The following is a 72089-nucleotide window of genomic DNA, read 5'->3' as shown; positions in this document are numbered from 1 at the left end:
AGAGTTTTCATAAATTTGCGTCTGACATCTTACGTAAAGTTCTAATTATAGTTTTCATTCTAAAGTGTTTGAGACATTTTTCTCGGCAGCATGGAAGCTTTTAGACGTGAGCTCATTTCCCAGCGTTTATCTTTCACACTTGAAGAACGCAGCAGGAGATACGGGTCAGACGTGTTCACAACAACAGGAACACGCAGGAGGCAGGACGTGACATACAACATTCCACTGCAGAAATCATGTGTTTATGTTTACACAGGTGTCGGCCCGACACGCTGAAAGCTCTCGCATCTCTTTCCAAGTTTACATCTTCATCGGCGTCTCCTATACGTGTCTGGCACCTCTTTTTTAAGGCTGAGATCTGTGTATTCTTTTAGTTTTTTTTCTTGCTGTCATTTTTTTCGCCAGACATATTTTTGGGAGAGTTGCAGGAAAAGTTCTTGAATGTATCAGGAGCATCGTACTCGGACATGGAATTATGCTGCCATCTGGGCCATTATGTGTCCTCAGAAAATATCTGGTCCTTCCTGTTCCACCACGTTGCCAAGATGGCGACCATTGAGGGCGTGTAGTTTTCATCGTTTCACACTCAACCTTTAGACCATTTCCAGAACACCAACATGGTACTTTAAGTAGTACTTTAAGTAGTTGTACTAAGGTTGTTCCTGTGCAGCCGATTTCCTCTTTTTTGTTCACAACTGAGATAAATAATTTTCTCATGAATCACTTGGTTGATTAATGCATGAAATTGAAAAACTGAAAAGTTATGAAAATGTAACTTCAAACCTAAAAACAAAGGTTTCTCTCTGTGTGCCAGTGGCAAAGATCCATTGTGGTGTTGAATCATTTATCAAGCGCAGGTCTAACACCTCTGACTCCCCACAGAACCGCCGGCTGGGCGCTGAGCTCCGACCACGGTATCAATAAAAAATAAGACCTCAGCGTGAAATCCGTCCAAAGGTGCGACCGATAATCTCTCACGTCTGGGTGTGAAGTGCTTGTTCATTTTGTGCGCGAGTGTGAAAAGGAGAGAAATGAGTGGGAGTGATGGTCAGAGTGAGGGAGACTTATCTTCCCGCAGGATCAGTGCTATTGTTAAACCTCCTAAATCACCTGCAGCAAGCGGAGCCGAACAGAGCAGCCTGACGCGAGGCCTGTGAGATTTCTTATTTCATTTTTAATACCGCCGGATCGGATCCATCCCGGACTCTGTTGCCGTAATCCCCTGGCTCGATATCCCCCGTGTTCAATATGTTAATGTCTCCCACCGAATGGATCATTTGTCAGACGGACTTGGCAGATGGGGCTTGCAACCGTTTCAGGAAAGACAGATGTATCAACAAGCCCTTTTTAAAACCTCTGTGTGCTTTTCAACGGTTAAATCGCTGTCGATACAACAACAAACGCTCGTATTTATGTGCTGAAACAGAGAATAAATGAAAGGGGGATGTATTGCGAGTGGAACTGATTACAGACGGGGGGGGGGGGGGGGGGTTCCAGGGCGTATAAAGAGATGGTGCAGAGGATGAACATCACGTTGTCACTACCCAGAGGACCAAACATAAAAGACATGAATTGAATTGCCAGAATCATTTCTCAACACGGCAGATATCCAGATAATGATCTATTTCTCAGCTGTGTCCTACTTAGCCTACTTATCGGAGATGGAGGGAGAAATAATCATTTGATGTGGAGGGGGCTTCTTAGTCGTCCTAATGCCGCTCTGTTCTCCCTTATTATCGTTTTTTTGTTAACAGCTTAAGGCAAATTTTCTCAGCGAGGGATTTTTGTTATGGTATTTCTATATGCTAGCCATCTAATCGAGCTGTGCGCTAGCGGACTCGAAGCGAAACGATAACGGTGGAGACGGAGTTAGAGAGAAATCCACTCGCAAATGAGACCGATCTTTTGAAGACATTGATCTTAAACGAGAAGCAGACACAGACCGTTGTCGACATCCTGATTCAGACAGTAGAATCTCAATATTGAATAACCCCGAAGCTGTTATGATGCTTTTGTATGCATCACATGATTTATTACTGCACCTTCTGTTGTTCCATCGGAGCCTCAGAAGACAAGCGCGCTCTCGGAGAAACTCTCGAAACTAAGAAATTCAAACTGCTGTTTTGTTCTTTTTGTGTTTCTTCTATTAATCCACCGTTTAAAAAAAAAATGAACGAAACCAATTAGTTTCACTTCCTACCTGGAGCTGCTGGCAATGTGACATTCCCCTGGCCTTAGATACAATCACCTATTCATCCAGTCATTTCACAGACAAACACGCGTCGGAGATTCAGAGTAAATGTCATGAAAACCCCCCACAAAGCCAGATGTTGTTTACTGTAGCTACTGAAGTCAGAGCGTCGTATGCCCGCCGGCGAACAAAGACGGCGGGCATAACTGACTTCGAGAGTTGACGGTAATATCGAAGTAGCTGAGCATCAAAGCTGATTGCAGCGCGTCTTTTTCCTTTTGTTTCCTTCCCCCGCTTCAGCTAGATTGATGTTTTGTTTATGCTGCACAAGTTCACACGTTATTGTTTACTACGGGGAAACACATACATTTGAAGATATCTGAAAAACCTCGGAAATTGTGCTGACCCGTGGACATCTCAGGGTGGGGGGTGGGGGGGGGGGGGGGGGGAGGAGGGGGGGTTACGCTCATCTCCTCCTCCGTGGAGACATTGGAGGGGCGGTAGAGAAATGAAAATCTGGGTTGAGCGTTCCAGTCGGAGGACGAGCAGCTCTCAGACAACCGGCTTTCATGTGCTCGGGCTGACGGGCTTTTGATGTAAGTAGTCGAATCTGAGATTAGGCTGCGATGGAAATATCGGGCTGGCCTTTAGAGAGAGAGAGAGAAGGACAGTCAAACCCTTCTGCTTCTAAACATAATGTTGAGAAAAAATGTATATATATTTTCGACATCACCGTCGTTGAGCCTACATGAGAACCTGTCATGTCTCCCTCGATAACACATCTGTCACAACAACATGAAGTTTGAAAACACAGTTGTGAGCTTCATAAACTAAGTCTGTGGTAGCCGTCCAGATAAACCATTCATTTTGGATTGATTTAGAAATATTAAATTCCTAATCGCAGTATGTGCACTAATCTATCCTCCATCCATTATTTTTAATGGCATATATAATTCTCCGTCTCATTTAAAGGCCTACGTGGAAGAGAAATCTTGAACCATGGGTCAAATCAGACTCCTGGTGAATATATAGCGTCTTATTTGATTACGAAACTCCACAATGAAATAATCGAATGAAAATGCCGATGGGAAGCCAAGTCTTATATTGGGCTTCGACCAATCAAGCCTAAAAGCATTAGTAGAATTATTTCTGAGTGATTTCCCTTTTTTTCCTATAGGCCGAGCATTTTTGTCATTCTATCAATTTTTAAGCAACTGGAGCAGATACAAAAAAAACACATCACAAAACTTTAAAATCAATCTTTCATGTCCGTCCTTGTTATTCTACCTTCTCTGGTCCGCACACTGCACCAATTTGAGGTCACCATTACGACATGATCAACAGGAATGCTTTTACTTTGTCCGGCCTCCGCTTGCGACCCATCCATCTATCCCAAAGAGAATTAAGGAGTAAAAACATCTTTCAAAGTTTGAATTTTTTCATTTCCCCCTTGTCTCGGCATCTCCATTAGCGGCGGGAACAGGATTGTGGCGAGCAGCCGTCTGGCTCCCTGACTGGAGGACACCCATATGCTGCTGTCATGTTCCCTGCTAATTAGGATTAATGGCAGTCATGACACCGCCTCACTCCTCAGCCTCGTTCAACCACTCTCAGGATCCCCCTTAACATTCAGTCTCTCTCTTCCCTGCACAAAAGAGGTAGAAAGCTCGTGCGGAGATGTGAAGTGTTGCAATATCTCAACAGGTTCCCTTCAAGACTGGCCAACACTTCTGTTGCACTGCTCAGTGTTTGATGTGTCTTCAAGGTTTTTCTGACTCCAGTACAGAAAGATTTAACGTATCAAACCTTTTCATGTATTTCTTCTGAAATCACCTGAAGCGCAGGGGCCTTGTCCTGGGCTGTGTGGAGTGCGTTCATTGTGGAAGGGTTGGTTCGCGTATAGAGCGCAGCTTTCTGGCCTCTCAATAACGAATGATGTGGCGTCCTCTGAAGGACAAATTAGAAAGCTCGGGGTTGAATGAGCAAATATAAACTCACTAAACAGAGAAGAAGCAAAGAAGAAAAGCTGAGGTATTAGTGGTTGCCTACGTTGCCGCTAATTCGGATTGTTAAGACCCTCGGATTCCATAAGCTGTACCCTTGAATCTAAAACCCTAATACCTGGAGTTTGTGTCGTTGAGATATTCTCTCACGCCAGTTTGCTAAAAGGCCTCTGTGTCCACAGCTCTACCGCATGAAGTGTATGCGAGTTTACCCAGTGAAATTAATTAAAGTCAACTCAAGGCTTTCTTAGTTGGAAATCTGACACCCGCTCAGCGCGCTTTTCAGCTTACTTTACATGAAAGATATTTCGGTTTCAGCCTCGGCCAATTTCACTTCTTGGTATGTGTGTGTTTTTCTCAAAGATCTAGTTCATGTTTGTCCTTCTGATGAATCCATAAACCTCTGTTTTTCTGTCTGTCCTTTGTTTTTCTTGACAACCGCTCATCTGATTGATTTCAAACTTGGCGGGTGTGTTTCCAAGGACACTGGGAAAACGCAGCGTCGACTGTGATGTATTTTGAATGAGACCCCGACCCTCCTGCCCTAGAAAAAGATACAGTTCTTATTCTTATTCTTATTTTCCCACTTTTAAAACAAACTGTAAACATAACAGCGAGACTGTCCTGTAAAGTTGTGGATAGTTTACTTTTTATACATCCAGATGATATGGTGCATCACACATTTGTGTCCACACAGACAATATAAGGGCAATATACAGTCCTTGTTTTACCTCTGCTTTGGTCCCCACCAACTAATGAGTAAATAGTCTAGTCCTTTAGCTAATGATTCACTAACTAATTGCTTACTTTGTCTTTTTTTTCTGAGTGAGAACTTTGTTGTACGATCAGCTCCACGATGCTGTGGAGCTGTCAAATCATCTTGATAGCCCCCTGGTGGCTGGCTACAGTATAGGTCATAAAACCTCACGTCCACCATGTTAGTGGATGAAACATGTGCCAAAAATAAATAAATATAAATAAATAAAGTCCATGTTTTGTCAATGAAAAGGTATTTGTCATTGTTTTCATCAGTATAAGGAGTAAACAAACCAACACATTGCTCAACATTTTAATGAACATGTCCTGAACACGATCGGCCTAGTTTGAATGAGAACTGTTGTGAGACAAAGGATAATCACGGAAAAACTCAAGTTTTGTTTCCAGACGACAAGAACAAATTCATCCGACACCTTCATTAATTGTAACAAATGCCCGTGCAGGCGGCGACAGTCTGACTTAGTAAATCTTTTGGCAGAGAGGGATGGCAGTCGGCAATAAAATTATGCACACCAGCGGTTTCAGTTTGGTGGTGAGCGTTTTCTTTACATTTCCATTTTTATTGCGATCCATTCCGGATCATTTCACGTGCAAAGCAACATCAAGCCTAATCCCATTTGTTGGCAGCTGTTTCACATTCTAAACATTTACGTTAGCTGTCGAACCCATCCACATAATTAAATATTGTTATAACGGAGAATCTTCCTCTAAAAATCCCATTTATTTAACAACATGCGCTTCACAATCACTGCAACATCAACGATATTTCTGTATTTACAGTTGCTATTTGCTTTTCTCATAGAAGCAGTGCAAGAATGGGAACAGGGGACAAATGGAAAACATTGAAACAAAGGCCATCTCTGTTTGTGGTGATGAACAGTCTGGAAGCCCAAAAGTCATAATGGAACATATAAAAATGCAACATTCATTCTAATTGGAAAGATACATCTTGCAGTGAGCCAACGGCACGATTATGAATTGAAGAAAAGGTATAAATATTCAAGTAGTGTTACCGTCCATTTCTTTAAATTTATGAAATATGTGGCCTGGGTGAGTCTCTTCTTCTAACAGACAGCGATACGTCTCTCAGCTCACAGGTTAAACACTGAGCGCTCGTGTCCTTCCCTCTGGCGGAGGTGAAGTGAGAAAATGGGATCGGGGAGACGGGACCAGACAGGACGGTTGACTCCAGACGGGTTGGTTGTCTCGGTGTCGGGTTGCACAGTAAAACATGTCCTAGAAGGTTATTCAGCAGGGTTTGATCAGTGTATCTATGATGTGCTGACACTGATGAGGCGAGATAAGGACGTTTCTGTGCACGTGAATGGACATGATGATGAAAAAAGTAGGTTTGTGAATTGAGTGTAAAAGGTGACACACACAACTACTTGCACTTTAAACTGTATGTTTTTGTTGAACCTATGTGTTACCACCTCCTCAGTAATGCTGATAAACACAGGAAGCCAGTGTTGGTTTGTGCTAATAAAACACACATTTTCACAAGTTATCTCCACAGCTAATAGAGCCCGAGAGAGAATTCAAAGCTTAAATTGATCAGAAAAATATTCTCTGTCATATATTAACATCATTAAGAAGTCACAAAGAGTTCAGAAAAACGTCACACACAGTTCGAGACTAGATTTTGTATGTATCTGATTCTTATAGGAATTTACTCACGATTTGAAGTTGATTGAAAACAATTCATGATCATAATGACATCATCCAAATGAAAGGTGGTGTTATTTTGTATTTTATCTGAAACCAATAATATTGCTTGTAGCTCCAGAGGTGAATCATTTATATATATATATATACATATAGATGACATCATGATGACATCATTGATGACATCATTATAAAATAACATTATTACAATAAAAAAAGTTAGTATTGCCGTAATTGGATATAAAGAATGCATGAGCAGGGTATTCAAAAATGTCCTTAAATATACAATTTTTGAAGTGGGAAAATAAACCATGTTGTACCCCACCACTGTCCCGTAAAGGATGTGTGGTGCGGATAGATAGATAGAAACGTATGATCAGCAAAAGTTAGCTCACTGATAACGGGATAATAAGTTATTTCAGTTGATGCAAAAGGTGCATTTATACAATATGTCTCCTAACTGTCTAGAAATCATTGTTAATAAGCAGCAATGACTTCCTCCCCGTACGACTCTGCTTTTTGCAGCCTCAAAGGTCAGTACTGTCAGGCCGCTTGCTCCTCGACATTAACGCAATTTATCGGATTTAAGTTGACAAATGTTTCCTTATTCCAGCAAATTTCCTCATGTTACAAAAAACATTTGTTCAATATCTATCTGGTGTTATTCCTAGAACATTAAAACTGCACCTCTGTATGAATTCTTTATATGAGCAGTCAACTTGATGCACAGCCCGACTTTCTCAAACTTCCATCAACACTAAACACACACAGTGTCACACTCACAGGTTTACAAACACAGTTCGACCTATGGCTGGTTAACTTGGCATATTTTCTATCAACACACACACAAATCCCCCTTAAACAGCAGGCGGGAGGAGGAGACCCTCGCCCATGAACCCGGCTTCTGTCACGAATGCTTCTTGTCATCAGGCTCTGTGTGACTCTCCGGAGTCGGTTGCCAGGCAACCGCGGCTGCACTAATATGCGCGGGAGAGAGAGAGAGAGAGAGAGAGAGAGAGAGAGAGAGAGAGAGAGAGAGCAGGGGATACCTCTTTGCCCATGGAGCGAACGCAGCCACAACAGCATCAGTGTGAGGCGACGGGTTCCTCTACAGCACCTCCCTGTCTCTCTCTCTCTCTCTCTCTCTCTCTCTCTCTCTCTATCTCTTCTCTCTCTCTCCCAGTCAGACGTCCAGCATCCTCGCTCTGCTCAGGTAGCTCGGGACACTCACGCTCAGCCACTGGAGCGCAAGCAAAGCTGTGTTAGGCTCCACTTCCTTCAGAGCGAGCAGAGGGCTTCCACCACTTTAGAAGGGGTTTCTCTTCTTTTTCCTTTTTTGAAATTTCATTATTAAACATTTAAACACCCGAGACGTCGCCATCAAACACGCTTTACGCTGCTGAGCCGTGAAAAAGTTTCATAGCAGGGGTCAGCTAACCCTCTAATAAGGGTTGATAGGTCGTCTTGGCAGCGGATATAAGACTGAAATCGCTTGCTCTCTCTGAAAGCTTCTTGTGAGACAAAGGACGATGCAAATATTCATATGAAAGTGCTTTGTTACACTGCCCATCAACTGACTCCATTCTTCAACTTGACATCGTCCCTCCACACAGACGAGAAGAAGGAGACGAAGACGAGGACAGCAGAGAGGCAGCAGAGGTGGGGAAGGCAAACAAAACACACAGAGGAGAAAGAGGAGTGAAGCGGCGAGAGGAGGAGGAGGTGGGCTAGTACCGTTTCGGCTCCTGCAAAAAGGCTGGGGGGGGGGGAGAGAAAGTGATGGCAGCGAGAACTTGGCCACTGTGGTGAGATGAAATTCAGGGAGGAGACACCGGAGCGCCGCGGGGTACCACATCCAACGAGAGCCCTACATTCGGAGCGCCTGGAAGACGAGTCAGCCCTCTCCGGACCCTGTGCTCCGCCACGGCCGAAGGATGAGAGGGGTCTACTTTCACCTTAGGAGCCAGGGACGCCTGTGCACTCCAGAGAGGCGTCCCCCTCCAGCATGTCCGATGCTATGCTTTTCCTGATGCTTTGCAAGGTAGGTCCAGAGGTGAACTCATCACCATGTGCACAGTTGTCAACAAACACCTCCAGTAAGCTGTAAATTGATAATGCGTCGTATTATATATTTTATAAATGTGAGATATTTCCAGGCTCAGTTGTTTTTGTATGAATCATTGATTGAGGCAGCGGAGGCACTTCAACTGCTTCACTCTGACAGATAATACTTGCTGCTGCTTCTGTTGCTGCTGGCTATTTGTCCAGGAAGCATGTCCTCACGCTCCTTTGGGACCCGCTGCTCACGCATGTCGTTAACAACTTTGAAAAGCATCTTACATAGAAGCATCTCTCCAGCTTTTTGTATATGAACATATGTACATTTGGGTCCTGATGAGATCCTGCACTCCGACTGTACTTTTCTTGGGAGTGAGTTTAAATGAATAGAAGTTATAACAGAAGTTTGAATTGATGTTTTGAATTCCTCTTCTACATCATATTCATACGAAAATAACACAAAACGTGAAACTCTGTCTTCTCCATCAGATTTTAAAACCTACGTTGATACCTGCACGTGAACTTTTTAGTGCGATATCAAGCAGTTTATTCTGATCAATAATAAACATGTTTTCCCGCAATCACAGTTCATGTTCAATCCAAAATAGATCTGTCGCCTTCCTCTCCACCGCAGAACAATGAGCACAGGTTTTCGGAAAATGGGTCACGCTCATTATTAATTTCCTCAGATTTCCCCAACGCACGTCTCTTCCTCCTCTTCCTCCTCTCTGATACACTTGTATGCATTATCAGTCGGATTCTTTACGTGGGTGTTTGTTTGTGTGAGTGAGTGACGGCGGAGTGTGTATTTGTGTGTGTACATCTCGGCGGAGGATGGCGAGCCGCCTGCTTTAATTCCATTTTCTAAAAACAATGCCAAAAGCGACACTGCCTGTCAGACGCTGTTAGCATCTGGAGTCGTTTGACGTGCTCGGGATTATTCAAGTGGCAACAGCTTTTACCCTCCGCTGGTCTGATCTGAGGATGTTAGCTCCCGTTAGGTGTAGCAAGGATTTGTTGTCCCAGGTATGATGCCCCCCCCCCCCCCTCCCCCCCTCTTCTGTCTCGTTCTCTGTATGTCTGCTCTTAAAACCGCTCCTGGCTGTCGCTGTACGAGAAGGAAGAACCAGGTGTGAGCTCGCCTCCCTGAGGAGACGCTGTTCGTTTTCGGGGACAGAGCGAGGGATTGTTGATCCAGAGGCGCTACGTGTGTCACCTAGAGGGAGAAAGAAGTTAAGAGTGTGAGAAGGAGGTCTTGAGTGACAAGAGGAATCGATGCTGAGATAACGAAATCCTCTTCACATTAGAAGGAGTCAAATGGCTAGTCAATAAGAGGTGGAGGGGAGGAAGCTGTACTGTATCTTGGCTGGATTGATAATCTCTTGTGTCACGATAATCCACAACTTTGCCCTGGACTAAGACAGCTCTGATCCCATCGTGCTATCTCACACTGAGGAAGTCCTGACGGGGAGTTCACGTGCATGGTATGTCACTTGAAGGGGAACGTCCTCGGTTTCAACATGGAGACGTTGGATTTTGAGGACGTACAGAATGTCTTTTTGTGTGTATGTGACGTACGGCTACGCTCCAGCGTTTCCCCACCTCCTCAGGTTTTGGCAGACCCTGGACTCCCCCCCCCATCACCCCGCACCAACAACCCCCAGGCACAATTTCCCCCCTTATTTTGTTTTCTTTTGCCAAGGAGGACTTGTGTGTATCAGGCGTCTTCATGCATGAGAGCACATCCAGAGCGCCGCTCAGACATCGGCATTCAGGTTGAGGAAAGCCCTGTTTATGGTGAACCCCAGGAGAGGCAATCGAAGCCCATTGTCACAGATCAGAGGAGGAGCAGCAGCCTGATGGGGTTTTTATGTACGTCGAGAGCACAATGCATGTCGATGATTGGACATCGCTGTAATTCAGCGTGACTGTGTGGGATGTTAGCCTTTAGAGAGGACAGTTATTTTGATGCTCCTGGCCTCATAAACCGGCCCGGGCAAAAAGCCCTTTGACTTTTACAGTATGAAAGGCCTTTATATCAACTCATAGGTTAATCCATAAACACAAAAGCCATGATGGCCCTTATGTAAGTGGCTTCAATTGTGACTTATTAAATCTGACATTTCCTCAGCAGCATTGGCCTCAATTAGAATGTACTAATATAACTGAATAATTGTTGTGTTCATCACTTTTTCTTATTCACCCGACAAGAAGGTTATAGTTTCACCAGTCTCCATTTGATTGTTTGTTTGTGAACAAGATTACACAAAAACTAAAGGACACATTTTCTGAATACTTGGTGGAAAGATGAGGGAAGGGTCAAGGAAGATCCCATTAAAATTAGAAGGCGATATGGATCAGGGGCGGATCCTCGATTAACTCTTTCCACTTACTTTAAAATTGGGATATTTTCAACATTTTCACTGTTTTCCCAGAGAATAATGAATCAATCTTAATGGAAGAAAACTGGTATATTTACAGAATTAAAATCTATAAATGCGTGGAATTTGGTGCCCTAATAGTTTTTCTTAGTACCTTAGCTAATTCCTGATATATAATGATTTCGGCCTAGACCTTTTCCCTCTGATAACACGGTCAGTAAGTTAAAAAAAAAGGGCCAAATGCGCCAATGGTGATATAAAAATCTGGACTTTGGCCAAAAGGTTTGATAAACTTGAATTAACTCAAAGTACGCATGTAAATAAGCCTTCATAATGTGGGTATTAAGGTTAGCTGCAGTAAACAACTCTGTGAAGTTAGATTTGTCTTTATCTGGAAATATAAATGTTCAGGAAGGCAAGTTTTCTGAAGATGCAACTTTATTTGAAGTCAGCACAGAGTAAAGAGAAAGCAAATAGAAGTGATGACGTGTTGTTTCTGGTTCTTGGACCAGCTCATATCTAACAATGTGTTACCTTACAAAGGTGTTGAGACATATTTCAGGAATGTTTTTTATTATTTGATGTCCTCTCCACACAAAGTACATCAGCCAAAGAGGCACATCGTGTACTTCAGGTAACGTCTCTTTTTAACTCTCGCTTGAGGTAAATGCAAATGTCAAGTGTAGCTTGTATCTAAGCTTTTTACTAAAAGAAACATTTCAGGTTTATTTATTTATTTAATCTGCAATAGCTTACATGCTTTAGTGTTGCTAGTCGGCATGGGAAAACAAGTGACCTACAAAAGGGAGGTGTTTTGACGGCAACTTTCTAATGCCCTACCCCGGGCTACACAGATCAACACACACACACACACACACACACACACACACACACACACACACACACACACACACACACACACACACACACACACACACACACATACACATATGATGTCCAGCATATCACTCTGGAATCAATGATAGTAAAGGTTCTGTGTATTGCAGCAAAATAGTAATAACATAGTCATAGTATCAGAAAAATAAATGAAGCATGGAATGGTAGCTTTCATGTGTTCAAGTTGTCACCCAAACTTTCAGAATAAATGTCTCTGTGGAGAGAACCATGTCTGTTCATCTAAAAATGTATCCTTGTTTGTTATATGAGAAACTCAAAGAGCACATCCATCCACCAAGGCCGTTTGATCACCATATTGCATATACATGTTTGAGATCCTATTCCTACAGATCTGCAACAAAATCCACCTGTTCATAGATATGAGCACGTTATGGATACTTTAACTTTGTCATAAATATTGGGCGCATTTCATAAAAATGTCAGAAATGCCTTAGCTCTCAATGCAAAAAAGAAACAAAGGTCACTGGAAGTCTCCTTTAATCCGGATCTGCACCAAAAGTTCTTCCTTCTCCCGGGCACTTACCCCTCACTGCTGTACTTTTTGAGATATCCTGCTAACAGACAGACAAGGAGCAATGAAAACACAGCTGTGAGTATTATAACACCTACCTAAATTATTTAGTGACCAAAAAGCGGTTCATGGTTCAGCCTTCAATTTTTTGCAAACAATAGGAATAAAAAAATATCTTTACAGATTCAGAATCCAGTCAAACATCACCCGTCTTTCCGTCTCTATGAACTTTGACAGTATTATAAAATGATTTCAGTGTTTAACAGTTTTTCTCTTGCATACATTTGATTCAATCATTGCAAATCCTCCCAATTTTATCCATCATTCTGCTTTTAACGACTGTAAAGTGCGTTCGCTCATTATCTTCTTACCGCTATGCTGATAGGGGGGTGGGTGAAGTGTGTGTCCACAAAACATGATGTCACTTACACCATGTTTTTACCCTAAATGTCCTCTGATATCCTCAAAGCCAGGAGCCGTGTTCACGTGCACACACAGCAGAAGCTCTCGCCTCTATGTTCTCGCCCAGGGGGCACGAGACAAGATCAGCAAAACTAATAACTGCAGTTATCGCGAGTTCTCACTAAATAGATAACCTGACTTGACTTCACGTGAATAGAATATATGCAAAATGTTTTATATGTATAATAATCCTCAGCTGCTGCAATCGACCAGTTGGGTTTTGCATTTCACACAAATGAAACAATTTAAGCTGCTTGGGATTCAAACACAAGCATTGACTGGTGCAAAGTCATCTATTTTTTATGGAAAATCTTTCACATAGCCTTGAGTAAAACATATTTTTACAGAGGTGTGTATCGACAGCAGTGTAACACGCAGAAAGCAGCAGTACAGTAGTTGTGGTGTGTGTGTTGTGGTAGTTATTGTACAACTCTCTTAGATCCTCTCTCCAGTCAATCACCTTTTCTTTCTTTCACACACAAAACTCCGGAAAAACACATCCACTGTTTTTTTACCCTCCCAGGCTCTGACTCTTAAATCTGCAAATAAGAAAATTTTCCCCACATATTTAATTTTCTTTCCCAAACAGATTTGGTCTCATTCTTGATAATCGGACATTAATATGCAGCTCTCTCTCCACCGAGTTGTAAGTCAATTAACTTTCTCATTATTTCCTTGAAACACACATCAGGAAGATTAAAAAAGAAAACAACAATTTCTTAATCACTTTACTGCGTCTCCAATCATCTCACCAATAGATAACATAGACATTATCGCTCGCCACCACCCGCTGTGCAACAACCATACTAACCAGTAACTAACACATGGATTTTCTTTCTCTCTCCTATCTGCCCGCTCCAGATTCGTCTGAGACGAAAACTGCAGACTTTTCCGGGGAAAATGGTAAATACTGTCTACAGTGATGAGGAAAGGGGAATCCAAGACAAGGAAGGCAAGGAGGAGTCCATCTTGGCCATGCTGGGCATCATTGGGACCATCCTCAACCTGGTAGTCATCATCTTTGTCTACATCTACACCACCTTGTAGATCTCGAACTCTTGTTGCGCTTCAATGACTGGAGCTCGTCTGAGCTACTGCAGCTGCAGCATGTCCACCTGTACTGGGATGAGGATGGGAGGAGGAAGGACGATGCCCTTGTTCCCATGTGATGGACTGGATCTAAGTCTGTGTGATCACCATATGGAGTCAACCCTGCATCACTTTCAGCAACTCAGACTTTGGGACGCTGGTCTGTTCCTCTTCCTTTTCCAGATTGGATTATCGAGAATATCTGGACACGTTTGACTTGTACATAAATGCATGAAGCCACTGAGAGACGTTAAAGACCTTGACGGAGACATGAAAGACGGCAGAAACAGAGAGAGTGGACACTTTTAGAAAATATTTTCAGACATTCTCACCGACTCAATCCATTGCTGATTGGGATTAAAGGTGAAGATGTGCAGAGAAAGTAAAAAACACAAGTGTATTATTTGTTGTTTATTATTTCTCCTCAAAGATCCTCTCGGTAGAACACACCGTACATTCAGTTTAAATTTAAATAAACATATTATTATATAATCGATTTTCATTATATAATAATATGTTTGTACATTTTTGGGAAGAACCACGTTGGAGGGTGTTTTTTCCAGACATTTGCAGCACCTGAACATTTGCTCACATTCACATGACACTTAAGGGAACTGAGTGGAGGCATTGTGTCAGTGTTAAGTGCTAAAATGTGTCTGTTAACACACTTGACTTTGTGCTTGACATTAAATAGAGGAAAAGTAGATACAACACACAATGGCTTGATTATCTTATATTCTTAATTTTTCAATGCATCCTTTTAGTCTTCCAGGATCACAGCCGCTGAGATGAGATGAATCCGTGTGTGAGAAAATGAATTTAACATATAGTTCAAGCCTCTGTTCGGGAGGCTCAGATAAAAAAAGTAATACTACATATTGAGTTCTATCATATATTCCAGGATGCATGAGTTTATCAACACTAATTTAAACACACTGAACCGTCCACCCGTAGATGTACACAGAGTTTAGTGAACCTGAGAGCTTCAGATAGTTTGCATTGCTCAGCCATTGATCCTCAGTTTTTGCGTCACTAATTCTTAGACTCGTGCACAATAACTGTTTGCCTTAAAACATGAGGAAATGGCTATTTCCACAATGTATAAACGTTTCAGGTTATTACTACTCTGTGAAGGAGTTCACTTGTTGTACATACATGTAATTCAATACCAGTGTCGTATTGTTTTTATTGATGAGAGGTCAATAATTGGTAATTTTATAACCCACCCTGCTTTTGTCTTAAAACAACAAAAACATTGAGCAAATTAAGATGAGTTATTTCCAGACCTGGGCCAAATCCTCTGTTGTTCTTTTTCTGTGGTGCACGACGGACATGTGAATGTTGGGAAATTTGCATATTCACATACATTGTTAGATTAACTTCTAGTATTTTGTCCTTATGTATCATAACTTTGATTGACAGGACTGACACTGTGTCATTTGTCCTCAGTGTTTTACAAACGTACACTCCAATAATTTGTATGACCTGACATTTTTATCGCCCAGGACTGGAAATAAGGAATAAAACTCTTATTTGAGTGGAACTAAAGAAGGCATAAGACGTGTGTCCAAAATTATTTCAGTTTTTATTTGTTGAGTAGCTTTACAAATAATTCAGTTTTTACAAATTAAAAGTGGGGTATTAGGGTTTGTATTATATCTCAAGAGCATAACAAACACACCCCTCCCTTCAGTGTTCCCTCCGAATCGCCACCTCAAGGTGAACCACTGCTCTCATAAAAAGCTGAAGGACAGTTTAAACTTCTATTTAATAATATTAGTCCTTTCTAGAATGTTCTTTCACTGTCTGTTGCAGCAGAGTGACTAAATTAGATAAAGACGCCGCTGCACGTCATCTGAGGGCAGGTTGTCCTCTCATCCCTCAGTAGCAGAAGGCAGAGGAATGATTCCATTTAATTTAGAAATGGCAAAAGAATGAAAATCCCTTACCCCACCTTTAAATCCAGTCGTGTGACGGTTTGAACTGAGCTGAAGTGGAAAATTGATTTCCCTGAAACTGTGTTTTTTCTTTTCCAATAGTTGGTCACAGATTTATATTAAAGTTTAACATTTTAGGCAAAACGTTGGTTGAGAGAAAAATTTCCAAAATGCTGAACTGATCCTTTGAAGAAATAAATAAGGATGTGCGGTGTATAGAGAATGTACGTCTATAGACAACAGGCTCCATTTTGTTTATAGAACATGACATCTGTGTTTGTCAGTCAACAACCTCATGTTTTCAGAAAGTGCCTGAGATCAACGTGTCTCAACCTCACCAGTGGCGAGATGATGGAAACCAGTGACACCAGTATCTTCATGAGAGCACATGTCATGTGACCAGGAGCGGGAGAACACGTTCCATAAAGAGACTGGGATGTTACACAGTCGATAGGACGTCAGCCCTTCATGAGTCGGGGTGAGGTGCTCGAACTCATAAGAGAACAAAAGCTTAGTAAGCACATGGACAAGTCTTATGAATGTATCATGATGTAAATGTTTTCCTTATCGTTTGCTTATCTCCCCTGAAGCTATAGCATCTCAACTCTCCTTATGTTTTATTTACGTGTATGCTAATCCTATTTAAAATCATTGAATTAGTCTCTTGTGGTGGACAAATGGAAGGGTTTCGGAGATTTTTCCGCTTGTGGTTTTTGTTACAAAACATTAAATAAATACAACTTAAAAACAGTTTTCCACTTGGAATGTGTTGTCTCTGTGTTGGAGGGACGGAGATGCATGGGAAAATATTCCGTTTTATGCGTCACTGCACAGCAGCTCCAATCATTAAATACAAGAAACATCAATTTTGAAAGACTCTTTCAGCGCCGCAGATTCGGAAATAAAAAAGTGTTTAGACCAAGTGGCAAGCGTTTACTCGACAGCAGTGTGCGGGGGAGGGAAAAATAAAATCTTTGAAAATCTATACTCTCCTGCCTCTGACAGCTATGTGAGATTACAAACGGAGCCTTGAAGAGGAAGACGGGGAAAGAAACGGGACCTTAAAGAGTCGGCGGCCGCACATCCTGCGAGAGACGTATATCGCCGTCTCGCTGCAAATCAATCTGAAAGAGACGGACGAAGCACGGAGCTGCAGGAAAGAGACAGAAACCAAATCGCTCTATAGACAATTTAGTTTTTTATCCCAGCTTCTTTTAGTTTGGATCTTATGGGTCATATATGTGTCAGAATGATTCCCCACTCCATTAAGAGTCCCCTGTGAGTGGAAACGCACTGGAACAATCCGGTTGGAGGAGGAGAAAACCGCTTGACTCTACTCTTTCTTTAAATGTAATGGGTTAGGCCAATGCACCAAGAGAAGGCGACGTTGTTTGTTTGTTGCTGCTTAAATTCACACATGCCCAGAAGCCCTCGTTGAGCTATTGTTTCACCTGGATCCCGGCAGCTGCCTTTTTTTTTTTTTAAATCCCACCCCCCACCGTTTTGAAGATGAGAGATGCTCGCTGAACAAAGTGCGGGAGATTGTGGCGCGTTCGCTGAGGGATGATTCAAGCGAGAAGATTGTCCGCGCAGACGTTCCATCTCTATCTCGCTGAGCTGACATTGTTTTGATGGTTTCCCGGGAAAAAAAAGCTGCGCGGGCGATTAATCCGTCCACCGCACGAGCCACAGCAAATCAACAAGACAGAGTCGTGGCTGCCAACGTCGGGCTGCCTCTGTCGCTGTTTGAAGGCAATTGAACCTGTGGCAGATGCACACATTTCAATTAGATGTCCCACGGCGGAGCGCAGTTCTCAGTGTGTTATCTATGACATCAACAACGTTTTAATGCCCAAAACACAGCTCTTCGTGTAAAGACTAATTTTCCATTTTACAGGATGCTATGTGTAGGACTATTTGTTGACAAAATCATTTCTAAGCATATATCTCTGAACAATTTGGCGAACTACTCCTTTAAAGGACAATTCCACCCAAACTAGTGAGTGCATCACAAGGGATTTCAAGTTGTGAGTAAAAGTAAAAATAGGAGCTGATTCCTTGGTGTAGATCATGGGCCTTTACCAAAAGTTGAATAAAGAAATCCCTTCACTTTCACTGTTATCTTGTACTATTATTTTATATTGTTATTATATAATAATATAATATTTACTGTACAGTAATAACCTCATGCAATGTATAGATGTTAAAGTATTCCCTCCCAAACAAAATAAGGAGTTTCAGGATTATGAAATATGTAGAAACACATTATCATCCAAATTGAAAATCGACAAAGGAGATTATTACATTGATATTGCAGAATAGTAAGTCGGTTAGTTTGTGAGTTAACTTCATGTACAAGGGAATACTTGATTTAAGCTCTCAAGTTTCTTGTCAGTTTCTCATAATCTTTTTCCTCCATGGACCAGAATGTGTCTGCTTTTCCTGACAGCAAAAACTCACCGTCTTACTCCTAACATCACTGCTACTATGACTTTCTGTTGCTTGACACAAAGGGGGCCAACACATGGAAAATGCACAATCTCTCTGGAGGCTGTCAAAAGGCATTCTGGGAGATGTAGGAAAATCACTCCACGAGGCTGAAGCAGATTGATATAATGTGAATACAAAATCACCAAATACCTCCTGGGATACACTGAACACATACAGCAGAGATAACGTGTGTATGGGGGGGGGTCTGATCTCAAGTCGGGGTTGGAAATACCTCGACAGCACACATGATGGATTACCCTGACAGTTCTGCTGTGACATACTTCAACTAAGAACAAAGATATCAAGCAGCAGCGGAAGTAGATAAGACCTGGGTCACGCTGGTGTCATATAACCTCTTGTGTCTGAAGAAAAACCAGAATAACAAAGCCACACTTTTTTTCCTGTCTAACCAGGTCACAGTTCACTCTGGAGTATCGATGTCGTGACTTCCCTGAGTCCAAGTCCTCCCTCAATTAGAGACGTGAGAGGATTTCTCCAGCAGATGTGTCCTATATAGATTTCCTGTCACAAAGGGTGCACATATCCAGCTATATTTATTCATGCAGAGAAATAAATCCTTCGATCAAAATCAGGGGACGGGCATGAGAGCCGTGAAAAATCCTGATAACAAATGTAAAACTCGGGAGAGGAAAGCGTCAAAGTGTCAGGTTCAGCTCGACTGTCAAGAGATTACAAATCTGTTGGTTTCCTTCCTCTTCTTCTTTATGCATGGTGAACATTTTCAGTCGTGTTAAACTGGAGATCAACCTCTCGGCCACGACGCCGCCGCTTAATAGCATAAATATTTGGGAGGCTCGGTGGAGATCTCTTTGTTCCGAGTGAGGTGGGGAGGTTTAGAAATGTCTAGCTATAGAATATCATTCTTCTATTGACTAATAAGAGGTTTAATTGTTTTTAGATATGGGCTAAAGTGCTTTGTCATGATCAAATCCCACAGTAAAGAAGTGCTGAGGCTAGAGGGTAACACAGAGAAAAGTGCTCCATGTCAGCAGAGTTCACCGAACACAACAGCGTGTGTGGAAGCTGTTAAATCCTGTCAGTTGTTTATATCTGAAAAGAAGTGTTAAGTGGGAAAGTCAAGACCTGCTATAACTTCTACTTTTGGAGTATTAGCTACTTAGCCTCCTTAAGTGGAAATTACAAATTTGATCTGATTCCTTCGCTCAGTTCAACGATTTATTGGTGGTTATTTCGTTCACTTGTTTTACGGGCAAAGTGGTCACATGCCATTTCAAATGCACCTTACAACGATGGATGGATGGACATTTATATCCAATGGTTATATTACTGCCTCTATCTTGGAAAAATACAACTTAATAGTTAACATTACAATTGAGGGGAATAGTTAGTACAACTTTGAGAGTAATTTACCTGACTGCCTCATTTGCACATTTTGAAAAACTAGAGATTAAAACCACGACCAACCGAGAATAATGAGGAAAAAATCCATTAATTTCCCCCTCACTGTGTAAGAACTGTTCTCAGTTTCCACCATTATTAACATAATAAACATGCAAACGCCACACCCACACATTTATCTCCCCTTTCATTATCAATCACACACTCGAAACATTCACGCTCTCACACGGCTTTAGTAGCAGAAGAACAGACGAGGAAGACAAAGTCATTAGAAGGAGAAGATGCTTTAAAGCGGTTTCTCTTGCTTTTGAGACTCGAGCAAAAGATCGCAGTGGATTCAATTTAGAAAAATTCACAAGACTCAGTTTGTAATTTGAGATACTAAACTGTGTTTGTTTTGTGTCAGAATATGCCGATTTTAAAATGTTGCACGTTTCTAAATTCTCATTCCATCCTTTAAATGAGACCATTGCAGGATTAACAGAGAACGGCACATAGTACATTTACCTGTCAAGGATCCTGATGAAACCACATTTATATTCACTTTATCCAGATTTGTATTCGTATCAACACCAAATTGCCATCACTCATAAATATCAGCCCTGTTTTTCCATTAGGGTCCATATAATATTCCAAAGAAAATTGCTGAACATGTCAAAAAATGCCATATCTCCTAAAAATAACGAGATGTTTCTTGGAAATCGGCTCGGTAGTTTTTCAATCAATCAACAACCAGCCAACCAACCAACCAATCAACCAACCAAACAGCCAAGCGATCATGGTAACCTGACTTTATCTTATCTACTACAGTCTGCTCTGTTAAGGTGAAAGAGGTAGGGCGGAGAAACTAGGTTAATATTAATCTAAATACAGGTGTTTAATAGCGTTATGATAAAGCCAGTGTCTTGTCAACTGTCTCTTTTAATTCAGGCTGATCTGAAGTGTTTGATTGGTCGACTGGAAAATCTCACTGAGAGTTGAAAGATATACAAAAACATATATACAGAATACACAATAAATGTGAGTTAATAATAACTTTAAATGAGCTTCAGTCATAAGTAGTAAAGTATCTAAAATCAAATTTATCTGAGTCACATTCCTGAATAACTGTACTTGGTCAAATTATTTACTGTACAGGACACACTGATGGTAAAAACAGTTTAAATGGTCCCAGAATCAGAAAGGACAGATCACAGCAAGCAGGGTTTTTTAAATGGGCCGAGGAGAAGAAGAAGCGGAGGGGGGAGGGACAGCTGTGTTGTCTCAAGCTGGGACTGGACGTCTCAGCTCCCAGTGTCTGTCACTGATATCTAAACAACGACTGCTGGGCTGATCGATAGAGTGCCGACCGAGGGGCATCCGGAAAACCCACTGTTATGGTGAACTGTCCGTTCAAGAGCACAGAGCGTGTGAGAAATCACTGATTCAAATCTGAACCTATATTTTTTTCATATAATTTTTTTTTGCATTCAGCATTAAACTGCAAAGACTACTGATCGGAAAAGTACAAGATGTATCTGATCTGGTGTGAAGTCAATGCTCACTAACTACTTACACTGTAGTGGACGAGCTCAGCAGAATGGATTTTGCTCTCACTGTACTTCTCACTTGGAGTCTGATTTGTACCCAGAGGAGATGAATGGACGACTCTCCGGCCAAATGATTAAGGCCTGGTGGAGGCGAGGTTTAAGCAGAAAAAAGAAAAGTAGAAAAAAGCTGCCAACCAGACACAGTCGTATTCAGGGGCCGAAACACCCCAGTGCACTTCAATCAGTCCAGCTGGAGAGGTATAGCACACACGCCGCGTGGCCCCTGAGTGTACATTCACTCGTTCCTGCTGTTTGAAGCACATCTCTGCTATATGGAGCATCTTGTGCTGATGTGATTTTTGCCTGAGAACATGAAAATTGAGGACGACACGGAAGAAAGCACGTAGCCTGCTTATGGGGCAACATAGTAACTGCTTTTCAAGATAAAAAAAATCAACATTGTTTATGCAATTAGTAGCTACATTACATTACATTACATTTAATTTAGCTGACACCTGTATCCAAATCGACTTACAATAACAGAATTTAACCATGAGGGTGCAAACCCAGAAAAACAAGAATCAAGAAAGTACAATTTTCTTCAAGAAAGCCAAACTACAAAGTGCCATTAGGAAGTGCCATTTTTGTGCTACTAAATTTTTTGTTTAAACTTTTTTGTAACTTTTTATTCAAGGTATAATCAGAAGAGGTGAGTTTGCAGTGGAAGATGTGTAGACTTTCTGCTGTCCAGTAATACTACGTTTCATTAGCATAACTATTGTAATATACAGTAAGCGGGACCACCTAGAGTGTCACTACCCGATGAGTCAGGCTGGGTTCGGCCCATGCTAGTGCCAGTAATCGATAGAGGGAAGCTGAAAAAAATAAGGTAACTATGTTCGTACTCGAAAAAAAAAGTATTTAATAGTTATTCGTGTACAAACCAGACATTGTAACACAGCAGGGAGGGGCACCCGAGAATGTCTGATTAAGTTTGTTCACAGCGATGACAATATCTGTGAGAACCCAGTTAAATGATATGATACGCATTGTACAAGAAAATGCAATGACAGAATGGTCAGACACCCCATGACGAAACCCATTTCACTAACTTTCCTCCAAAAGCTTTGTCATTGTGTAAGTTTGGTTGAAGACTACAGTGTTTGAATGTGTGTGTCTGGGATGGTGATTGAGGATTGCACTTACACAGATTCTACTTTGTTTATAATTTTGAAGATTGTAATGATGTGGTTTGGTGTGATTTATTTCTTTTTAGGGGGGCATGATGAAAAAAACAGTTGGATAAGTCTTTTGAATATTTTCTTTTTGTATGTTTTAGTTCAGCTAAGTTGTGTGTAACTATAAAACATAACTTAAGCAGAGGATGAATCTATGATTCTCTACGTGGAGGGGAGGGATCTGATTCATTAGTTGTACTGTCGTATCATATTTGACAGGATTGATCCCCTAAGAGAAACCAACAAAAAGAAATCTGTCCTACGTCAGTGTGACTCATTAGCTGCATGACTGTTATAGCTGGAGATCAGCATCAACAAAACAAATAGACCCCCCCCATCAGGTGTTGGAGCAGCAGCAGCCGCCCCAGCAGCAGCAGCAGTCCATTCCAGTTTGGCACGGATTCACATTTAATGGGGTCACAATCATCACAGCGGCTGTCTGCTTGTTGGAGTCGAGCACCTTCAGCTGCGAGGCTGAACCCCCCCCCCCCCCCCCCCCCCCCCACACACACACACATTGCATTGATTTGGTCTACATTAAACAGCAGAGTGAGGACGGGCGTAGGACACAGAGGCGGACAAAGCAAGCATGCAGATCACTTATGGAGGGGATGTGTCTTCATCTGAGGAGCCAGAGTGATTTCACAGCTCTGGAGACAAGTGTGTTTTGAAAAGAAGAAAGGACACAGACTGAGAAGACGCACACTGTCTTCTGCTGATGGTGACTGAGAGTCAGTGCATATCGTTAAAGATGTGAAATAGTCCCTGTCATTGATAGATGACCGATTTATCAATGCATTACTTATTAGTATTAAACATGTAAACACGTTGCAGTAAACCCATTTATATTGAAATGCACCACCACATATGTACAAGCCTCAGTACCTAAACCTGTAATAACAACTTAAATCAGAAAACCAGACATTTATTGCATTGCCATATGCCTAAGCTGCATTTAATAAAAACATTATGTAAGGTTCATAATATCCTATCCCCTCCCAGCAAACTGTTTGAAACACACTCGAGTGAGATGTTTAAAATTTCCTGTGCAATATTGTCATTTTAATGCATAGAAGACACTTTAATCAACACATAAGCAGTTTATACACAGTTTCATCCATTAAATACATACTTGTCAACGATATAACACAGTTAGAAGTTTGAAGTGCACATTTGAAGGAAGTGTTGTCGAGTCCGGCTCACAATATAACAGATGGTAGATAAATAATAAAGATTATGTTAAATTTAAAAGCAGTATCAAGTGAAAATTTCTAACAGAACTCTTAAATAAAGTATATTGCACATGAAAAAACTGTGAGTGTATAGTACTCTTGCATGTTGCCTCACGGTGAATTGCACAAACCCATAGCATTAAGTGTGGATTCAAATTGCTCATATTATTAGTATTTTTAATAACTTATAGTACAATAAGTAATAAAATTGAAATACACCCTCTTATATGTCGTCATCCACAAGTAAAAATATCGTTCGACCTTGAAACTGAAATGTTTTTTTTATTTTTACAGTTTCACTGTGTTGCATTAGACCAATAATAATCTGTCCGCCCCCAGGCAAGCTGTAGAAGGGATGAGCTCATCCCAACATTTTACTGCGATGTGCACAGAGATACGACCCCACAAAATTTGTCAGCTGCTGACCTCTAGTTGACACAGAAGGTAACAGCAAAGAATATTCAGGAGGAGGGAAGAAAAAAAGGAAAGCGAGGATGTTTTTCATCATGAGCAGGACACGAGCAGACGAGAGACGACGCCCTGAACGTCTGAGTAAATCTTTGTGACACTTTGGTGGCTTGTTTCACGGCCGATTTTCTCCACAGAGGTTTGAAAAGTGTGACGTCGAGGCCTGATCTGTATTCAGTCTGTGGCAAACTGAGTCCACTTCCACTTGGCCCTGCACTGCCACTCACTTCATTGATATTCAGAGGAGGGAGCGTTTGATTTAAACGGGTAGTGATCTGCTCAGAACAAAATCTCATTTCTAATATTAAAAGTCCAGGCAAGAATTTTTGAAAAATAAATGACACAGATGCATGAAACCTGCAGTGACGTGTGAGATGCATGGGTCATGCTGGAGGGAAGGGAACGGGGAAACTGTGATTTGAATGGGGTCGGGTCTCGACACAGCATTTTTCCTGTTGTACTAGTTTTCCATCTTTGCAGGCCATCACGTCATACCTCCAGTTTACTCTGCCCCCCCCCCAACTGGTAATCACCCTGAAGCCAAAGACTCAACAGCTCAGAGACAAGAGAACAACACTGCGAGTGAGTCTGCAACACAAAGGCTGATTAATTGTTTCATCGATTTCTTAGAGCGGATGTTCTCAGACTGGTATCCAGGGAGCCCCCCCCCCCCAAGGGTCTATGAGGGGTTGCATGGGTCAAAAAGGGTAATCATCTATTTTCACTATAATTTCATCTATAAATAAAACACCGACACCATGCATGATTATTTTGGTTCTGAATTGCATACACCTCCTTTAATTAAACATCCAAAAGCAAAACATATTTTGCTGATGAACGCTGTGAAACAAACGTCCCATGTGACATGAAGGGACGTCAGCTATTAAACAGACTGAGGATTAATTCACACGTGTCACAGCTTCATTAAACAAGGCCGCTCCCATGTTAATACCACTTAAAGGAATACAACGACACATCAAGCATTCATGAGGGTTACAGAGCTAAACACAGACGGTAAATATGTCGTCAAGCACCTGACCAATTTCTTAATGTTATCGACAAACAGACTTGACCTTGTAATCGACCCCCCCCCCCCTCCCCTTTTTTTCATCTCCGCTGAAATATGAGCGCAACGTGAAAAACGACCTCTCGAGTCAATAACTTTCAAATGTCTGTTCACTGGATTCCACTGACACAATTAGAGGAGACAATTATTCCATTAGCTCGGGTCTAGAATGTGTCAGCGTCTGGGGACGAATGGTTAATGTATCGCATCTCTTCGTGTGTGCATGAATAATTCATAATCGTTAATTGCACACGTTCACAACCTTATTCGACCCCTCGGAATGAAAATACATTACTGCACATCTGATCTCGGACGCCGGAGTCATGTATGGATTTTGGAACAATTGAAATGTAAGGACAGAAAAAAAAGGTGATTATCTTCATGAAAGCATTTTTAAGTGTGAAGCCTCACAGGAATTCAACGTGGCTGGATTTTCTGACCTTCTCCCCTCACTTTAAATGAATGGCAAAAAGCTCTAACACAACCAACAGCCTTTCTTTCCAATGTATGTATGTAACAACTTCTGATTTATATATTTTGGATTATTAAGGTTTTATTTTCTTTCTTTCTCAACACTGCAATGTTGTGATTTCTCTGTTGGAAAAGCTCAATAAACAGAGTCCAGCCTTGAAACTTGAATCTAAATTTAAGCAGTGTGTTGTCATGTTGATGCTATGTTTAAAGTTTCTGTTCATTAACATCAGTCCCTGTACATGAGCTTTAGAGTTTCATTCAGTCATTGAGGGGATATTATTGGTCTCCAGCACCATTCCATGCTGTTGTAAAGAACAACGGACAAACACACAAAAATAAATCCGCAGTAAACAGAGTCCTCTGGTGGTGAGGACAGGTCAGAAGACAGTGAGCTTCCTCAAGTCTTTGAATGAAATGAATCGAAAAAGATTGAGTTGTAACAAATTGCGGAATTAATTAATATTTAGTCTTTCTTCATTGAAAACGTTCAAATATCAAAAACATGATTCATCAAATGTTGGAATCAACTGCATTTGCCTCTGTGTTCTTAACTGAGTCTTTGTTTTCTAATGATGTTAAAAATGTAAAAATATGAGCTTTAACTTAAACAAAACGATTCATAAATGTTTGTATAAAAAAAGCTACATATTTAATACTCGGACAAAATATAAAAACTTTAATAAATAAAGGTTATTGAACCCTATATGACTTAATAACTACAGTAAGGCACTGAAACAGAAATGTGAAGATATTTTATTTTATGCACAAGATAAGTGTCTCACAGCTATAATACATACTGAATAGTATTTGATCAAATTAAAGAAAATTATTACCAATATTCCTGTATTTTTGAAATTCTGAAGTCATGTTTGTCGACGTAAATCTGACCTGGCATCTGTTTCTTTTGTTATTATCTGCTATATCTGAACTTATCTGGTATTAAACACCACGGACCCTCCTTCATTATCCCTCTAACCAGCTGAAGAGAACAAACATTTGAATTGACACCGTGGTTTCTGATCTCAGTGACTCGAGTTAGTGACATCGGCCTCTATGTTTATGTTTCAATGTTGAGGCACATGTCACGTTACTCGTCTACTGTGCCTGAGGGAAAGGCAGGGGAGGAATGACGGCCACAGTTTTGTGAGCGAGTGTGAACAGAAAAGGTTGGTGACCTTTTCAGAGAGCTATCCTTTAATAAACACTGACAGCGTTTTAGAGACCGATTACCATTCCTCTGGTCCTACATTAGGCCCCCAGTCAAACCCAGTGATGGAGTCATTGTTCCCAGACAGCACAGCAACAGCAAGGAAAGACAAAATCAATACTTCACTGCTGAGGATTCATAGTTTAGAGATTGTGACAGCAGCATGTTCATCCATTTATTCATTTTCTATACCTGGTAAACATAACTGGACTCAACAATGCATTTATTTAGAAGTGGGGTTGGTTCTGGAGAGGACGTACACGAGCTGTGTCCGGAACCTTCTACCAAAGACGCTCACTCACAGGAAACTCAAGTGGCATTCAGTCAGTCGTCATCAACGTGCGAGTCAAACCAGGCACTGTATATAAAGATGGACAACGTGTCCCGGGACGTGGACACTGCCATCTGACGGCAATGGGGTCATTTGGAGGAGAGGAGTATCACAGTCCCGCCGATACACACACTCAACTAAATGTGAGTCAGTCTCAGCTGTCAAATTGAAGTAACAGCAAATTGTTGCAGCATCCAATAACATATTTAAACCAAATTCACTGGAAAAGTACATAAGGGTGGTAAAAACTGTTTTTTTAAGTAAATTTTTTTTAAATCTTTTTACCTCTGATACAGTACAGAGGCATGTTGCTGTGTTTCACTGTAAGGACTGTGTGAAACCTATTGTACCTTTTTCCCATCCACTAACATGGAGGAGGAGTTGGGTTTCATGTCCTATTCATCAACCAGCCACCAGGGGGCGATGGAGATGCTTTGGCTTCACTTTGGGGAGCGGTCACGTCGTCCATCTATACATACAATTTATGGTTGAAACCAGCAGCCGCAGTTTGAACCCAGCATGTTCTGCTGAGGAAGCAACAGGGCTGCTGACAAATGAGCAACACCAGTTCCCCAGCCGACGTCCAGAGAGCAGGGCCAGAACAAGAAACTGAAATTCGAGATGGGAAAAAAAGTAGTTTAAGGTTTCTATCGTCTCAAATTTTACCTTCCTAAAAAAATATTTAAAGTACAATTCCCGAGTACAACAAGACAAGAAAGATTTAACGACTAACCCGATTCCACACACACCAGAGAGGCAGGTTCGCCGTGAGTGCTTGGCCACACTCACCCAGCGACACGTTTCATGCACCGCTGCAGCAAACACGAGAAGTGCATACCGGAAACAGGCCCGACAAGGGTAAAAGCAAGAGGAGCAGCACGGGGGCACGCAACCGCTCCTTTCGTCTGAGGCCGCCTCTCACCCACCGCTTCATGTTTGTCATATTAAATATGGAGCAATTACACAGTCTTAACACAAGCCGCCCTGCTTCTCAATCTTGCATTTAAGGTAAAAAAAAAAAGAATCCCCTGCTGTCTTTCTATACGTCTTCCCCAGCCGCCGAGAAGAACTTCTACAACGTCTCCTGGAGGAATCGGAAGTCCCCGCAATCATCTCCTCAGACGGACTCGAGTGCTGATACTGAGATGAGGAATAAATTGATGAGGCTACATTTGGATGAATAAATTAGCGGGCCAACTTGTAGCAGGAATACATTTACATCTAGATGAGTTTACAGTCCCTGACATATAAGCTCATTACTGGCCACCACGGCCTCCTCCAGACGTCCTCGCCCAATTGCATCCTAACTCATTCAGCCGGGTCACCGCTGCGACTGTGAGAACAATACGTACAGTAGCCGCCTGACTGATGCGATAAATCACAGCCTGGCAGCTGCACATTTAGATGGCCTTACTTTAATAGCAGTTAGTGCACCGGCGAGACCTCGGGGTGCTGATAAATGTTACAACATTTACACTTGAAGGATTCTTAATTACCGGCTAAATAGCGCGGCCTCTGCCCACCGACATCATCAGAGGGAAAATCCTTTACCGCGATTCGCACGCCCCAAACCCACAAACTCTCTCTCTCCGCCGTTCTGGTGTGAAGCAACGGTCCTCGGAGGGCAGTTTATGTCCACAAATAAAACACTCTGTTTATATGGCATCGTAAAGAAATGTGGAAGGGGAGTCCTACCTTTATATGGCTCGGCTATGAGACACAAGGAGAATGTCTTAAAGAAGCAGCAACGTGAAGGGCTCTTTAATCTCCTTGAGTCAAACATCACAGTGCAGACGTGCTGGGTCTGCATGCTTTCTTGTAATTTTTGAACTTTTTAAAATGAATATAGGACTCAAATAAAGTTGGTTTGTGTTAAGCCAAAAACAATGGTTTATTTGTTACTTTTGTTTTTACCCCTCGACATTTGGTTTGTTTGCTTATTTTTCAACAGGATGACACATAAACTATGAAATGGAATTCCCTCAAACTCCGAAAAATATGTTTTTCCACTTTCTCTAAAATTGCGGGATAGGGTGTGTTTTTCTCTTGTTACTTTTTCAATGGATATAAGACATGGATATTAATGAAAAACACAGGGAATACGGATATAGGTAATGTGGTTCCATTCTTGTACTAATAATAAATCTAATTATATACGATATAGGGGCACACAGCGATGAATCCACAAAGAATTATTTCCTAACTCTGTTGAGCTTTTGATTTTGCAGATTTCAGCTCCTTGTTTTGGTTTTCAGGCAAATAACTTGATTCAGTTATCATTTTTGGCTGCAGGAGGAAGCAATAAAAACGCACTGTACTCTACCTACTCAGCACCAAACAGCAGACAGATACACTCAGTCACTATTTGTGAAACACAGCAGAGAAAAAATAGTCAGATAATTGGTGGAGACCAAAGTGGAGCTAGAACCAGAATGAAAATTGGACCGTGGTCAGAAAAGCAACTCCAAATTATTGGATGAGTTGGAGCTGACGCAGGGTCAAAAATGTATGTGTATAATAATAGTCATTTTCAATCACTTGAGGAAACAGCCTTGTTTTTGATTGCACCTGGAGCAGTATATTGTGGCACATTACCAAGTCATTACCTTATCCCACAGTCCTTACAGTGTAACACAGCAACACGCCTCTGTAATGTATCTGAGCAAAGCAGTAATTAAAGCCAATAAGACCTGATGTAAACAAAATCAATAGAGCGGCAACGGCGTTTCAGAGTCATCATAGTGTAATTATGTGTAAACAAGTGTGAATGTGTCTTGGAAAAGCGCTGATCTAATTAATATTCCGTCCCAGCAGTTTCCTCCACGTACAAAAATGCTGTTTGAGTCGAAAGGGCATGACTGCAGATTACAATGATCAAATTAAATGACTGTGTTTAATTAATTTGCTCTCTCCCTCTCTGCCACAGACCGTATGAAGAAAGGCAGTGGGCGTGCAGGTTTTCAGGATCAAAGAATGAGCGGAAATGTCCCGGAGCTGGAAGTGGAAGGGAAAAAAGAAAAGCGTGGACACAAATGGAAGGAGAAAACAAGAGGGTGTGTGGAAAGGTAGAGGTGGCTCTACTGGGAAATCTGCTGAAGGGGAGACTCGGGGGGGTAAGACCCCTTGTCATGTAGATTCCAGAGTGCTCACACGCTCATGCACATGAAGAAACACACACGGTCGAGCTGAAGGAAAGTCTGATATCATCTGGACTCAAGAAGCAACAAAGCAAACATATCCCCTAAATTATAAGAATCCTCCAGAGCAGTTATCTTTCGTTAAATTCCATCTATCCTGTGTTTAAACATGTGGTGTAGCTCATTTATTTTACACTTCTCACAAAATCCTTCCCTGCGCTCAGCTCTGACCTCTGGCCTCCGTTTGAAGGACGCTGCTTCCAGAGTGCACACATCAACACCTGTCACTTCCTGCCTGCAGATGTTCAATAGATGCTTTGTGACACTGCTTGTCCCTCATCTATAGCTCAGTGCAAAGCCGTAACCCTGGGCTCCCCGGTGCACCATCACATATACAGGCAGCGGACTGAATATGAGATGCAAGAGAGGAAGAGGGCTGCTGTGGTGACAGCACGGCAGGGGGGCTGTGGGTGCAGGTAATGGAAGATACATAAAAGCAATGGCTGCTTTTTATGGTTTACAGCAGGTAATAAGGACAATACAGCACGCTCAAGGACCTCCAGGGCCCCAGCTGATGCAGGACATGTTATTCACTGGTAAATCACAGGAGGAATGTTTGTATGTATGTTTACTACATCGTGGTTATTGTGTTGACATGAATCAAAAGATGATTCAAACACATGTAACGTGTATAACGTTTTACAGGTTTTGTTTGAATTATACAACAATTCAAAATGATTAAGATTCAAAGAGATGAAAAATAGAAGGATATGTAAATTGCATAAATGTTTTACTTTCATGTTTTTTCCAATTAGCTCTAATTGATTAAACATGCCTCTATTTCTACGCCCTCATTTCTGACGCTACGTCCCAAACACTTGAAAAGAAACTCAAATGCAAACACCCGTGAGCAAATTGAGATTACACCGACACTTTACATGCACCACCATGGCAACAAGTTTTTACATCACAAAAGGATTCTGTTTGTGCTTCAGTTTCCTCAACATATTCAAGCCAAAAGGCAGCGGGAGCTCACATCAAATTAATTATTGTATGAAACGTGTGCAGAAGTGAAAAGTCAGTCTTTTTTTTTCTTGCATGTGTGAATGTGCTTATTTCATCACATTTAGTTTGTGGTCCACAGCATCTTTAATCCCACTGTCACAGTCATTTAGAAAGTGTAACACATCACATTCGTTAAAAGAACTTACATCTACTGCAAGAGAATTTTCACTTGGACAGATAAATATCTGTGAAGGTGTCAGTTTAAGATAATGTAACTTGTATAAGTTGTGTTTCACTTTATCACAGACAACAGTTGATTTAATTTCATACCTCTGTGGTATAGTAATCGATATCATTATAAAACAAAAGACAACGAATTTCTACGTATTCTCTTTTGTATTCCAGATAACCTGGGAGTTTTTATTAGTGCAGAACTTTTACCTTACAAGTAGCATTTAGACAGCAACTCCCTTATGAGGCCAAATTAAAATGTTATTTGGCCCTGCACCAACTTTCACACACTAATAAACATCATCTTCATAAAATTAATCAATAAAAAACATGTGCAGTATTTTTTTTTTCATATCATAACAAATAACTGTTATAATTACCCTCTGCGATCCCGATTATATTTCTTAAATGACTTATGTCCGTTCACAAGGTTGACATCTTAGATGCATTAATCTAACCAAAGTTTTAATGTGATTCAATAACTTTAAAATGACGATAATAATCAAATGCGTTTTTACAGGAGCTCGTATCAAATGGCATCAGCTCTGTGTTTTGCTTCTAAATAAAATCTGGCTCTTATAAAACGACCTTGAGCAGGTTACTCACTCAGGTTTATTTCTGACTCCACACGCTGTAATAAAAATAAATTTATACCAAAATGGACATCTAATCAGAAAACAACAGCAGATGACATTTACTGTGGCAGATCCGATCTGACAGATGAATCACCCTCCGTCCTTGGATGCAATTCGTGGTTCGGGTGCGACCCCTGACCTGGACATGTTGTGAGAGTATGTTTCTATAGGTCACAAGGGAAGCCAAGGGAATTACCATGTCGACGGTAATGATGGCACACTAATACGCACGCATATGGAAGCAAGACACATGACAACAAACTCAACAGAGTGTAAAATCTGAATAATACTGAGCTTTGGCAGGAGCACATACGAGAACGTGGGGGGAGCAGGAGTCTTTGCTTCAAGTCACCGGAAGCAGCAAAGCAACCATTTGTGGGTTGGCACTCTCTGTACATATGGAATGAAATGTTCCTGAAGCACCTCAAGCCTCCTCGCAGGAGAGTTAAGCGTCAGAAAAGTGTGAACAATTTAGACAAGTTGCCACAAGGGTGAAAAATAACTTAACACTTTGCACAGGTGCTCCTTCGCAACGTGCTGGATGTCTCGAGATAAAATGGAGTGATACCTGCTCGTAAGCTCAGGCGGCCAACCGGATCTGTGCTGCTGTAACCATGTGACACGCCTCACTCTCCACAACCCTCTATCCTACAAGCCCTTCGATGTGGCAACCTATTTAGCAATGACTTCTTATCTCTTCCTTTGCTTGTTGATGCCTGTCAATTCAGCGCCTCGCCCCAGCATCCACCTGCAGGCTCCCAGTTTTACGATTGAAATGGATGGTTCCAAATCCTGGCTGGCATTATGTCAAGCTACAGATCAGAGGGCCACAACTAGACAGGGGTGGTTCAAAAGGTCCACTAACCAAAAGGTTGTTGGTCTGATCCCCGATTCCTTCAGTCTGCAATTAAAAGTGTCCTCAGGCAGGATACAGAAACCCCAAAGTTCCTCTGACGGCTGTGCCAACAATGAATGAACGGTGTTTGAGAGGAAAGTGTTAGATACACAAGTGTGTTGAGCAGTCGAAAAAGGGTTCATATATCAATTTCCATAGACGTGCTAGGACTTGAGGACTTTGCGCCTCAAACACAGGAGATGTTCCTCGTCAAAACATGACACAGCATTGTATCCGTGTTAAAATAATAAATAATAAGTCTTCTTCTCAATTATGCAAGAAGGGACAAGTTTGCTATGAAATACATTCCATAGATTTTACTAATAGACGGCATCATTCTGCATTTTGACTTTTGCAATGATTAATCTATAATATCTAACTGGTAGAACTCAGCAGAGGGCGTAACTGTTCTCAGTGCTTACACAGAAGAATCAAATCTCAGTGCAGTGCAGATCTGTGACCGGGATGAGATGCTGTGGCGTCTTCATGTGGGAGGACTCACTGCTCCTCAGGCTCAGGGTGTTTACATGTGGTGAAAGAAGAAGACTGACATCCTATTTTGTCCAACAAACAGCATTGTTACCACATCGACTAATAAAAGCCATGTTTGTCCTCTTTTCTGTCATCTGGTGATCACTCGTCAGCATGTGTCTGATTGGTTCACAGTTGGCCCGGGGGTGGAGAAGTGATCACGCCCTCTTTATACTTTTGAAACTTGCACTAGACTAATCTCGGAGGAAAAACTAAACTCTGACTTACATTTATGGTTTTGATCAGGATCCCAATCAGGTGATATCGCAGCAGCAGCAACTTTCTGGAGGTCACACGAAACATAAAAAACAAAAGAGCTTACATCAGTTGTCACATCATATTTTATACAATATCAGTTTAACAGGTAAGACACTATTGGTTGTGGACTCAAGTACAGTATAACAAGATTAAATGGTTTATGTGAGTGCTAGTTTAACATGCTACCATGCTATCATATGCTACAGCCATGCTAATGTTACTGAAGAGGTGTAACCCATGGTGTTATCATAGCACATGATAAGCTACTGCAATTCTATTAGCCGGCTTGATGGGTCAAAATAGAACTGTATGTCCCTGGTTTGTATCACACCCCATTTTTAAAGCACAGCACCACAATCTCACCCAAGGACTCTTTTGCATGCAGACTGGAGGAGCCGGGATTGAACCCTCACTCTTCTGCTTAGTGGTCGACCCGCTCTATCCCCTGAGCCACAGCCACCCAATACAACTTTCCAGGATGTAACTATATTTGTATTCATTCACTCTTAAATATATATATAAAGACATATTCAGCGATTTCCCCATGTATTACCATATTTATATCCATTAATTTCCCAGCCTACCCCTCCATTAACCTTCACATACATCAGTATGCATCAAGGCATTTTCAACATCTAAACATATCCCATAAATAAGTCTATGTATATATTATTCATGTCATATTATTTATGGATAATTAATGAATTACACTTCCGGGCTAACTCTGTGGTCACTGTAATAGTGTTGTGTGTTGTGTGTTGTGTTTTGTATTCATTCAAGTTACAGAATACAGGTTTAATGATTTCTACACGTCTACTGGAACATTCTTAGAGAGGAATTAAAAAAATAATATTAATATGAGAGAGGGAGAGGCTGACATGCAACAGTGAACCAATGGCAGCATCACGTGCAAGTCATCCCTGGTACATGACACGCACCTGAGCCAAGTGAGCCTCTAAGGTGCGTCCGTTGTCCAATGTTCAGCGATGATCTCCTTTAACTAAAACACACACAGACACACAGACACACAGACACACACACACACACACACACACACACACACACACACACACACAGGACAGCTTGCCCAACACTTGTTTCAAGGAGTCGTAAGTGTACACATTTGGAAGTGCATTTTCCAAACCTGTTGCAATAAGTTTGCATTTTTCCCCCCATGATTTGTTTTGGTTCACCTAGGTAAGAATAAATTGCCAGCGAGGACAAAGCAATCAGTGCCAAGAAGAGAGCATAAACGACAGGAGGACATTTCAAAGTCAATTTTATTTATGGTGGGCGAGAGGAGCCTCAGACAGAGGCGAAATTAATCAGGTGATTTCAGTAGTAGATTTTGGAGGAGCAGCTCATTTCCATCCATTTAAGATGGGCGGCGGCACATGGAGGACGTGGGAAGGCGGCCAGGGTGAAGATGGCATGAGCCTCCCATTAAATGGAAACAGATACATTTAAGAGTGTATTAAATAATTACTGCAGGGGAAATGGAAGCAGATATTACTGGAATGGCCATAAAAGAGAGATATATGGATGAAAAGGGAGGTGTCGCCCAAAGGCTTTGTTGACAGCTGCACTGGGTGTTATGTGATTTGACAGTAAATATTATTCCCCAATATCAAGGTTCATTTTATTGATTCCCTGGGGGAAATTTGCTCCATGCATCTGACCCATTTCGACGTTTAGGAGGAGCAATCAGTCACAGCCCAGCATCAGCCTCCAGTTTCTCAGTTCTCTTTTTTTGGACTGACAAAGATCATTAAACAAACAAAGTAGTTAATAGTTGGGGGAGGAGTCAATCTAATCTTTAAAAAGTACCAATGATCAAGATGCCAGGGGATGTTTGTAATATTCTATACACTCGGTTCATAATCTTAGTAGCTGTGGCAAATAATTTATAGATCAGTTCTACTCAAAACCATAAGCAGCTTTCATACATGCTCTGAAGTCCAGACATTATCATGACATTTTCCTGAGGGGCTTAATGTGAGAACATAAAATGTTCATATGGCAACTGACTCTTCCTGACTCCCCCCTGGTTAAATGTCTGTAAAATGACCATGTGAGTCCATGTGAGAACTTTTCTGGAAAATGAGAGGGTGTGTTGATAACCTTCCAATGATGGACTCCAAACTGAAAGAAAACAAATATCAGGATGCAATCGCAGAGCTCGATGATGATTTAGCCTTTGGGCCAACGGGCAATATTTTGGGGCTTCCCCAGTAGCAAGCAGAAATCTGGGCCAGGACTCTATCTGACATTACCCGCACACTGTCCGACTAGTTTCTTTTATCACACGAGTCGAAACCTTTCTCCGCATGAAACACAAACAGTGATACGTTTTGCAGGGGTTTGAGATCCACTTGATATTCCGGCTCATCTCATATGAATGCAGATCACTTGAAAACGAGATAGCTGATGCAATTTCAGTTTTCTGACTCTTTTGCTCGCCACACATAAGCCAACTGTTTACCTGTGGGCAAGCAAAGTCTGCTCAAATGTGATTGGCCAAACTAGAAATGGAAACCCCAATCTTGTCCATCGTCTAGAGATCCTGTATTTTCACATCTGGAATCCATTTATAATTAAATAAAAAAGATTAATAAAGAGGTGCCTGAAATTTCAGCTGAAACACCAGCGGTATTCTTCAAGTCCTTCACGATGATGGGACAGTGACAGTTCAGCTCGTGGTTACACTTTGATTTGCACTGATTGGTCTGTAACCTTAGAAAACCTTTCAGACCTGCACGACGATCCAATCATTCTCATTCTGTCCTTTTTTATGTTGCTCCACTTATCTATTTTATGGCAAATGAAGATTTAATCCGTGATAAGAGATATTACTGCATTCGGAGAAATATTCTTTATATTCTACACTCTTAAGAATGTGATAGAATGGGAACAGATGTATGGATTAGAAAATGCAATATAGTAATGAGGGCTTTTAGCTCACTTGCACACATACGGCTGAACAATATTATTATATAAAGATGCCCTTGGTTGGCGACATTGTAAATTTATCGTTTGGTAATTTGATGTGATGAACAAGTTGAAACCTGTTTTAAACCATATTTTACCAAGGGCACTTATCTTGTGTGTGTGTGTGTGTGTGTGTGTGTAGGTGTGTGTCTGTCAAAGGTTATGGTTATCTTGGTCGTACACACGGGACCTTGATATTGTAACTGCAGCAAAAAAGACTGTTGTTAGCAGTGCTGATGCAATAAGATCTGAAGGATTAATGGTCGGGGGCCAAACTGCTGTTCACCTACATATAATGTGAAGACACGCACACACACGCACACACACACACACACATTTTCCCTCTCCACAACCACAAGTAAACACAGTATTGTTGGACGTGCATGGGCCCTTGGCGTACGCTCAACCCTTAAGAAGCTTAGGATGAGCTCTAGCAACTGAAACCCATTTCTTTTTTACAGAAAATAACCACAATTTAGTAAAAAAAGAAACAAAAATAATTGTTTCCTGTTTTGTTACACAAAAGAAAGAAAACATATTCTGATCACACGAGCATATGGCAGGTTATATAGAGAACGTCCTGTTTTCTTCTGTTTGGCAGCTTTGGGTTCGGATGTGACTGGTTTATCGTGTCCATGCCTGAGACGTGTCCTGGCAGCATTAACGTGCAAACGTAGCACACAAGGCACTTAGCAACTGGTTAAAGCAGCACGTCCTGTTAAAGAGCACGAACGTCCCCTGTCGCTGATTTGCTCCAAAAGTGTTTTGTTGCTCGGACCGAACCAGTGCCTGTGAACGAATATCAGAGTTTTGTTTTTCAGCATTCACCATGAGAAGATATTCGCTGACTATGAACATTTTTTATTAGATTATAATTGCTGACTCCCTCACACCACTGCACTGGGTGACATGTTCATTCATTACAATAACCATGGCCGACTTTAGTTTGTTCCGAAGTCACGGTTGAGAACAGCCCTCAACGCACCATTTACTCTGGTTTAACAGTGTGTGTCCCGTGGGGGAGTCCAAAAAATACTGAGAGACGAACGAACACATCTTTCCTTTTGGTTGTGACTTTTTTAAATAACATACATACACATCAGAGAAAATAGTGTAATATTTATCATACTGTTAAAGTAGCTATTTAAATGCACAGGCAGTGATTGGTGTGGACCACCTTGTGTACTGATGCAGATTTTAACAAGTGACCATATGCACAAATCTTAAATTAGGCCAATAACTGAAAGGTTTTGTTTTTGCAATCCTTAAAAAACAAATATTCAAATTGAGGTGAAAATAATGTGTTGGTGACTAACTGCTGACGGTCCAGAGAGACAGGAAACACTGCTGAATCTCAAATTCAGGGGCTGAGTCATTTGGAGGCTGCTTTTGAAGACTGATTACGTCACACCAAGTCTCTACCTTCCTATTTGAAATCTCCTTGAAATATTGCCAACAAATTCGTCCTTCAATCCCCGAGAGATGAAGGCGCCAATGGGTGGATCCTTTCCAGCCCAACTTATCCTAGGATTCAATGCTTGTGTATTACGCTTAAACTCAATAGAACAGCTGATGGTACAGGTGTCCAACTTCAACTCTATTGTTTAGCAACAACATTAAAGGCGTAATGCCGAGCACAGAAATCCTCTGCAGACCAGACCGTCTCTTTTCCGGTTTGGCCTTCGTCGGCCGGGTAGACTGCATCCTCTGAATTGAGACACAGCAGGAGAGGGGGTATGGAACATACTGCTTTTTGGGAACTGAACTGTGGATTTTGTACCATGTGATATTTGCCTTCAAAATTTAACCGTGGACATCCAGGACTCTCAGTATTATCTCAGGGATTAAAATATAAAGATGTAAATGTTTGAAGAATTGACTAACAACACATGGTTAAAGCCCTTAAATACACAAGCATGAATCCTGCCTCATGTATGAATTACTGTTGCTTTGTGTTCCATTCCGAGTATATGCATGAGCAAATGAAATGAGGCACACGACTCTGTTTCACCTGTGGGCATCGAAAGAAACGTGGCCACGGACTGTGAATTCTCACACAGAGCAGCGGCACATATACTGTACATCTGCTGCCAATGTGCTTTATCACATCTGACTGGCCAATAACAACCGCCGCCGCAGAAACAAAGCCACAGAGCCCGTTGCAGTTCTACACTCTGATATGGTTGAAATGCATTAATTTAGCCGGAGCAGATGTGGGGCGCAGAGGCACAGACGGGCTCATCGGTACGGCTTCTCCATCCGTATTGTTGGTTGATGAAAAGTAAACCGACTTGGCCGAGTGGAAACCGAGAAGAAAGAAAAGGGCACCTTGATGATAGATGACTGTGTGAGGCACAACTTTAGGAGGCGTCGGCGTGAAGAGGCAGGAGAGAAACTTGACCGAATGTCGAGAAAAATGAAGTCGCGGGCGGCTCATGTGAGAAATGTGGGGAGGAACATGATGTGTGTAAAGCAATGTTAAGACTGCATCCCCCTGGGTTCCTCATGGTCAAACACACACATGATGGATCTCAATATATTCAGCCGAGCATTAATTATGAATCACCTGCCTTGTTGGCTATGCATCAGCTCAGAAGAGGCAAACTAAGACGTACTGTATAGTGAGTGCAAGAAGCTGAGAAAAAGAGCTTATGCAGCACATGTGTTTGTACCGGAGTGTGTCTGTCCCGGAGTGTGTGTGTCCCGGAGTGTGTGTGTTGGCATGCACGTGGCAGGAGGTGTTTGTGTGCTGGAGTGTGGGGGGAGGAGGAGGAGGAGCGTGGGTTTACATCTTCCCAATGCATATTGTTTCCCTGGACGCCCGCTTCCAAATCCCGCTATTTGATGCCTGATACATGGCTGTGTGATTGATTATGCAGAGATCTTCCGCAGCAGTAATGTTATTCATAGGTTCTGACATGCGGCTCTCACAACCAAACTTTCAGCAAAAGTCCCACAAGATTAAGGATATTTAGGATTAATCATAGAGCGTGACCGATCTCCCAGGAATCCACACACACACCAACACACTAACACACACACACACACACACACACAAAGAGTGCACATAAATACATAAAATCATCCAAATACAAACACGTGGATTCTTGGCGATGTAGGTCCGGGTGACAGAGCACATCAGTCACACCACAGGCTTTTCATAAATGTTGAAGAAGCCAGCCTGGCAGGTGGCGTGGCATTATTCCAACTCATTACCATCAACCTGGATTATCGTAACATGACAAGACCCAGTTTGATGCTTGTTAATAATCTATTTTTGCCCCGATTGGACGGCTGGGAAGCGAGGGCCGGGGAAATGCCCAGTGGCACCTTCCGTTACAAAACGAACGAGGTTGCAGAGCGGGGGGGCTGCAACAACCAGAGACCTAGAGCAGATACAAGGGTCGGTTACTGGGGTTGACGTTTATGCTGATATTGTATATTCGGGTGTGGTGTTTGTGAAGCTGTGAAGATGGCTTAGATGCTAACAAGAATAAATAAATAATATTTAGTCACCTGATTAAGTTGTGTGACAAACCTGATCATTCTTTTTTCTTCTCTGGTCATATTAATGTGCTGCTTTTGGTACAGTAACATACAGTTAAACAGATTCCCGACAGAGCTTCAACATACAGACTTGAAATATTCATACTTCTTCATCAAAGTTTAAAGAATGCCTGAGGAGCATTGGGTTAATTGTTAAGACAATAAATTACCTGAGATTCTGAAGAAATCAGACTAATTATTTTGATTAAATTGTAATAAGGTTAATAATGATATGTGAGGACACATTCGACGCCTCAAACCACATGTTTTATGTCATTATTTAAGATGACATAAAACACGATCACTGCAGTTAATGACTTCAAAAACATCACTATGCATTGCATCAATATTGGATCATTAATCAATGTAAATTTAACTAATTATGTCAGCAAGCAGTAATACGGTAAAAAGAATAAATCAAAGCACCGGTGGGGAAATGGATATTTGCTGCTTTTAGATCACTGAGTCACTCAACATGTTCCACTGTCTGGATTAAAGAAATATTAACAGTATAATATTGAAATGAACAGTAAATTCAGATGTCATTTTAAAGCTCAGGATCATTGATTTCAGTTTCCTTCAAATGGTATCACCCATCACCTCTAACTCTGTAAAGCCCAACCCAGACTTGAGGTGCTGAGAAGATGTTCTCTGCTGCAGCTTCTTAATGGATGGTTTATTCCAAAATAAACTTCAACATCAAACCTGAGAAGTTTTGTCAGACAGGTTTATGGTCTCTTTCAGGAGAAAGGGATCAAAAACATTCCCTTCAATGACTGAACTGAGCTAAATTCAGCACAACTTGATATTTTTGACGCAGATGTAGGTATATCCCATTAAACCTGACATAAAACATGGCAGCCTCAAGAACCAGATGCATATGTGTGACAAACGAGTACTTTGTGAAATGGAAATGTGTCCTTGTTTTTGAAGTAATTTCACCTGTTTGATTGCAGTGTTTAATCCCAGTGAGAAAGTGCAGCAGATTATCGAGGCTCAGAAAAATGTGAGACACAACATTTCAATGTTCCTGGTAGATAAACAGTGAACCTGTGGGCTAATATAAGCTAATTAAGTGGGAAAAAGCAAAATAGTTAAGCATGTTAAATATGGAAGCATCAATCCCAGGATTAAAGCAATAAGCCACTAATTAGGTAATTTATATATTGTGTTTTAATTATCACGCTTAATGTAAGAAGCCTCATCCAATTAAATACTGATGCATGACAGCGATAACATGCATGTGCTCATATTAGCAAATCAGATTGTTTTTCCTTATGAGGCTAAGATAATCAGAGGGCTATTAGAGAAACTGAATTTTGTTCAGAATAAATGGAAGATGAGCTGTGGAATAAAATCCCTCTTCATCGGAGGACTGGACTGGATGTTATGTTTGCCTGCTCAGCAAAAAATGAATAAATAAAGCAGGAGAGTCTGAACTGCTGATCCAAGAGATCTGCTACAAATCCTCCATGGCAGAGGTTAAGTCTAACCATAACAAAATGTGGGATCAGGCTGAGGATGTTAACACGAGCCAAGACCCAGTAGGACAAATCGCATAAATGGCCAAACATTGTTTATCCTATAAAAAAAATACACCTATCCAATGATCCTCGATTTCTTTCTGTGGGGACGAAGAACTTTGGAAAGAAAAATAAATTATATAAGAGAAGAAATATTGACCCAGAGAGAATTGAAGAGCAAGCTGTTTGACTGTTAACCCAACATGCAGCTCTGTGAAACTGCACTGTGTGCAGACTCCAGTGTTACTGAACCAGGGAATTCATTTGAATGTTCAGGACGGAAGCTGGGTCACCGTTAAACGAGCGACTCCACATACAGTAAGTGGAGTCGGTTAATTGGTTCTTTAAAGAGACCCTCCAATGAATAATAGCAGCCTCCTACACTCAGCAGGCCTGGTTAATTCATAATGTGTCATTAGTTTTAGGTCACAAGTTTTCAGCGAAGCCTTTGAACGTTCCCCGGAGGATGAGTGAGGAGCACAAGATGACAGCTTTGATATCGGTTCAATCCACAGACTCAGTTTCCCTGTGAACGTTTCTCTCACACGCCTGCTATGTGCTCCTGACTGACTTGAAAGACACAACAGGATTATTTCCGACAAATCCCACAACCTATTATACGATTGGAGTGTTTCCTCATCTAGAGCCTTTCCGTTGATTGGGTCAAGGGCACAAAGGTTAAAAGAAATACGTCTCGAAGATTATAGGATTCCCGTTGTCATGGTTACAATAATGGAGATGTAACTAAGGTTACAGAAGGATAATGGTGATGGTTTAAAGAAACATTGAGGACATCACACTGGAAACGGGGAATGTTTTTTTATTTAAGGAAGGGCAGTCTCCATATTTTTGCATGTCACAGTACAGTGACTTAAAGGTTCAGTGTGTAGAATTTAGTGACATCTAGTGGTTAGTTGCAGGTAAATACCCCTAACCTCACCCTCCCCTTCCGAACATTAAAGGGAACCTGTGGTAGCCTTCTGTTGTCAATAAAAAATTAAAAGGTGTTTAGTTTGGGCTACTGTAAAAAACATGGCGGCCTCCATAGAGAGGAACCACCAAATATTTAAATATAAAGGGCCCATTCTAGGGTTAATAAAAGAACAATTTGTGCAATTTAGATGGAAACGTCAATGGACACCCGAGCAAAGCTTATGAACACAAAAACATTACATAACAAGATGGACGACATGACAGCTCCCCAACAATGAAACCAATAATCTCTATCACCCCCTGGTGGCTGGCTGCACTACAGGTTATATAGGTCATCCCAAAGATGGTTTCTGTCATTGTAGTTTTTAATTAGTTATTTGGTTCTGTAAAAACGGAATGAAACATCATGATTGACAACCGAGACTGACTCACGATTGGTCGAGGACATCGACAGGACCTAAATAGTGCGGCTCCACTACTGCGCAGACTCTGGCTCCGTGGAGTGGAGGCGCTTGGTCCATCCCTATAAAGAGTCATCGTGCAGACCAGTCAAGTTCTTACAGACTTTGTCTCCGAATTGGGAAATAAAATGTTAATGGACCTGGCTTAGTATCAGAGTCACCACAAAGTCGGAGGCACTTTTATAAAAATGTCCCTAAATTAAAATATTAAAAAAAAAACATTTTTCATGTAGTGAAGAAAAATATAATTGTTTTCCATCCAGATGGTTAGAGGGATCTTTAAGGATTAAGGAAATCTCCTCAGAAATCTCCTGGGTTTTTCAAACGGGTATTTATGTTTAAAATAAAAAAAGCATGTGCTAATAGCTCTGTGATTCCAATGTTAATAAAAAAAAGGCTGAAATGTAACGAAAAATCTAAATCAACCCAAAGACCAAAAGCACATGCAAGTATGTGGACAAGGTTTCTCATGTGCTTTTGTCGGTGTCGTGTACATTTCCTTTAGGAGGATAAAAAAAGCAATAAAAAAGAAAAATGACTGGAGGCAAAGGAGGAGGAGGCACAAAAGGAGAGGCAGACACAGAAGGAGGGATGGGAGTAAGTAAAAAAAGGAAAAAGGACAAAAATAGAGACAGTGGCAGAGAAAGGAGATTGAATGAGTGACCGAGGCAGGGAGAGAGGGAGTGACTTGCACCTCCTTCTTTTTATGTGACAGTCCAGCTCCACTGCTTCTCTCTCACACACTCTCTCTCTCTCTCTCTCACACACACGCACTTTCTCTCTCTCAACGTCTCGCATCCCCATCTCTTCATTTCTGCACCGGCTCTGCTTATCTTCCCTCTTTTTGTTTATTCCCCTTCATTTCCTCCCTCTCTGTCTTCCTCCTCCTCCCCCTCCTCCTTCTCCTCCTCCTCCTCCTCTATCTCCCTCCTCTTCATCATCATCCTCTTTTTATTTTCCAACCTACGACATGCTCCTCACGTGAAGTCCGTCAACTTGCACAGCCGGTGGATGTAAGACGGGTGAAGAAAACAAAGAGGAAACAAGAAGGAGGAGGAGAAGAGGAGGAGAGAAAAACAACAGCCTGAGGCATAAATGCTCTTTCGGGGGATGAGAGGAGAAAACACGCACGTTTGAATCTTTCATTGAACGTTTCGAACGGAGCAACAGTATGGATCTGTCATTCATGGCTGCGCAGGTGAGTCATGTTCCTCCAGTTTCCTCCTCACAGTCAACTTTTTACTTTCACTAATACGTACAGGTCGATTTCATGGGCGTGGCCGGTCAACAAGTTAATTTGGAGCTTCGTCACTTGATGATTGGGAGAAGAATTGAAGACTAGCGATCATGAACACATAGCATCATGTTTCATTTTGATCCAACTGCTGGAAAAAAAACATGCGTATCCCCACAGTGTTGCTCAAAGTGTTTGTTGAAGCCTACGTAGGATGTGAGGATATTACAGTGGTGATAGTACTTTCAATTTCCTTTCAAAGTTTTTTTTTTTAATAAGATCTGACATTGACGTTCTGTACTTATCTGATTCTTTCTGAGAAATCTAGAGCAAAGACTGACACTGACAACAGATATATATGCATTTATACATTTATATGTAAAATTCCATGTAGAAACTATACATTCTCCAAATAAGGTTCTTTCTCCCAGAAATGACGTACCTGGGTGGTTAAATGAAAAATAAAGTTTCAAGGAGCTTTAAAGGGCACAAAGACATTCACGTCCTCTGTAAATGTAGCCTGGTATTGTTTGTTTTTAATTTATCCATACATATATTAATTAATTATTTTATTTTTTTGTCCACATTAACAGGACAATAAAGCAATAAGGTAAAAGAAAAGGAAAATACAAATATATTTAAACCAACAAAATGAAAGCTGACGTAAAAAGCTCCTGTTATTGCAGTGTATCTTTTGTATTTTAGTAAAATGATAAATAAATTGCACCAGTCTAATTGGGCCAAGACGTCAGGACTAATTGTGTCACTTTTCCAAATAATTAGTAATGATTGTTTCCATTGTGATGCATTGGAACACGTTCAACCCAATTGATTTGGCTTCATAGAGGACATGGGTTATTGTGCATCTTTTTTACAGCAGACACGTGGTTTGTTTTCATTAGGAGCCGTGGTATTCTGAGCCCCCCCTCCCCTCTCTCTCTCTCTCTCTCACTGTCTGGCTTCTTATGGTTTGTCTGGTGCCATCTGCTTTGCCGCTTTGTGCGCAACAGCTATAAAAATGGATCGCAGCATTATCTTCGCTGCCGGCGGCTGCTCCGAGGGCCAATCTCAGCCAAATGTTCCCAAATCTTTATAAATCAAGGAACCTTTAATAGAAACACATTAGCAAGGAGCCATCTGAGAATAGTTTTATTTTGTCCAATATGTCCTGATTGAAAGGGAGGTTGATCAAAAACGGCAAGCAATGAAACCTTACCTAAAATCACTCACTTTTCACTTGCACTGTAAAAACCTTACGTGAAATTAATACAAAACCACAATGTCGTCTAGGTTGTGATGTTCTCACGTGCTTCTAAAAACATTGGTTGTGTAGCAGTGTGCAGGAGGCAGAATATTATGTGCATATTCACAATGGTTGAATATTACAGTCTTTGAAACCACTAAGCTGGTGCATGGGGACTTTGGTGCATATGTAGGAGGTTTGCTCAGCCCCCACTGTGCTGTGCTGCCAACTAAACAAGCTTCCAATGGAACAATTGTGAAACAGTCAAGAATTTGAACAAAGACTCTGAAAACAAGGACATTTTATATCCCAGTTTATAGACTGTGAAATTACTGACAGCATCACTCAACTGTCACAAATCACCAACAACAGTCTCTATGGGAAACTACCACTCAGTAATTTATCAGATAAACATGCATGTGACATTTCAAGCTGAAGCAAATAGTTGATTTATATCCAAACTGATTGATAATTGTAGGGCCTGTGTCAGAAAGAGACATTTGTAAATTCTCTCTGACTAACCCGAGTGTTAGCCCTTTCAGCATAAAGGGTCACAGTTAGCACTTCAACTAAAGAGGGTAAAACGTAGCCCTAGTAAAGAGGACAATTGGTAGTCCATACAGTAGAGAGGGCAACCGGTGCTCCATATAATATAGAGGGTAACAGGTAGTCATTACAGTATACAGGGTTCAGGTATACTCCTTACAGTATATAACAGGTGCTCCATACAGTAAAGAGGGCAACAGGTAGTCCTTACAGTATACAGGGTTCAGGTATACTCCTTACAGTATATAACAGGTGCTCCATACAGTAAAGAGGGCAACAGGTAGTCATTACAGCGAATTGACATTTAAAAATGTCACATCTGCAACATGACCTTAGGCTTGCTAATACAGGGGCTAGCTTGGTCTGTACTCATCTGTCAGCAGAGATGCAAAACAGGTGGAATAACTATTGTTGTAGAGCAGATTGAAGTCTTGCTCATTAGTCTGACATTGCTTGTGTAAGGCTCTGAATGTTTGCCTCCAGTTCCCCATCATATTTATTCATTCCTACCCACTTTTCCCCTCGCATCCATTCCTTCTCCACAGTTATTCAGTACCTTCAGAGAGGTAATGGCTAATTTAACAGAGGGGAAATTCATCCTGATGACCTGAGTCACTCTGTAATGGTGACTGTCAATAAAGTCAGGCAAATGTCCCTGGAGTTTGAAGGACTGAGTTCCCAATGGTTTATATTTTGCCAATCCATCTCAGCGTTGCCCTGCTGCCTGCAAATCATTGGACCTTCGCCATTACTTTGTTTCTGAAACATGACGGATGCTTCCACAACTGTTCTCTCCTGCACTCAGAGAAAGTTTTGGAACTCCAAATCACAGGAACTGGTTTTATTTTCTCCCTACAGCTAAAGGACAAAGAACTGATAGTTTGGTGGATGCGTTAGTCATTAATGCTGCAGCACACTACAGCACACATTGAACTCATTGGTGATATATTTTGGAAGATTTTATTTCCCGAAGAAACTACGCTTTCATTTAGCAAAAAGACGTCCTGGAGGACAAATACATGGATTTTGTGTGTACCACCCGACAGAATAGCAGTTCAGAGTGGTAATATAATTGTCTTTTGTTTTGACGCATTTGTCGTTCTCCCAATTATCACAGAAACATGCTTAATAGCTTTCTCTGCTTTTGTGTATTGGTGAAAGTTTTTCATTTACCAACAATACCTGAGTTTGAAAGGGCGTCCTCCATTTGACTGAAAGTGGTGGCATCCTGCAGCCTTTCAAAACATGGATTAATAGTTGACAGTCACTATGAAGCTGCTGCATACTGAGCTGCAAGCAATGAAGCGATTTGTTCTTCGTTTCAAATGCACTGAATCTAAAATATTGTTTTTTAGATATGATAGCACTCAATTGTGCATTTCTTTCTGTTGGGTGAAATAGTTTGACATTCAAAAATGACTAAAATGGCAGATGTGAAGGGCATGAAATAGCCGATGTGTTATTAACTGATGCTAAGGTCGACTTTGACGTGTTGTAGACAGACTCCGGAGCCATTCGAGGCATGCTGCCAATCTTCAGCTGACAGATCTGCCACACGGGGCAGCAGCACATCAGGGTTTGTCTATCCAGTCTAAGGTGAACCGGTGGCCTTGGTCTTCAACTTACATTCACGTGGACACACATGTAGGCAGGCATAGACCTTTTTATAAATATGTGTATGAGCAACATTTGATCCCATGAACAGAAAAGAACAATATGAACACAGCTTTGTGTTTATATCCTTTACATTACTTTCCTGTCTGAGTGGTCAATTGAAAAATGTGTCTCACCTCAGGTGTTTTGTCTTTACATGACAGACGATCAACATTTCACATAACTCAATTACTTATTCAGTGAGGCTGTGGCTCTGAGTCATTCGATCTGACAGGTTGTTCCTTCACCTCTCATTTTAAGAAGAACAGTCGGGAGTGAAACATTAAGGATGGAAGGAGAGGTTGACAATTTTGACGGCATCTTTATTTACCTGCGGCTCCAAGACCCGGTATTGGGAAGAGAGAAGAGTAGCAGATATGCTTTTTTATTAGATATTTAATGCAATGAACATAGGGTGAAACATCATGATTGACATCTGACTAGAGATTTGTTGAATATGTGTATTGGCAGGACCTCATATTCCATAGTGCAATAATTACTATTCATAGTCCCAAACGCCCAAGTTGACAGCAACCATATCATGAATTATTTTTTGCCTCATTTTGTACAATAGGACACATATATTGTCCATCTTTATTAACAATCTATGATATGAATTGAATAATTACAGCTACTTACATTCTAAAGTTCCAAATAAACATCTGAACCAAGTGAAACAAGATCAGAGAAAGACTGGCTGAAAACAGAGAGGAGACTTTCCCGTGCATCGCTACCCCGAGATACGAAGCGAGATATGGAAATGAAAGTTGAATAGTTCACAGATTCGATTACTTTCCTATTAAACCTTTTTTCAAAATAGCAGCACCCATAAGGCCTATATCAAGACCATCTTTGCTCTCAATTGCATACAGATTCAATTACATAATCGTGTTATCTTCACGCCCAGACTGTCCCTTGCTAAAGAACAAACAAAAAATCCTCCTGGTCTCTATCGTGGGGGCTTATTTGAAGAGTGTAATAATGGCATAGCAGCCTTTTCATCTCAAGAGTTCATTTCCCCTCTGGTCTTTTGTCTTCTTTTTTCAGCAATTGGTTTTATATGAAAGTTGTAGTCTTGAGATAGTGAAAACTTGCAACAGCCTCAATTGTTTTCTCCCTGCACGATTATGAGCACTATGCAGGGCTGTACATGGGTGACTGAATAACAATCAACACAAATCAATTAGCGAAAGGTGCATGCAGGGGAGAGAAATCAATACTTGAATTAGTCGAGAAGCGGGTGAATCCGTCTTTGTTAGGTGTTACTTCTATTTTTAGCACTTTAGTCTTTTCATTTCAGTGTCTTATATGCTTTGTTGTACCTGCACTTATAATCTTACTCATTCAAAATGCCAAGAAAAGACAGAATAATGTTAACAAAGAAACCACAATGAATTATTTCTTTGTGTGTGTGTGTGTGTGTATGTCCCTGTGTGTGTAATATGAACACCAGCCAGCAGGGGCATTCAAAGACATTTTTCAAGCTGCGAAGGAGCAGTGAGCGATATGTAAACACAGACCCTGCAGATGAGGAAAACGAACAGGAAGCCCCTCAGTGATAGAGATGTAACCCTGCTTGACACACCTCCATTAATAGATGATTTTCACTGCTGGGTTGAAGGAGAGTTCAGGCTCCTCCCTGCACAGCCTCTTGATGGATGTGCCTCATGTCGAATACACAGGAGGCGGGGGCGTTCAGAACAAAACACCATGTGCTCTATTTTGGTCGGAGGTTTGTTGACTGATTTATGTCGTCCTCCCCACGATCGAGGCAAAGACTCATTAAAAAGAGACTAGGTCAAAAACCAAGCATACGGCTGGACAGTAGACGGTATATAATGAGGGACGACATGACAGCTCCCATCTTGATCAGCCCCTGGTGGCTGGCTAGGGTGTAGGTAATAAACCACACCTCCTTTATGTTAATGAATGGGAAAAAACATCATGATTGACAGCTGAGACTGCCTCATGATTGGTCCAGCGTTTATAAGACGATGACCTCGATACTGCTACTTCACACCACGATCGACTGTGTCTCTAGAGTGCGGCCTAGGTGCAAAATGATGGCACCCGTACTCTGGCATATCTGGCATATGTTAGCCGACGAATAGGGCATCTCCCTCCCTAGCCATGCTTTCCAGCCCTTTGTGGCTCCTCAGATGTTCTCAGGCCAGATGGGATATGTGAGCTCATATGTCAGCCATGGGTTGTGGTGCTTTAGTATTAATACAACTGAAGTGACGATAAAGCTTCTCTCATTCACATGGTTTGCTTTTCACCACTTGTCAAACAAAGAATGAAACTGTGGCCCATTAAGACGACATGTTTACGTTCCAGACAGTTTCCAAGCTGCTGCCCCGCACTGCTTAAAATCCTGATTTACTGCGATAAGCCATTACGTCATTAAGCAAATGTGATTCAGGAGATGGAGCGGGTCATCCACTAATCAGAGGGTAGGTGGTTTGATTCCCAGCTTGTCCATTCCGCATGCTGAGGTCGCGGAACTGAACCCCAGATTGCCCCTGACGGCCGTGTTGACAGCGCATGAATCCGATGCATGACTGATTGATAAAGTGCTGGAAGACTGTGAATGGGTGAATGTCAACGGTAGCATCTCATCACTTTATTGGTGAAAACAATAATGTGACAGAGCCACATTATTCTAATCTCACAGTGTCTCAGTGCTAACCTGTGTTACATGTTTGCACTGTAAACGCAAACATCTCCCAGGTCTTTTGCACCTGAAGTGAGTGATTGCATAAGAAAAGAAGTCCTGGGGAGAATAAAAGGGAGACTTAATGGACTGTGACAGCCCAGTATGAAGTAATAACATCTTTCCCTGATAGACCTGGCCCCACGTAAGTGGATGCTGCTTCCTATATCACTGTGACTGTGATATTCCACGGGCATGAATTATGCATTTCTACATAAATAATCTATTCTCTCCACCCACCCTGAGATAATTTCAAAGCAACTCGATCTTTCGTATCAACACGTCATTTGGAAATAAAAATTGAGCCATGATTTGCAGGGGGGGGCACTTAGATATAGCTTCAGTCTTTTCATCACAGGTGGAGCTAAACAGGGGACGGCTGCGTTGCTTTGGCGAGATCCGGCGAAACTCTGAATGGCGGCAGCTGATTGCACACCATCGAGAGCAGGCAGAGATGAAGTATGATTATAGTGAAGCATCACCACGGCTGCTGTAATTTATCGGGATCATTATGCATTTTGGATATCATTAGCATACTAAACAGAAAGTGATAAAACTATAGAAGTGTGTTATGTAGTGAGGCTCCGGCACAGCTTCCTACAGTTTGCAGGGAGACGTCTATTAAAAATGTTTTCATCTATGGGCGTAATTTCACTGATTTATCCCTGTGAGGACAAACAGAAAGGAGAAGGTGGAAGAATGATTTGCTTTCGGGTTTGGAGAAAACATTTCCCAGACACATTTGTTCTGATTGTTTTTCCACTTTATAGGACAACTGCATTTCTGTCTCCATTATGTCAGTTTTCACCTCAGTCGAGTTTTAAAACCCCAGCGACTTCAAAAGACGCCTCGGTAATAAAACCAACATCAAAACCGGCTTTTGGTTCGATCTGTTTCTCTGGGCCTTTGCTCTTTGATTCCGACCTTGGGTTTTGTTCAAAGAAAGCTGCCCTGAAGCAAATGACATTGTACACAGACATGTCTTTTTTTTCTCCCTGCCCTTTCACTCACGTCTTTATCAATCTGCAATGACCCCGAGGTCGCTGCACACAATGTACCTGCACTGCCCGAGAAACACTGTTAGCCTAAGACAAAAATCCCTCTTTAGATTAGAGTGCAGGGCAGCGGTTCAGGTTCCAGAGACGGTCCCCGTGTGTGCAGCCGCAGCTCGAGAACAATCTCATAACTATCAGTGCAGCATCTCACTATCCAGGATTTATGCCTCAGATTAGGAATCAGTGTATATTAGTCTCATCGCTCATTTTCCGTCGTTTGCCCTCCGATTGTTTAAGCTGCAGACGGAATACTTTCAATTTCCTCGCTGACGTATTTCCCAAAAGGTAAATAACAATCCTCCCCTCTGCTGAAGTAACTAAAATGTGTTGCTGATGTTTCCTGCAAGTAGCTCCTTGACATTTCACATCACAGGCTTTATGGATGCTATTTGTGTATGACAGCAGGAGCCAAAATATCGGTTAATCCTCCGCTTTTTCTTATGATGTTTAATACGAAGCAGGTCTGACTGTGACCTTCTCATTTTGGATTCATGCAACTTTAATGCCCAGATGATGAATCAGGCACTTACAGTTAGTTGTATTACATATGGAAATCATTTGGAATGCCCACTGGTATGCATGAGTGGTAGAGAAGTACACTAACTTAGATTTTTCTTAAGACTATGAATTTTTCATGACCTTTACAAGGAGCCGTGAATCAATTCACGGCTAAGGCTCAAAGCTTTTCTTTTCTGACGCAGTCATGTGCTCAAGCTAAATACACTGATTTTTTTATATGACAGAGATTTCTTCCCGAGCACAAATCTCAATAGTGCAAAATGGATTTGAGGATAGATTCATGTTTTTTACAGTCCTGCCCACGAGCTGTTTACAGAGGTGCAGCCAACAGCACATTTTCATCACCATTCGACGAGTTTTGTTCCTGTAAAAAATAAACAGAATGATGAATTGAGTATTGAGCTTTTCCATGGTGCAACTTTTAGTGCAACGCAACAACAGGGTGCATGTTACGTATCCATCTTGGCTTAAAGCTTACTCTGTGAGCATCACACAGCTCCTGCAGGGTCGATGCTCTACAGGATCACCCGTCTATGTGTCAAAGAAACATTCTAAAAGATTGTTTTCGTTTAGAAGCAATGATATTGTTTTATTTCTGCACATTACTGAGATAACATCGATTTATTTCACACATGCACACCTACAGGCGATATCCAATGTCGTCATGTCCACCTTGTGATATAGATGCATCGCCTTGCCCCATGAAGTGCGAGTGTGGCTTTGTGTGTGTAGGAATTAGGTTTCTTTCTTAGTGTTGTTATGACCATGAATTGTCACATTATTCATTGACTAGCAGAAATGTTTATTTTATTTTTACTTGAGTTCCTCATACTGTACATGCACAGTTACACAGACACACTAACACACTGCGTGGATCATTAATTAAAGACAGGCGGCATGCCGAGTGAGGGAGCACTTCCTGGTCTTTCACAGTATCTGAAAACACTGTACTGTAACTAGGCCAACATGGCACACGCATGACAAATTCATAACATCCCCAACCCACCCCCCACCACCGCCCACCTCCTTCCACGGGGGAAATGCACACAGCAAACCATTCATAAATGCTGATGCCAACCTGCAGGGGTATATATGCACTGTACAGGAGTATTGCACAGGCGGTGATACACCAATTTCGGTTTGCAGCCGTTCTGTTGGTCGTGCTGTCGGAAAACATTCGATTTTGTTTCCTTTGTCAGGTTGCGGTTCATATTTTTGTTGCCATTCACTCGTGTCTGGTAGAGTGTTTTGAAATATAACTATTTATATATTCTCAAGCTTTTCCTTCCATTTGAACTACAACATGCCGCATATTAAACTGAGTAAAGCAGAGGTCCAAGCATTAATATTCTGATATAGGGACGTTTAGGCTGAGATCAATGTGAGTTGTCAGTGTTATATCACAATTCACATGACACCAGTTATGTTGAGAATGTACTTAATACAGAGGGGGAACAATTTTGCTTTTTTAATCTGATTTATCTGGTGGCTGATAAAATCCAGAGTTTCACATATCGGTGTTTGCTTTTAATTCATAGAATAAACAATGCTGATGTGCATTTACGTTACATTTTTGAATAGAAATCTTGATGTTTCTTTTTTAGAATTTAAGGACTACATGTTTGGATATGTTTGTGTTTTCCTTGTATTTATAGTTATTTATTGGAAACCTAATGGTTGAAATTTAAAATATCAAATTAATGACAGTGTGTTTGGCCTATATATATCAATATCAGACATTCTTTAAAAAAAAGTTTTACTTTTGAAACGTTATCGACATTGACCCTTCGAAATGATATGGGTCTGTCTCAGACTTTTTCCTTCTGATCGACATCTTGTTTACACTGACTTATTAAAAACAAAAAACGTCTAAATATGACATCATGTTATCTACAAATTCAACTGTTTTGGTGGTTGTCATCCACCCATAAAGAAAAACTAATAGTAAACTATACAGAACTTCACTAACCCATCTGTATTTATCTATGGTGGTCACTTCCATCCTAAAATCACCTACAGTGCAAACAATCTCAAAATCCTTTGCTTGGCCTTCTTTGGTTTTATACCATATAAACATCTCAAGAGTAAATCTTGGATCTTCCCTTGACTCGTCCTGTCAGATTCTCTTGGTTCACTTGTTTTCTCTGTACCACAGTTTGATTGGCACATGTCTCACCAGCCCAAATGAACCAAATCAGCCGGGTCGAGATACCTGAACCGAATCAAACCAGTCAGCTTTGATACACCCAATCTGTATGGTTTCTGACATGGTATAACAGAAATCAATGTAGTTTTCATTGTGTCCAAACATATAAATGTGGGATATGCACAGACTCATCAAAACGCACTTTTTTTGATGAGTGTTCTTATTTTAACAAGATCTCCATTTAGCTGCTGTCATCGCTCCTCTGTGCATCGCACTGACACAAGCAGTATTTATTATGCACACTTACTTTCAAGTATGCTTAATTTTGTGTCCTTCTCACTATGAGAAAAATAGATACTCAAACCTGCTCAGAATAAATATGGAGGGGGGATTCAGCTTGTGAGCAGCTTCTTAGCTTTTACAGAGAGAATGATTAATCATGTTTCTCTGTCAGATTGACAGATTGCGACGGCAGCGGGCGGGTTGTTACACAAGAGAGGAACCGAACAAGGGAAGAAACAATTGTAAGGCCCTTTATTGTTAAAATAGAGTTAGAATACACAAGCAATGGAGGGATGGAACCCCGGAGGAATAGAAACGTGTAATGTTTCATTTATATTTGACAGGAAGGGTGCGAGGGGCACAGGGCAGAGTGGCACGTGGTGCACAACAGGAAAGAATGCCTATTAAAGAGGGAGGTGGAACTTTCAGCAGTAATCAATTTTCAATCAATCAGATTTGATATGTAGAGCCCATATTCACAGGTCACATACTATGACATCCTCGGACCTGAACCCTCTACAAGAGTGAGGAGCAGCTACCCAAAACAAAGAAACTACAGAGAGAGTGACAAGTGAGGGGTCCCTCTGCCTCAATAGCATAGATTTGTTTATTAACTATACATATACATATATTATGGTGATAGGTGCCACAATTGTTCTACTTTAAGTTGTGCCCTCTATTGGAGTCGAATATGTGATCAATTAGAATCACGACGCAAAAGAAAACCATCCACACATCCATCCATCCACCCATCCAGCCTCACATCCAACCATCCACCCATCTGGCTGTATACGTAAGTGCGTGGCATAAAAATATCTAGTATATCTCCTGCTTTACAGTTAAAAAGGGAAGTAAGTGGGAAGAAGATATATATACAGTATATAAATATATATAAAATACAATTTGCTCCTCTCTCCTCAGGTCTATTAAATGGTCTGATAGCCTACGAACATTAAACAGTTGTCAAACTGTATCTCGAGACAATTTCAAATACCCAGCACCAGGCAGAAGTGCAAACACATTAATGTGTGCCTGCAGCCTTGTGTGCGTGTTAACATAAACAGTATAGAACACATGTACACATAAACTGCATGTTTATGTGCAAGTGCTTGTGAATAACGCCTCCTACCTTTCAGTCACATCTCCCAGTGGAGTTATCTCACAGTTGCAGTATGAGTTGCTTTGGTTTAAAGCATCTGTCAAATGCTGTCCGTGCAAATATATGATGATATGCAAGGAATACATATCACTTTAATTTCTGTGTTCCACAGCTAATGAGACAGGGCATTAATGAGAGCAGCAGAGATGTGTGACTACAAACGATGCATGGAAAAGGGGAATGAACTGATAAAGATGAAGCAGATGCTGTGAGATGCTGTTAGTTTAGCACCGACACTCAAACAGACTGCATGGATGCCATAGGAGTGTGCAAGAGTCGACTCTGGGGGGCTCTGCTATATGGTCCCTGAGACCATCGCCTCATAATAAAATCGACACAGGGAAATAAATGAAGAGCTGAAAGGGAACGTGAGAGCATATACAGAGAGTAGATGTGATTAAGAAAGGAGAGGGGCCGGGAGATGTTATACTTCTCCCGGGAGATGACTTTTCAGCCGACACAGGATAAGGAGTGAATATTGCAGCCTCTGGGAGCCGGGAGGGAGAAGAGGGAGAGCTCAAAGAGACGGCAGAGTGAGGGTCTGGCAACCGGGAGTGTGACCCGCAGGGGTTTGATGGACATGGAGGGCAGCGCACACACGTCTCCTCTCAGCCTCTTAGGGTTTTGAAGCGAGAGAATTGACATGAGGTGAATTTGAGGGGGTTGAAATGAGCGCTCTGTTCCCTATAGCTCCCAAGCAACGTCGTGGTGACATTAATAGAGTTTAATGCAACTGGAGCCTTCAAACAACAGCTTTGGTCTTTAGCAAAAAACCAAACCAAAGGAGCTGCATATCAATGAGAAGCTGAAAATATCCAGTGGAGCACATTATGATTTTTTTAGCATCAATGCTGGATATAAGCACACTTTGATTCATTAGCAGTGACTGGATTAGTCCCCGTCGAGCAGGGAGCGTCTCTCTGTGCTCAAACTCCCTTTTGATGATGTTTAAAATATGTTCTTACTTTACAAATCTCTTAAGTTGGAGATTGTTAGAAAAAACAGATGCTGTCCAACATGAACAGGGATTTAGAATTAGAACTATGAAAATGTAGGAAACTAAATCGGAAAAATGAGGGATCGGGTCGAGCTAGACCGAGAGCGACCTGCACAGATTCCTAATTTGTCACAATCCTTATCCCAACTAATGATTATTTAAAAATAGCAGAATAGTTGAAGGGATGAGAATCACGTAGCTATAGAGGCCGAGATGCAAAGCTACTCGTCATCTCTCGGACAGAGGCAAAGGTGTTTCTTCATGTTATTGCCGTGTGTTTTGCACCTCAGAGATCAACGTGGACTGGGGTCTTTCTGCTCGCTCTGTACATTGAGAGTGGGCTATAAGAGGGCCAACCCCCACTCACCCCCCCTCTCTCACACACACGCTGCACCTCACCCTGAACCAAGTCTTACATGAGTGGAGATTCAATTAAGGGCTTCCATCTCCATGCCTGAAATCTCTCCGTGTTGCTCAGTGAATGAGCAGACGTGGAGGGAGCCAGTGGGCAGAGAGGTCAGAGAGGTTGTGATCCTGGAGGTTTTCCCCTTCACACTGTTCCTCCCTCATTAGATTCACTGGCAATTTTCTGGTATGCTTATAATTGTATTTTAACTTGTGATTTTCGTAATAAAAACTTCCTTCAATACTTCCAGAAATACACGTTACTGTATTAAACCAGGGTGGGATTAAGGACGTTGCTTTCATCTGCTGCAGGAAATTTGAAATTGTGTTGATTTATGCAATGTTTCTTTTGATAAGCCTGAAAAAAGGGGAAAACTTACCACTGATGCAATATTTTTATTTTCAATGATGTGTGCTCTGAGCTAAAGAGACTCTGCACACTATATCATTACTGTGCAGCTCTCTCTTCTGCACTTTGATGATTCTGCCTGCGAGCCAGCACTTCACATAAAGTTTAGATGTCTGAACACGCAGGAGAAAATACTCTGGGTTATACGAAACATGAACAGCACCAACAGAAGGAAAGTTGATATTTTTCTAACTTACTGGTTTGGGACTTTGACAGTTTTTTAATTCAGCCAGTTTTTTTTAAATCCAACAGCTGGAGACAGGTCAACAAGCTGAGACTTTTAATTTGTTGTAACTAAGCAGAGAAATTAAGCAAATGAAAAACCATAATTCACTAGAATGGCACTCAGTAGAGTAAATACCTCCACCAAGCTCCCAACAGTCCCCTTATGAAACCACATTTCAATTCACTAAATAAATAGTTCTCCCTTTATAATGCTCGTTATTTCCATCAAGATCTATGAATTATTCTCACAGAAATCGACAAAAATCGTGAAAAAAACAACAACTCTTATTTCATAATTTAAAGAAAGTGATAAAGAAAACTCATGGATCTGTACCAACATTTATGGGGCTCTTTCCTGACCCATAGTTCATCCTCCCACCAAGTTTCGTGGTAAAACATCAAGTAGGATTTGCATAATCCTGCTTACAAACAGACAGGGGTGAAAACCTCCTTGGTGGAGTTAAGTTGAAGGGGGCTTGGAAGACACATATCTCCACCCAGGCCATAACACCCTGTATTGCCATGTTTAAGAAAATGAAAAAAAAGAAAAACTTCCTGGATCCATTTTGAAAGATTAATTGGATCAACCCCCAAATTTCATTTAGATCAGTTTTGTTGGTTTGAAGTAATCCTGCAGACAGACACAGATACAAACAGATGCAAAAGAGGTGGAAGTCAGACAAACAAAGACAGGCTGACTGACTCATGCTCATATAGTGTAATGGGTAACACCATCACAGGTGGACTGAATGTTCCTGATTCGCCCTCAAGCTCTCCAAATGCATTAACTCAATGAATAACCCTGATTGATATATAAGGTGTCCCAGTTCCAGGTTCTGAGTACACTGTCTCACTAGCACGGTTTAGCATTTTGACACAGAATTGCTGATATAAATCACATCTGTATTTTTGTTTCTGCCACGTCCAGCTCATATTTGTGTCCTACATGACGTTCAAATCCCTCTCCGGCGGGTCATCACTGTACCCGACCACCACCTCTGAAGAGGAGAGGTGACATGTGACTCCTCTGGGTGTGTTTTAAATGAAATCGCTCACGATGTAAAATACACGAGGGCGCCCCGCGAATGTGTGTGTGACATTGCGCAGCGAAAAAAATCTCCATCGCTATAGCATAACGTGTTCTTTGGTGTAAACTGTACCATAAAACACATGCTGCACATAATCCAGTGTATGCATATTTAAAATATGTGCTTGTATGAATAATGAACAACTCTCGGGTTTGGTGAAAAAGCACTTTTCTGTACGTATTGAGAAGTGTCTTGAAACAAAGGAAGGGATGGTTGATTAATCAAGTTCAAATATGCCAAAATAAAGTGTATCAGTGTATTTGATTGCCAGTTCTTGACAGGTCTTTCATAATCTGTTGTCTGAGTTTCTTAATTCCTTGTTTTTGGAAGCAAAGTGCAGTCTCTTTAACATGCACAATACTTTGAATTCCCAGCACCGCTTATTCCTCATCTTCTGTCAGAGGACGAAACATGGCACTTGTCATGTTTAGTTTTAGACTTCTGTATTTTGTCCCGTGTGAATGGAATCTGTGCAGCTCGGGGAGTCACAGACCAAAGCAGCGCAGACTCAGGACACTTAGCAGGAATCAAACAATAGAACATTTAGAGCTGCTCTGATGTAACAACACACACAGAAGGAGACTGAGGGGAAAAGAGAGTGTGTGTCTGTGCTTTTGTCCATCTTTCACTTTTCCTCGTCAATAAAAACCCTTGTCCGTGTGATCATCTCACGTCTCATCTGGCAGGAATAAGAACTCGACCTTTGTTTGTGGAGGATTTTTAATGTTTCATGGCCGATGAATTTAGTTTCATCACATATTTAAAGTCATCACGCAACCGCAGCGTATAAGCAGCGGCATTTATTCTGTGAGCAACAATCCCAGATGTGAACATGCATTATTTCCTCCACTTCTCATGGTTTAAATAAATGATTTTATCTCCTATTCTGCTCTTTTGTGCTGCCGGGTTCACCTCTGATAGGGGGAGAAAAAAAAGTGTCTAACATATCAGCGAATAAATTTTCTCCTGAGCTGCAGCATCTTAAATTGGACTGACAGGTTGACCAGGGTGTCCACAGCAGATAAGTTGGGCTACACTTGTTCAATTGAGTTATAAGATTTATTAAAACATTCTGCTTGGCTGCTGAGACGAGGGGAAAATCAATGAGAGAGCGGCTGTAAATCGGAGCAGCAGGAATCAGGCCTGAAACCACAGGTCTCACCACTTCTGTGCGGGTGAACAAGCCTCCTTAAAACCACTGTAAATCTCCCAGGAGATTTAAGGCAGGTCAATGTGCTACAGTAGAAAATAGTACAGGCCAAAGCCATTGTTTTCACTAAGTCACTGGTATTGAATTGAAGGAGCAGCTTCTTTATTTTCCTGCAGGAGAAACGTCTTATAAGACTTTTATCCCATTTTATTTCCCTGATCTGTTGTGCCATGAATCGCATGAGCTGTGGACTAACAGCCCTTTTCAGAAAATGGGTCAGTTTTTAATTCTCAGTCTTCGAAATTGGAGGTGAACGTTTTATACCTTGAAAGTCTGATTTTTGTTTTCTCAAAGTATAAAGCTAAGGCTGAAACTGAATAAAACAGGGGCAAGGTCTTATTATAAAGGACATAAACCAAGAATCTGAAATATTATATATTGTTTATCATTTTGCCCATTAAAATTAGCTGAATTAGAAACATAGTGGTATATTGAATTATCAACAGTGTCATGTTAAAGATGTTGTTGATTATGTGTTTTTCTGAAAGTTAGTTTTTTTACAGGACCCGGGAGAATCACAGTATCACTCTTCAGCCTTTCATAGAGTCCTGTTTATTTATAGCCGCCAATATGAGCCTTTCTCAGACGTTTACTTTAGCTAACATCAGGCAATTTGAAAGATTTTATTTTACGGAAGAAACAATAGATAAATTACGTATGGTCATTTTTTGATACATAATATATAGTTATTGTCATTCCATTTTATTCCCAAAGTTAAATTCCCTTTATAATCTCCTAAATTTGGCAGAAATCCAACAATTTAATGTGACGCATTGCACGTGTCAATGATGAAGCAACATAACAAAGATTGACTGAGGGCAGTAAATATTGTTGGATCAAATCAGCCCTGCTCATTGGTTTTGATGCTTCAGTCCAGTCTGGTGACACCCAAGTGAGGCAGCAGGGTGGTGATTGAGTATTGAAACAGTGAGAAGCGAACAAGCTCATCACGTCACATCTGTAGGTGTGTGTGTGTGTGTGTGTAAAGCACACACACACACACACACACACACACATCTGTTGGCACACGATCCTCTCCTGACACTCTGACACAGACAACATTAAATGATGGCTGAATTCCATTTAGTTTTCTGTGACCTGGTCATTGTGCACACAGACTCACTGCCTCGCTGCTGTGGCTTAATGGAACTGTTGAAAAGAACACCTGTGCTTCTCCTGCCATGACAAGTCAAACCAAATTGTAATGTATTAAAGCCACCATGGGACGCTGCAAGCTGTGAAACCTCCCGACCTGCAGAGAGAGTCCAAAATGGAATTATTGCCTATAAAAAAAGCTTTTCTTTCAAATATAATAAAACTCTGGAGCTTTTCCATTCTGCATTTATAGAAAGTGCAGGTAGTTTTCATATTGAGGCAGAATATGAGAAAGCTCTATAGCAAAAACTCTTTCACTTGGTGCAACCCAGGCCAGGAACTAATATCTCCGTGGCCCCATACAAGATTTGATACGTGGCCCCAAAACCTTCCAAGTGTACCCAAGAAATTTCAAGATAATAAATAGGAAATCTTTAATTATTTCATTCCAGGTTAAAATTATTAGTTAAGTTTTATTAATTGATCTTGTGCCCTCTTGTGTTTTGCGGCCCTAAACAAAGACAGTTAGAGTGTTAATTCAAGCAGCCAGGCCCTGGTCCAACCTGGTCCAACCTGGTCCAACCTGGTCCGCACAAAGGGACGGCCTCCATGTGGCGCCTCAAGTGCATTATGGAAGTAACACATTGCGTGTACATCGATCGTCCGTGTGATGTCAAACTCAAAGTCCATTATTTAAGCAGCAGGGATCTACCTCTGTGCTCAGATTTGAGACTGAACTCATATCGTCCCCGGGAGCAGAAAACCAACACGCTCCGTCCGATTTGGTCTTAACAGCCGTGCTCGAGTGCCTTTGCGGTTAGGTCTATGTTTTGGCTTCTCTTCTCTCCGAAGACATTTATTTGGGTTTTGCTTGTTTGTTCCGAAGCCATTTCGCTGAGCACTTACTGGTGGCGATGTCCCACAGGAGGCAATTACAGTCCATTCTATTTCACAATTACCGTGATCATCTGTGTAGGAGGGAGCAGCAGCTGGGACGAATAAATCAAAGCTGTGCCAGCAGAGCAGGTGGAGTCGTACATGAGAGGACGCGTCACTGTGGCGTCTGTCGGTGTCGGTTTTCACTTGAATATATTTGGTTTGGTCTTTGACCTTTTTACTTTGGCACTTGTCCCATATGCTAACATGGAGGAGGCGGGGTTTATGACCTACACTGCTGCCAGCCTCCAGATTGCCATCCAGATGATTAGGCGTCACCTTTGCGGGGGGGGGGCTGTCATGTCGTCCATCTTTATGTACACTCTATAGGTCATAACACAAAAACATTTACTCCAACTCTGAGTGATATGTAGCCGTACTGGTTCTGATTCTTTGTTCAGATCAGTAGAATGTGCTGCTCGGAAAACTCAAATATTACATCTCCATCTATTATCAATCCTTTTGAGGGTCCTTTTGTGGTGCCTACTTCAAATTTGAAATATATAATTTTTTAACTTAGTTAGTAAAAATCCAAAAGTAAGGTTTATATATTATCTCCGACAACTTGTGAGATTAAACCACTTTGCAAGGGGAATACATTTTCTGTTTGTGTGGAAGCTTAATTCCAACAGACTTATTGAAATGCAGGACCAGACTGTTTGTCTTAAACTGGTCGTTGAACTTATTTAGTTTCCCATTATGTCGTAAAATGGGCCGTTTACAGTTTTCAGGAAACCTCGGCCAGTTGTATAACTTTATCACTGAACTCACTCATCCATGCATTCCAACAAGTATGAGTTTCCTGGCAGTAATGCTTGGGGGGGATGACCTTCGTAGCCCATATACGAAAGTGCTCAGATGCTCTGGGACGCTTCTTGAGGTCTCTATTTCCCTCTGTCGCATTAGCGCTCAACTTCTTGCGGAGCTTAACTCATGTGTATGAGCCACGAGGGAGTTGAGGCAGCATGAGGGAGATGGATGGAGGAGCATGCCAGGAAAAATCATGATATGCTGACATGTAATTGAAACACCAATCCACATGTAAAGACACTTGAGCACCATCTCGGCCAAAAATAGAAAACCCAGGCAATCAAATATTTAGATTCAGGACTACTGGAGTATTTTTGGAACAAACACACACATACACACACACACTCACAGTATCTGCTTCATTTTATATGATACAATAACCCATTTGTGCAAACATCACCCTTTTGGACAATGAGTTACTCATAAATAAAACATGGCTCTAAAGAATGCAGACCGTGTTCAGAGCCTATCCTCAGATTAATGTTAGATTTTGGAGGATGAAGCTTTGAATGCTGCATATTTCATCATTGTTGTGTTTATCCCAGAGTGATGTGGTTTTGAAAGAAAAGAAATTGAAATCAGCTGGAAGTTGATGAGGGAGGTCAGAGGAGCTCCTACAGGTGCAGCGATAAAATGGAGTAAGAGTATCGGAGCATGTTTGTTTCTTATGGGTTTTGGGGTAAATTACCTACAAACCTTTACATAGTTATGTGAATATTTTTGGTGCATTCGCTGGACTTCTGTTGTTTATGACTTGTTAGGGTCATAAGCTTTAGATAAGTGCCTCACAAGTAAAATTATTATTTTTATTGTGGAACAAATGGATGTGGATAGGCGAGAGAAAGCTTGCGTTTAAATATGAGCACTTACTATGTTGCGTACTTGTATATTTTGTCTATATATAGAATAGAGAGAAACTAAATTTCAATCCCATCTATGCCCCTTTACATAAAATGGCAGAATTGACAATATAGTTGACTTTGACTTTGTATCTGTATATTTCATAGACAATATAGAAAGATGGACGACATGGCAGCTCCCCAAAAGTGAAGCCAAGGCATCTTGATTGCCACCTGGTTGCTGGCGGCTTTATAGGTCATAAATTCTTCTCATGTTTGGAATGACACAGACCAAAAAAAAGTCAGAGTAAACAATACTACTCTACTATACACTGGCTCTAAATACCCCAGATGGCAGAGCTTGTATCTGTGGTATTTTAATTTCTGGAGAGTGTGGAGATGCGTCGTCTACTTATATACACTCCATGGTTTACTTCTGTGATCTGTCGTATCTACTGTGTCTTCTACTTGTCCTACTGTTGAATTGTCAACCCAACGAAATAACAGAAACATGAAAATATAAAAACGGATCAAGATTGATCAAGAGGCTGTAAGCAGGAGGAATCCGCGGCTACAGTGAGTGGGGGGCAGGGAGACCCAGGTTGGTGGACTTCATGCACGCCTGTCTGCCTCCATCATGCTCATGTGAACAGCAGGCGCTCCACAGGATGTGTCATGACATTATTCACCACCAGGGGCCAATGAGCGGGGAGCTGCAGAATGCTTTCTAAACAGTGTTTTCCCCTGTGTGAGGGAAGACCGGACGTATGTGTGTCTGCCGCCATCCCTTTGCATTAGCCTGTGTGTACATGAGAGAGAGAGAGGGAGAGGGAGAGAGAGAGGGAGAGAGAGAGAGCGAGAGAGAGAGAGAGAGAGAGAGAGAGAGAGAGAGAGAGAGAGAGAGAGAGAGAGAGAGAGAGAGAGAGAGAGATAGTGGTGGTGTGAGGGAGAGAGAGATAGTGGTGGTGTGAGGGAGAGAGAAGGTGAGCAAATGAGCAAGCAAGAGAGAATTTCTGTGTATGTGAGCTCCCGACATCCCTCTGAGATATTTTTAGCATTGTTTTCCAGCCGTCTTCAGCAGAACACAGTCTGTTTCCCAGTCAGAACATGGTTACACGCCTCTCAGGCACTCTCATGTATTTCTCAATCATACGCCGCTATACAGAGACACAAGGAAAACACACACACAAACACACACACACATACGGAAGCATTCAGTTGCTTCTGCTCTAATGGCTAACCTACACTGTGCTGTTATTGTCCAAAGCAATAAATCATTTTCACTTGCTACGTCTGAAATATTCATTCCAGGTTAATCAAGCACTACTTTTTAAACACACACACACACACACACACACACACACACACACACACACACACACACACACACACAGATGCTCAGGCACACTCAGTGGTGTGTGAGGCAGAGTGGGACCCTGCAAGTCTGGGTAGGAAACCTTGAAACCATTTACTAATGATGTCGTGACGCAGTTACCTCACGTTTCGGTTAGCACTCAAATCGAATATTGCATGACCAGCAGGAGCAAATCTGCTGAACAGGAAAGGCAAGATTTGTATTGACTCAATTCACTGGGACAGTAGAGTGGTTTATTTTTTCAAAGTTTTTGCAAAGTCGTTGAAAATATTTGCACTTTTACATAAATTAAACAACGTAAGCAATCTACAGCCATGCTAGATGCTAACATTCGTACAATGACCATGCTGATGTGCTGATGATGAGCAAATATCTTAGAGTGATTAACTAGTGGAAGCTAAACTATCACCAAAGTCCCGGGAGAGACTTAAATGTGGGTAACAAACTTCCTTGCAGTTCATCAGACAGTTGTTTAGACATTTCATTCAAAACCACAAATGTTAATTTCACTGTGGCACAAGAAGAAAGTCAGGGATCCATTGCCGGTCATCATCTGGGCACCAAAATGTCTGTTCAAATGTCAAGCAGACCAGTAATTGTCAAGATATTTTCCAAACCAAAAGGGTGGACTGACCGACAGACCAAAATTTAAAAGTTTTCTTTTTCAGTGGCCTGTGCTGCTCAAAGAATACTCCTCTGCTGAATCAAAGCTCCCTCCCACAGAGGCCAAAAAGAGAATCTCTAAAATTGTTCTTAATTTATTTATTTAGCTAGCCCCATGATATAAAGCTTCAACATTTTATAATGTTATTTCAATTGTGTCTTTACACTTAAGGGAATGAAATACATATTTTCTATTCTTTATTTTTTGGGGTTATGATGTGATCATTCAAGGCTTTAGTTTTTAGTAAAAACAAAAAAACTCAGGATATTTCCTTTACCCTTATAACATTTTTGAAATAGTTACATCAAATAACAAATGTATAAATTACTAAAAACAAATGACAAAATTACCAGAACACAGACAGCAATTAATCATCTCAAAATATCTGAACCGTCGGAAATAAATCCACACACATGTTGTCTACAGGTGCTCAAATTTACAATATGTCTATCTATCTCTTCTCCCTTCCCTCATAGATCCCGGTTATGACCGGAGCTTTCATGGACTCCTCACCCAATGATGACTACAGCGGGGAACACTCTCTCTTCAACTCCTCGGCCAGCGTCCATGCCGCTGCCTTGGCTGGCTCCGTACAAGGTCAGCAGGATGAGTCCCAGTCCATGTCCAGTGACGCCATCTGGCTCTGGATCGCCATTATCGCCACTATTGGAAACATAGTGGTGGTGGGCGTTGTCTACGCCTTCACTTTCTGATGAGCGTATGCTCATAAAGACAAACGTGTACATGTCCTGGTTCTCCTGGATCTCTGGGCCCCTGAGTGAGGCCTTGCTTTGCAGACACACGTTCACTCTCTCTCTATCTATCTGTGTCTCTCTCTGTCTTTCTATCTGTCTCTCTCTCTTGGCTTTCGGATCAGTTCGGGGCCCTGGGGCTTTGGAGGTCGTGATACTAGACAATGAAATATAGACTCTATAAACACTATATTTCTTCATCAGATGGGAGGACTGGTACTTGGCTACGTTTGCTGTCAACATTTGGAAGTTGGAGAAGAAGCTTTTTGCATACGACAGCTCTTTAGTTAGAAACAGAAACAACCAACCTGCGCTCTCAACCGGGAATCTGAGGAACTGCTTTTTTTTCAGCTTAAGTTTGTTTCCATGTTTCAGACAACAGGCTCACTTGTACTGCAGAGTGATGAACGGGGAGTAAATGGGGCTGAAGATTCAGGTTGATCCGGGGCCATCTTAAACATGCACCGCATACTTGCTAAGCCGTGCTGTTTAATTATGTGGCTTAAGAGATGGGGAATGTTTAAACATTTAGAAAGCACAGGGATTATTTTCATGTCAGGCAGCCCTACTGGTCTGCATGGAGCTCATTTAAGGATTCATACGGGGATGAAGCATAATTTGGACACTGATCAGTAGTGTATATAATATGTTTCTCAATAATTTGACTGACAGGAAACTCCCTTTGGTACACACTTCAAGTCTCAATCAAATGTCTTCTGCAATGCCAACTCAATCATACACATGAAGGATGACTTAGTAATTAGATTCTGTGTAAAACTAAGTCAGCCTTTTTCAAATGAATGGACTTATTGTTCGAATACCTACAGTGTTATCTGCCAGCGATTAATAGAAAGTATAATTGTCATGTCATGGTCTGCTCAGTTATGTTTAAATATGATCTACATATGTTAATTCAATATGATTAGAGGCCAATATTATTTGCTTCTTCACCTTTTTTTTACCAACCAGGGCAGTTGTGGAAAAATGGTGAAGTGTGTGCCTCTAAAAACGTTGTGTAACACTTACCGGATCTCGAGTGAACTCTGCAATACACGTGTGTACCAATGTGAGTGGGAAGTGATGCCTCATTTTGAAAATGATTTTTTTTTTTTTTTTATATATCAAGCTCCGGCTCCGTAAATTAGTTTTGTGTTACTGTGGAATCTGGAGGCAGCTGTCTCCATGGCAACTAATCCTCATCCTAATTGGGAATCATAACCTTTCTTTCAGTCTCAAGCATAACGCTGCAGCTACATATGCAATAAAGCATTCTCAAAGAAAGGAAAATAAAAGACACTGCATTTGCACTGCTATCATAGCTGGTAGAAATTGGCTTGAAGTCTGCTAAGTGACGTTTTGTGCTTTGCTGACAGTTTTCTCCCCTTTTTATGAAAACGTTCGACGAAGGAAGAGTGGATACAAACACTTTCCCCTAAACGAGCAAATTGTTTTATCCGTCGACTTGTAATTCGTTATCTCTCAAACTGATTGATCTTTGTATTTAGATGACGAGTCTTTAGAGAGTTCTTTATTTTAGTGAAGTACTTCTCCTGGGATTTAGACGACAATGTCAATGTGCTTTAGATTGATAATAATGCAAACCTGTGTAAACACCATATCTGTTCAAATGTTCCGACACTGCTACAAACAATACCAGCTTATATCTACTGTGTTAGGAAAGGCTCTGACACACACTAATCCCTTGTTATTATGTTTGTATGCAATGCTCAAAGACTTTTCAAGCCAGATATTTTTAATAAATGGTTGATGTAGAACATATTTGGACATGTAAACCTCAAACTCAAATGCTCCTTTTGTAAAGACCTGCTTCTCTTCAAACGTCTGTATCAGTGCACCTTGTTATTCTCTATTGATAAAAGATTCATATGTCAACTGAAGCTGTTCATCGGCGCTGACAGTCTCAAGTGAGGGGTGTCGTGGTGGAAACACTGGTGGCTAAGTTCGAACTTTTATCTCGCTCGTCATCAGTGCTTGATGGCGTGAGACTGTGTCCTGTGCAGCTCCTGGCTCACCTGCGATGCTCCCGGTGAAAGCCGACCCACTGGCAGGCATCGCCGGTCGCTGCTGAGCCATCAGGTGAGATTGATGCTGAGCTCCGATGGCGCCATCTGTCACTCTGACACATGGGCTCGGGTTGTTTAGAAACCACCTGGATTCACTCCTCTGTGGACCCACCCCCCACTGCACCGCTCTCTCCATGAAAAAGGAAATAATTCACTCGAGGAAGTGATTCTGTGCATTCCTGGGTACCTTTCTGACATTTATCCTACACTTCTAAATCCATTAGTAACTTAAAATACTTTTGATGTGCTCCCGGCAAGCAGGTTATGTTTTCACCCTGAACACTCCCATCATTGTTGGTTTGTTTGTTTCAAAGCAAGATTACACAAAAATGACAAAACAACTTTGTGGAAGGATGTGGTATCGGACATGGAAGAATCCATTCCCAAATATATTTGTCTTTATTCTTGTCGAATTAAGACATTGTTCTCTTCATCTTAGAATTTTTGTGGCGCTATGCTGAAAATATGTCTAAAAATCTTAAACGACGACAAGCCTACCTGGAGTTTAAATCTTCACTGAGCCCCCCCCACACAGGTTCTTTTATACAGCACAACCGTTGAATCCAGAATGACTTATATCAGCAAAAGCAAATCCCTGTCACCCCAGGGAGAAGTGGTGTCAAAAAACATCTAGAGATCACCTTCCATGAAGCTGCACTGCTCAACCTTTACAGACTAAATCTGCCACTTCCCCCGTGTGGAAAGACAGCTCGCTTTGATAATATATGGATGATCATCTCCCTTCAAATTCGCCACGGGCCTTCCCTGATCCCCCCTCAGCAGAGGAGAGGGAAGTGAAGTCAGCTGCACATGATCTTCGAACAACCTTCACGTTGCCTTCACTGCTCGTTGTGCTTCGTCTGTGTCCAATCAACCCACTCAATTGTGTACAAAATAAAAGCCCCACGGGTCGAACAACAGTCTGTGACTTGGAGAGGGAGAGGAACCTCGTCAAATCCCTCGATAGGAGACAGCGAGATGAGATGGATTACCAGTGACCTTAGTGGAGCTAATCTGGGCTAATGCCTGGTAATTATTAGACTTTCAGCTGATGGTTCAAGAGAAACCCACAGTGACAGAGACTCAATCTGTATGATCTATATAAGATGAGGCAACAGCTGTCCCTGTGAATAATACATACAGATCATGTAAAGGCAAGGCAGGGTTAATCAGTGTGAAGGGAGGGAAGGAAGAAGGAAAAAAAGGAGGAAAGGAGAGAGGACAGGAAGGAAAGAAACAAATACAGATTGAAAGAAAGAGACAAAGAAGAAAAGGAAGGAGAACAGGAAGGATGGTAGGAATACAGAAAGAAAAGGAGGGAGGACAGGAAGGAAGGAAATTAAGGAAGGAATAAAGAGACAAGGAAGGAAAGGAGGGAGGATAGGAAGGAAGAAGGAAAGAAAAAAAGGAAGAGCAGAAAGAAATACACAATAAAAGAAAGTAACAAAGAAGGAAGGAGGGAGGACAGTAAGGAAGGAAGGAATAAAGAATGATAGAAAAGAAAGAAAGAAAAGAAAGATAGACACGATGAAAGAAAGAATGAAAGAACATAAGGAAGGAAGGAAGGAAGGAAGGAAGGAAGGAAGGAAGGAAGGAAGAAAGAAATGTCATTAAGATCAACCAGAGTCCAATCATGGGTGACAGCTTGGTGACGAGGTGTGGGGCTGGTTAAGCAGCTTATAGACGCATCTTATCAAACTGTCATTTCAGAGACTCATTGAAATGTACAGTTTGTGTCTACACACATTTTCTTTGCCACAACAAAGGCTCCACACTATCAGAAACACACAGAGCCATGTGGTGCCACCTCTGACACGCAGCTTCAAAACACACCAATCCATCAATGAAGAATCAATCATGAATGGAAACAGCAAATCAAGAACTCTTGGCCCCACTTTGGTTTCCTGTTGATCATATTTATCTTCCAATCATTCCACATGGATCTTAGTATAATTAGGTTCACGACGAGACTTCCACACAATCATTCGACTCAGTTGCTCGTGAGAGAACTGGCATCTTGTTTTAAAACTGAGAAAGCCAGTAGCTGACAGTGGGGGAGAATTCATTACATTACATATACAGCTCTCAGGCTTGTCTCAGATACAAATTTAAATAAAGCACGTTCTGACAACTGTGACATTTGAGCAGTTTTAGTGATTCAGAAACTGTGTAACAAACAATGAATAGATACATACTGATACTGAAAACTTTCATAAACTGTCTTCATACAGGTAATACTTTTTTTTACCAAATCATTTCAGCTTAAGGCTGCTGCACACAGGATTGTTAAAGGGGACATATTATGCCCATTTTACCACAGTTGATATGGTTCCTTGGGGTCTTAATGAAATGTCTGTAGCATATTTTGGTCAAAATACCACAAGGATAATTTAAAACAGCACCTTTTTACCCTGTCTAAAACAGCCCTCCTCAGATTGAACTGTTTTGAGAGCCCCAGCTCCCCAGCGCAGCCCCGCAGTGGGAGCAGTGGGAGCTTGAGCTGGCGCAGCAGCATCCTTCCACACTGTTGAGTCAACGTTTAGAGGTGTCCCGGGGGTCCCTTGTTTATGCGGCCACTTAAATGTCTGACAGGTAGCTGGCCCTAGGGGCTCCCCTGCTAGCATTAGCTCGCAAGCTAACTGGGCCGGTGGAGACCGTCTAGCGTTAGTCCAAGGCTATGTAGCGAGACTCCCTACATGGGCATGGTGTGACTATGACGTTTATTTCGGTCGTAATCCCATTCGACGCACTCTAGCGTATCGTTTCTGACATAGAGGAACCACAACAAATCGCGGGAGTTGTTTTTTTCCAGAGTTTCTGGGATGATAGACATGCCAGATACCCAAATTAATGTGTAGAAGCACTACAAAAGTGGAATTTTCATAATATGTCCCCTTTAAATCTTGACAGATTGAAAAAACATGGGAGACGTAAACAGGATTCGAGGAGAAAAACAAACATGGAGGAGGACGAACATCGTGTGTGCTGTTTTGCAGCGACAATCATCCGGTTGGTGACTCTTCCCGTTCAGCGCCCTCTCATTGGCTATTCAGAGTTTCTGTCAGAGCTTTCATCATGGCTCCTACACAATTAAGATAAA

The 72089-nt window shown here is 41.4% G+C and overlaps 2 protein-coding genes across 2 annotated transcripts; both read left to right on the top strand.

Annotated features, from left to right (window-relative positions):
* The first annotated feature begins 13839 nt into the window (after positions 1 to 13839).
* Positions 13840 to 14013, top strand: LOC128450351 (protein TUNAR-like). Its single transcript, XM_053433761.1, has one exon. The coding sequence runs from the start codon at positions 13867 to 13869 to the stop codon at positions 14011 to 14013; it is 147 nt and encodes a 48-aa protein (XP_053289736.1). The 5' UTR covers positions 13840 to 13866.
* Positions 14014 to 38714: 24701 nt separating this feature from the next.
* On the top strand, positions 38715 to 66866 carry LOC128451077 (uncharacterized protein C14orf132). Its single transcript, XM_053434842.1, has 2 exons — positions 38715 to 38780; positions 66630 to 66866. Exons 1-2 carry the CDS (start codon positions 38715 to 38717, stop codon positions 66864 to 66866), a joined length of 303 nt encoding a protein of 100 aa, XP_053290817.1.
* The last annotated feature ends 5223 nt before the right edge of the window (positions 66867 to 72089 follow it).

This window comes from Pleuronectes platessa, chromosome 11 (genome assembly GCF_947347685.1).
Source record: "Pleuronectes platessa chromosome 11, fPlePla1.1, whole genome shotgun sequence".
Taxonomy (NCBI): Eukaryota; Metazoa; Chordata; class Actinopteri; order Pleuronectiformes; family Pleuronectidae; genus Pleuronectes; species Pleuronectes platessa.
The sequence above is the reverse complement of the archived record's forward strand: the minus strand, read 5'-3'. Positions and strand labels throughout refer to the sequence as shown.

Coding starts and splice junctions, on each gene's coding strand:
- LOC128451077 (XM_053434842.1), top strand. CDS start 38,715: ATGCCGAGCACAGAAATCCTCTGCAGACCAGACCGTCTCTTTTCCGGT. Junction 38,781..66,629: donor GTTTGGCCTTCGTCGGCCGG/GTAGACTGCATC, acceptor CTTCCCTCATAG/ATCCCGGTTATGACCGGAGC.
- LOC128450351 (XM_053433761.1), top strand. CDS start 13,867: ATGGTAAATACTGTCTACAGTGATGAGGAAAGGGGAATCCAAGACAAG.